The sequence below is a fragment of the Loxodonta africana genome, chromosome 11, assembly GCF_030014295.1.
Source record: "Loxodonta africana isolate mLoxAfr1 chromosome 11, mLoxAfr1.hap2, whole genome shotgun sequence".
Taxonomy (NCBI): domain Eukaryota; kingdom Metazoa; phylum Chordata; class Mammalia; order Proboscidea; family Elephantidae; genus Loxodonta; species Loxodonta africana.
In genome coordinates, this window is record NC_087352.1 from 13712387 (window position 1) to 13776087 (window position 63701).

Sequence of the window (63701 nt, forward strand, 5' to 3'; positions counted from 1 at the left end):
TCACCAAAAACACAATAAAATATTATTTAAAAAAAGATCCCAGCCCTTAGGGTCAGGCAGACCAGTGTTCCCAGGGTGGCACAAACCGTTTGCTCTCTGCTGCTAACCAAAAGGTTGGTGGTTCAAACCCACCCAAATGGTGCAGTAGACCCTGGAGATCTGCTTCCATAAAGACGACAGCCGAGAAAACCCTACGCAGAAGTTCCGCTTTGTAACACATGAGGTCTCTGTGAGTCAGAATTGACTCGACAGCAGTGGGTTTTGTTTTGTTTTTTCTTTTAAGACCAGTGTGTTCAAATTCCAGCTTTACCATTATCTGTATCCCTGGTCTGTTGCAGCCTCAGTTTTCTCATCTGCAAAATGGGGATCAACATAATATCTAATGCGGGTCAGGTGAGGCCCCAGAGTGTATGAGCCAGAGCAGGACATGAAGCAGGAACCACTGTCGGCATTGCTGGGAGGTACTACAGGCCTGCTGTGGCTAACACCTGTTTCCACTGGCGCCAGAGCTGCTACTGGGCCTTGAGGAGGCACTAGCTGCTACTGTTGACTCCTCCAGGTTCACAGTCCCTGTCCCCATTGGAGGAGCAGTGGTTAAGAACTCAGCTGCTAACCAAAAGGTCAGCAGTTCGAATCCACCAGCCACTCCTTGGAAACTTTATGAGGCAGTTCTATTCTGTCCTACAGGGCCGCTATGAGTCGGAATTGACTCGATGGCAATGGGTTTTTTGATTTGGTTCCCATTGGAACTGCCCACAAGCTGGCACTGGCACAAAATAAATGGAATAAACGACACCAGTATAACCCAGAACCGCACACCGCCCCCTAAGTGGAACATGCAATGAGCTACAGAGCACCACACACACAAAACTGTATCATCCAGAGAGTTGGTGCCTATGACACCCTTTCCAAGAGGGAAAAGAAAATGGCAGACATCTGTGCAAATGGCCCCATGCACCACAGGCTAACGGTTACAGAGGAGAAGGATGAAGACACTACAGGCATCTTTGCTGAATGTGTTGTTGTTAATTGCCATGGAGTCAGCTCTGATTCATGACGACCCCATGTACAACAGAAAGGAACATTCTTTAGTCCTGGGCCATCTTCACAATCGTTGGTATATTCAAGTCCATTGTTGCAGCCACTGTGTGTTTTGAGTGCCTGCCAACCTTGAGGGCTCAGACAATATTCTGTTGCTCTCCATAGCTTGTTTCGTTTTTTTTAATTGAATAAATTTAATTTTTTAATAATATTTTATTGTGGTTTTGGTGAAAGTTCACATAGCAGTTTAGGTACCCATTCAACAATTTCTACACAAATTGTTCAGTGACTTTAGTTACGTTCTTCACAATGCATGAACAGTCATTAGTTCCATTCTAGTAGTTCCATTCCCATAGAGTTTTCATTGGCTAATTTTCTTTCTTTTTTTTTTCTTTAGGATATTCTTATATTTATTGCCAAATGGTTTATTTTTTCATAAATTTTAGTTTTGCTTCTTTAACCACCCACATGTTGTAACCAATGGCATCCCATCCATATACCCAGGCCTCATTCACCCTTGTTTGGGTGTGGTCTGCAGGCATCCCCTGCCACGTTATTTCTTGCCTCAACTTGATTTTTCTGTCTTCTGACCATTAACCAGTTGCTGCAGGGTCAGTTCTGGCTCATAGCAACCCCATGTATGTCAGAGTAAAACTGTGTTCCATAGAGTTTTCAATGGCTGACTTTTTGGAAGTAGATTACCAGGTCTTTCTTCCAAGATGTCATTGGCTAATTTTCTGAAGTACATTGCCAAGCCTTCTATCTAGTCTTACTGTGAAAGCTCTGCTGAAACCTGTCCACCATGGGTGACCCTGCTGGTATTTGAAATACCAGTGGCATAGTTTCCAGAATCACAGCAAAACACAAGCCACCAACAGTATGACAAACTGATTGATGGGTGGTGGTTGCGAACTACACCCCCTACCATTTCTATAGCTGGTAAGGGGATCAGTGAAGAGATGGAGAACAGGTTGTCCCAGAACTATGAGGTAGAAGAAGATAGGATGAAGATTACAGCTAACTAGTATAAGGCTGTAAAGGGCGCTAACTATAGCCCTGCCATCAAAGAGTTCCATATAAATTGAGGACTCCATAGTTTAGATGGGATGGTTCTGGAGTAGCAACCTGTGAAAAAATAAAATAATCTAAAGCTATTAGGTGAGGACTCCACTCTACCAGTAAGCCTCAGCCCAAAGGCACTCAACTCTAGCTCCATGGGTCAGCAAACCAAGCTCCACCAAGTGCCCAGAGGCACCCTACTCTGCCAGCAAGCCTCCTGCCCAAAGACACTCAGTTTTCTCTCTCTGTGGGCCAGGAAGCCCACCTCGCCATCTCCTGCCATTCTCCTGCCTCTGCTGCTGCCATTTCTCTGCCACCACTTCCTGCTGTCTTCAGTGTTACAGCTCTCTCTCTCTTCCCCTGTCTCCTGGTCCCAGGAGCTTCTCAGCACAGGGATCCCAGGTCCAAAGGACTCACTCCACTCCTGACTCTTCTTTCTTGGTAGTGGTGAGATCCTCCCTTCCCACCTTTGGGATAGCTCATTTTAAGCCTAGTGGGATAGCAAAATTAACCAATCCCTTTGTTAGGGTTCCATATACCTTATTTGCATGGTCCCACTCAATCATTGTGTGTGAGTCACAAAGACTATGGCTAGAAGGGCCATATTAAGTAATTCACTGCACCACAATAATAATGCTATATTTAATTAACTCTCAGCTGCTCATATGCAGACTTCTTCAACCACTGCCTACCAGGAGGCAGTCAACCTGCGGTTGTCACTGGCTGTCCATGTGCATCAAAGCATGTGGAATAGATGACAATGCTTAGAAAAAAATCCTGGAGACAGAAAAAGAGTACTTTTTTAAGAAATGCTGCATCACTAATGCCTTTGATGGCACAAAAGAATGATATCTCAAATAGCATGAGCCCTGAGCCAAAAAGTGAATCTGCACCTGTCTTAGTCATCTAGTGCTGCTATAACATAAATACCACAAGTGGATGGCTTTAACAAAGAGACATTTATTTTCTCACAGTAAAGTAGGCTAAAAGTCCAAATTCAGTGTGTCGGGTCCAAAGGAAGACTTTCCCTCTCTGTCAGCTCTGAAGAGAGGTCCTTGTCCTCAATCTTCCTATAGTCAAGGAGCTTCTCAGATGTAGGAACCCTGTGTCCAAAGGACACACTCTGCTCCTGGTGCTGCATTCTTGGAGGTATGAGGTCCCCAACTCTCTGCTTGCTTCCCTTTCCTTTTTATCTCTTGAGAGATAAAAGGTGGTGCAAGCCACATCCCAGGGAACACCCTTTACACTGGATCAGGGATGTGTCCTGTAAGGGTGGTGTTATAATCCCACCCTAATCTCTTTAACATAAAATTACAATCATAAAATGGAGGACAATCACATAATGCTGGAAATCATGGCCCGGTCAAATTGATACACACATATTTGGGGGGACATAATTCAATCCATGACAGGGCCTACTTAAGAAATAGTTCTAGAGAACAAATTGATACGCTATCAGAACAAGGTGCCTGAATTCAAGACCACTTATCAAAATCATAGTTTTAATACACACCTAGAAAATGTTGTAGAAAATTGGATCCCATTCCCATCGTCAATAAAAGCTTTAAAACATCTAGGAACAAGCCTAAAACCTAGTAGGAATTAATGGCCTCACAGCCTCGGATTTTATATGAGAAAGTGCCAATTCTTCCCAAATTAACCCTTAAAGTTAACGCAATCATAATAGAAATAAATTATAGATCTTGTCAACCTGATTTTGAAGTGTATATAAAAATAAATGTGAAAGAAAAACAGGACATTAAGAAGACACTGATCAAACAAGAAATCACAAGGGAAATTAGAAAATACTTGGAGATAAATAAAAATGAAAATACACATACCAAAAATTATGGTAGACGGAAATTTGTACCTGTAAATGCCTATATTAACTAAGAGAGAAAAAGGACTTCAGATCAACAGTCTAAACGTCTACCTTAAGAAATTAGAAAAAGAAGAGCAAACTAAATCCAAAGCAATCAGAAGGAAGAAAATAATAAAGATTAGAGTGGAAATGAATGAAATATAGAATAGAAAAACAACAGAGAAAATCAACAATACCAAAAGTTGGTTCTTCGAAAAGATCAACAAAATTGACAAACCTTTAGCTAGACTGACGAAGAAAACAAAGAGAGAAGATTTAAATTTTAAAAATTAGGAATGAAAAAGGGGAAATCACTATCAACCTTACAGAAATAAGAAGAAAGACATGGGAATGCTATAAACAACTACGTGCCAACAAATTAGATAATGTAGCTAAAATGGTCAAATTCCTAGGAAGACACAAACTACTGAAACCAACTCAAGAAGAAATAGAAAATCTGAATAGACCCATAAGTAAATTAAATTAATATTTTTTTAATTTTATTTATTTTGCTGTTGTTGAGAATATACACAGCAAAACATACAGCAGTTTAACAATCTCTACACGTATAACTCAGTGACAGAGCATTCTTCTAGTTGTGCAAACATTCTCACCCTCCTTTTCTGAGTTGTTCCTCCCCCGTTGACATAAACTCACTGCCGTCTAAGGCTCCTGTCTAATCTTTCTAGTTGCGGCTGTCAATTTGATTCCACACAGACAGTTCTTAAAAGAGCATAATGGTCAAGGCAGACATTTTTTACTAGTTAAGCTAAACTACTGTTTGGTTTTAAGAAGACTTTAGGGGATATTTTTGGTTTAAGGTTTAAAGATGATCTCAGGGCAATAGTTTCAGGGGTTCATCCAGTCTCCATGACTCCAGAAAGTCTAGAGTTCATGAGAATTTGAAATTCTGTTCTGAATTTTCCTCTTTTTGATTAGGATTCTTCTATAGAATCTTTGATCAAAATGTTCAGTAATGGGAGCCAGGCACCATGCAGTTCTTCTGGTCTCACTGCAAAGGAGGCAGTTGTTCATGGAGGCAATTAGCCACGCATTCCATTTCCTCCTCCTATTCCTGACTCTCTTTCTTCCTCTGTTGCTTCAGGCAAATAGAGACCAATTGTTGTGCCTTGGATAACCACTTGAAAGTTTTTAAGATCCCAGGAACTACAAAAAAAAGTAGAAAGTAGAACAGAAGCACTAAACACATTATTAGGCCATTAATTAACTGGAATGTCCCATAAAACTGAATTAGTAATTTGTGCATGTGTGTGATTTAGGTGAAAGTTTACAGAGTAAATTCTCATTAAACAGTTAATACACAAATTGTTTTGTGACGTAGGTTGCCAACCCCATGATGTGTCAGCAGTCTTCCTTTCTCTACCCCCGTTTCTGTGTTTCCATTCATCCAGTTTTCCTGTCCTTTCCTGCCTTCTCGTCTTTGTTTTGGGGCTGGTGCGCCTCTTAGTCTTGTATACATGATTGAACTATGAAGCACGTACCTCACCTGTGTTATTATTGGCTCTATAGATCTAGTCTTTGTCTGAAGAGTGAACCTCAGGAGTGACTTCAGTACTGAGTTAAAAGGGTGTCTGGGGGGCCATACTCTCGGGATTTCTTCAGTCTCTGTCAGGTCAGCAAGCTTGTTGTGTGTGTGAATTTGTTTGTTTGTTTGTTTTTAATAATTTTTATTGTGTTTTAAGTGAAAGTTTACAAATCAAGTCAGTCTGTCACATATAAGCTTATATACACCTTACTACATACTCCCATTTACTCTACCCCTAATGAGTCAGCCCGCTCCCTTCTTCCAGTCTCTCCTTTCGTGACAGTTTTGCCAGTTTCTAACCCTCTCTACCCTCCCATCTCCCCTCCAGACAGGAGATGCCAATACAGTCTCAAGTGTCCACCTGATACAAGTAGCTCACTCTTCATCAGCATCTCTCTCCAGCCCATTGTCCAGTCCAATCCATGTCTGATGAGTAGTCTTCGGGAATGGTTCCTGTCCTGGGCCAACAGAAGGTTTGGGGGCCATGACCACCGGGATTCCTCTAGTCTCAGTCAGACCGTTAAGTCTGGTCTTTTTATGAGAATTTGGGGTCTGCATCCCACCGTTCTCCTGCTCCCTCAGGAATTCTCTGTTGTGTTCCCTGTCAGGGTAGTCATCGGTTGTGGCCGGGCACCATCTAGTTCTTCTGGTCTCAGGATGATGTAAGTCTCTGATTCATGTGGCCCTTTCTGTCTCGGGCTCATAGTTATCGTGTGACCTTGGTGTTCTTCATTCTCCTTTGATCCAGATGGGTTGAGACCAATTGATGCATCTTAGATGGCCGCTTGTTAGCATTTAAGACCCCAGATGCCACACTTCAAAGTGGGATGCAGAATGTTTTCATAATAGAGTTTATTATGCCAATTGACTTAGAAGTCCCCTTAAGCCATAGTCCCCAAACCCCCACCCTTGCTCTGCTGACCTTTGAAGCATTCAGTTTATCCCAGAAACTTCTTTGCTTTTGGTCCAGTCCAGTTGAGCTGACCTTCCCTGTATTGAGTATTGTCTTTCCCTTCACTTAAAGTAGTTCTTATCTACTAACTAATCAGTAAATAACCCTCTCCCACCCTCCCTCCCTCCCCGCTCTCGTAACCACAAAAGAATGTGTTCTTCTCAAGATCTTATAATAGTGGTCTCATACAGTATTTGTCCTTTTGCATCTGACTAATTTCACTCAGCATAATGCCTTCCAGGTTCCTCCATGTTATGAAATGTTTCACAGATTCGTCACTGTTCTTTATCGATGCATAGTATTCCATTGTGTGAATGTACCATAATTTATTTAACCATTCATCTGTTGATGGACACCTTGGTTGCTTCCAGCTTTTTGCTATTGTAAACAGTGCTGCAATAAACATGGGTGTGCATATATCTGTTCGTGTAAAGGCTCTTATTTCTCTAGAGTATATTCCGAGGAGTGGGATTTCTGGGTTGTATGGTAGTTCTATTTCTAACTTTTTAAGAAAACGCCAGATAGATTTCCAAAGTGGTTGTACCATTTTACACTCCCACCAGCAGTGTATAAGAGTTCCAATCTCTCCGCAGCCTCTCCAACATTTATTATTTTCTGTTTTTTGGATTAATGCCAGCCTTGTTGGAGTCAGATGGAATCTCATCGTAGTTTTAATTTGCATTTCTCTAATGGCTAATGATTGAGAGCATTTTCTCATGTGTCTGTTAGCTGCCTGAATATCTTCTTTAGTGAAGTACATGTTCATATCCTTTGCCCACTTTTTGATTTGGTTATTTGTCTTTTTGTGGTTGAGTTTTGACAGAATCATATAGATTTTAGAGATCAGGTGCTGGTCAGAGATGTCATAGCTGAAAATTCTTTCCCAGTCTGTAGGTGGTCTTTTTACTCTTTTGATGAAGTCTTTAGATGAGCATAGGTGTTTGATTTTTAGGAGCTCCCAGTTATCTGGTTTCTCTTCGTCATTTTTAGTAATGTTTTGTATTCTGTTTATGCCTTGTATTAGGGCTCCTAACGTTGTCCCAATTTTTTCTTCCATGATCTTTATCGTTTTAGTCTTTATGTTTAGGTCTTTGACCCACTTGGAGTTAGTTTTTGTGCATGGTGTGAGGTATGGGTCCTGTTTCATTTTTTTGCAAATGGATATCCAGTTATGCCAACACCATTTGTTAAGAAGACTATCTTTTCCCCCAATTAACTGACACTGGGCCTTTGTCAAATATCAGCTGCTCGTATGTGGATGGATTTATATCTGGGTTCTCAATTCTGTTCCATTGGTCTATGTGCCTGTTGTTGTACCAATACCAGGCTGTTTTGACTACTGTGGGTTTATAATATGTTCTAAAATTGGGTAGAGTGAGTCCTCCCACTTTCTTCTTCTTTTTCAGTAATGCTTTACTTATCCAGGGATTCTTTCCCTTCCATATGAAGCTGGTGATTTGTTTCTCCATCACTTTAAAAAATGTCATTGGAATTTGGATCGGAAGTGCATTGTATGTATAGAAGGCTTTTGATAGAATAGACATTTTTACTATGTTAAGTCTTCCTATCCATCAGCAAGGTATGTTTTTCCACTTATGTAGGTCCCTTTTAGTTTCTTGCACTAGTACTTTGTAGTTTTCTTTGTATAGGTCTTTTACATCTTTGGTAAGATTTATTCCCAAGTATTTTATCTTCTTGGGGGCTACTGTGAATAGTATTGATCTGGTGATTTCCTCTTTGATGTTCTTTTTGTTGATGTAGAGGAATCCAAGTGATTTTTGTGTGTTTATCTTGTAACCTGAGACTCTGCCGAACCCTTCTATTAGTTTCAATAGTTTTCTGGAGGATTCCTTAGGGTTTTCTGTGTATAAGATCGTGTCATCTGCAAATAGAGATAATTTTACTTCTTCCTTGCCAATCCAGATGCCCTTTATTTCCTTGTGTGTGTGTGAATTTGAATTTTGTCTTACATTTTTCTCCCACTCTGTCCAGGATAAATTAGTAATTTTTAAGCTTCCACAAAGGAAAGCCAAGGAACAGGTGACTTCACTAGTGAATTCTAACAAATGTCCAAAGAAGAATTAGTAGCAATTCCTTCACAAACTCTTCCAAAAAATAGAGGAGAAGGAAACACTTCCCAACTCATTCTACGAGGACAGCATTACTCTGATACCTAAACCAGACAAAGACATCACAAGGGAAAAACAAAACAAAACAAAAAAAAACTACAGGTCAATATACCTAATGGACATAGATTTTAAAACCTCTTCAAAAAATAGTAGCAAACCAAATCCAGCAACATATAAAAAGGATTATACACCATGACTAAGTGAGATTAATTTTAGTAACACAAGGTTAGTTCACCATAAGAAAATCCATCAATGTAATACATCATGGTAACAAAATAAAGGACAAAAACTATATGACCACCTCAATAAATACATAAAATGCATTTGACAAAATCCAACACTCTTTTATGATTTTTTTTTTAAAAAGCACTCAACAAACTAGGAGTAGAAGGGAACTGCCTCAGTCTGATAAAGCACATTTATGAAAAACTCACAGCTAAAATCATGCTTAATTGTGAAAGACTGAAAGCTTTCCCCCTAAGATCAGGAAAGAGACAAGGACGTCCACTCTCACTACTTCTGTTTAACATTGCTCTGGAAATTCTAGCCAAGGCAATTAAGTTACAGAAATAAAAAGCATCAGATTGGAAAGAAATAAGTAAAACTAACTTCATATGCAAATTGCATAATTTTTTGTGTAGATTTCCTAAGAAATCCTCCAAATACAACCATTAGAATTTATAAACCAGTTCAGCAACATTGCAGGATACAAGATCAATGCGTTAAAATCAGTTGGTTTCTATGCACTAGAAATGAACACTCTGAAAAAGAAATTAAGAGAACAATTCTATTTCAATAGCATCAAAAAGTCTAAAATCCTATAAATGTAACAAATAAGTGCAAGACTTGTACATGAAAATCTACAAAACATCAAAGAAATAAATTTTAAAAGACCTAAATAGATGGAAAGACATCCCACATTCATGGATGGGAAGACAATATTGCTAAAATTGCAACCTAAAGATTAAATAAAATCTCTATCGAAATCGCAGCAAACTTTTTTGCAGAAATTGACAAACTGATCCTAAAATTCATATGGATATACAAGGAATCCAGAGTAGACAAAACAATCTTAAAAAAGAAGAAGAACAAAGTTGGAGGACTCACACTTCCCAATTTCGAAATTTACCACAAAGCTACAGTAATCAAGACTGTATATTGCTGGCATAAGAATAGACACATAGATCAATGGAATAGAAATGAGAATCCAGAAATAAGCTTATACATCTATAGTCAATTGATTTTAGACAAGGTTGCCAAAATAATTAAATGGGGAAAGAATAGTCTTTTCAACAAATGGTGTTGGGACAACTGATATCCACACGAAAAAGAATAAAGTTGGACCCTTACCTCACACCATATACAAAAATTGACTAAAAATGGGTCAAGATCTAAATGCCAGAGGTAAAACTATTAAATTTTTCAAAGAAAACATAGGTCTAAGTCTTTGAGACCTTGAATTGGACAGTTTCTTAGACATAAAACCTATAGCACAAGCAATCAAAGAAAAAATAAATAAATTGGGCTAAATAAAAAATTTTAAATTTTATGCTTCAAAGAACACTATCAAGAAACTGAAAAGATAACCCACAGAATAGAAGAAAAATTTGTAAATCATGTATTTAATAAGAGTTTAGTATCCAGAATATATAAATAACTCTTACGACTCAACATTAAAAAGAAACCATAGGGTTTCTTAGCTGTAATCTTTACGGAAGCAGATCACCAAGTCTTCCTTCCACAACAGCACTGGTTGAATTCAAACCACCAACCTTCAGGTTAGTAGTTGAGCATAAAGTCTTTGCATCACCTAAAAGGCTCAGACATCTTTTCAAACAACTTTCTGTCTCAAAGAACCTCAGTTAAGTCGCTGCATACTTTTATTTTGAAAACACTTCCAAGATGGAAATTTTTATTTGTGCAGTTGAGTTTTATAGATAAGTACTTCCCTTATATTTCTATATAAAGATGCATTTGGAAGTTGAAAAACAAAAGATACTGAGAAAGGAGCAACAGGTACATTACGAAGCTGTAAGAAATGTTAAAGTTTGACATTCAGGTAAATGCTCACCAAAAGGTTCGCAGTTCAAACCCACTCAGTGGCTCTGCAGAAGAAAAGGCCTGGTGATCTGCTCCCATAAAGATTACAGCCTACGATACCTGATGGGCAGTTCTACTCTGTCCTGTAGGGTCACTATGAGTCTCAATCTACTCAACAGCACACAACAACAGATAAATAAACTACTGAAACAAAATAAAGACCAGAATGTATGCATGAGTATGCATGCACACAGACACACACACACAAGAAAGCTGTTTCAAACTAGTATACAGAAACGAACTACTGTGATAGCCAAGCTCCAAACTGGTCCCCAATGATAGATCCCGACCTCTTAATATTCACACTCTTGTGTAATCCCCTCCCACTGAGTGTGGGTTGGATTAGTGACTTCTTTGTAATGAATAGAAAGAAGAGTGGTGGTGTATGACTTGGAGAGTATATCATAAATGGTAGGTTGCATCGCTGTCTCACTCTCTTTCTTGGACCACTGGCTCTTGGGAAAGCTCTTGGTAATGGATTGAATTGTGTCCCCCAAAAATATGTGTTGTAAATCCTAACCCTGATACCTGTGGTTATAATCCCATTTGGGAGTAGGTGTTCTTTGTTATGTTCATGAGATAGTGTAGGGAGTGTCTTGAGTCAATCTCTCTTCAAATATAAAAGGAGCAGATTAAGGAAGCACAGATGGGGCGAAGATAGATGCCAGGCCACATGAAGATCACTAAGGAGCCAAGGAAGAGGAGCTGAAGAGACAAGGGCCTTCCCCCAGAGCTGACAGAGAGAATGAGCCTTTCCCTGGAACTGGTAGTCTGAATTCAGACTTCTAGCCTCCTAAACTGTGAGAAAATAAATTTCTGCTTGTTAAAGCCACCCATTTGTGATATTTTTGTTATAGCAGCACTAGATAACTAAGACATCATGTCATGAGCAGCACTGTGAGGAGGCCCACGTGATGAGAAACTGAGGCCTCCAGCCAACAGCCATGTGAGTGAGCCATCTTGGAAGTAGATCTTCTGGCCCCAGTCAAGCCTTCAGATGACTGCAGCCCCAGTTGACATCTTGACTGCAACTTCATGAGAGACTCTGAGCCAGAACCTCCCAGCTTGGCTGCTCCCAGATTCCTGACCCTCAGAAACTATGTGAGATAATAAACGTTTAGGGTATTTGTTATACAGCAATAGATAACTAACACAACTACTAAATAGAACTGCTGAGGTCATTGGGAAAAACAAAAATTTAGGCCCTTCCTTCACACTATGAACAAAAGTGATTCTGTATAGCTTAAACAATAACTATGAAGGAGAGAATGAAAAAAAAATAAGAAAGAGAGAGTGAAGAGAACAGATATATAAATGTTTATGGGGAAGGAGGAAGGCAGGAAAGGAGGGAGGGAGGCAGGGAGAGCGGGAGAAAAAAAGAGAAGAATCAAGAGTTAATTCAAAATGTGAAAAAAGATATTAAGAATACCTCCATGTGTTACAGAGTGGAACTGAGCTCCGTAGGTTTTGTTGGCTGTAATCTTTATGGAAGCAGATTGCCAGGCCCTTTCTTTTGCTGTGCCACTGGGTGGGTTTGAACTGACAATCTTGAGGTTAGTAGCCCAGCGCAAACCATCTGCACCACCCAGGGACCTCTGCCAGAGAGTAAGAAAATGCTAAACACACATACATACACACACAGAGATGATATCACAAAGGGACACAGGAGCCAACTAAAACAGCTCCCAGTGGTCAAAGATGAAACAATTTAAGCAACACAGAGTATTAGATTATAATCCAAAGTATAAAATAAATATAAAAGGAGCCCTGGTGGTGAAATGGTTAAGCACTTGGTTGCCAACCGAAAGGTCAGAGGTTCAAACCCACCAGCCTCTCTGCAGAAGAAAAGTCCTCACAATCTGGTCCTATAAAGATTTCCATTTCCGTTGCCATCGAGTCGATTCCAACTTATGGCAACCCTACAGGACAAAGTAGAACTGCCCCATAGGGTTTCCAAGGAGGAGCTGGTGGATTCAAACTGCCGACATTTTGGTTAGTGGTCGAGCTCTTAACCACTGAACCACAGCCTGGGAAACCCTATGGGGCAGCTCTATTCTGTCACGTGTGGTCACTATGAGATGGAATCAACTTCACAGCACACAACAACATAAAACAAATATCCATGAGTCCATACTGACATAAATAAAATGATGGAATAAATAAACAAACAGGAGAGAATAGATAGATCTCCCATGCCAAAGAATTTCAAATAACTCTTGTAGATACTCTCCCTTAAAGGAGATGGAGCACAACTCCCCACTCCTTGAATATAGGCTGCAGAGTATAACTTCCTTCCAAAGTACTACATGGAAATAGGGAAAAAGAGTAACTACAGTGAGAAACCTGGCAAAACTACATCACCCAGGTGATGATCAAAGTTAACATTCACAGTGATGAGTCATGCTGATATGTACCCTTGATATGACGTGATGAGAAAGACTTTTTTTTAATAATATTTTATTGTGTTTTCGGTAAAGGTTTACACAACGGTTTAGGTTCCCATTCAACAATTTCTACTCAAGTTGTTAAGTGACATTGATTACCTTCTTCACAATGCATAAACATTCTCATTATTTCCATTCTGGTTGTTGTTTCCATTAATCTAGTTTCCCTGCCCCCTTGCATTCTCATCTTTTCTTCACCTCATCTTTTCAAAGACAAAGACATTTTACCTCCGTGGTCTTGCTCACAAAAACCCATAATCCCAGTCTAATCAGAGAAGAACATCAAACCCCAATTGAAGGGCATTCTACAAAATACCTGACCAAGTACCCTTCAAAACTGCCAAGATCATCAATACAGAGTCTAAGAAACAGTTCAAATACAATGTGGTATCCTGTATAGGATCCTGGGAGAAAAAAAAAGGATGTTAGATAAAAACTAAGATCATCTGAATCAAGTATGCATGCATTTTAATAACAATGTATCAATATATTGGTTCATTAGTTGTGACAGAATGTGTCATAATATTGTAAGATGTTAATAAGGAAACTGGGTGTGGCGTATATGGGAACTCTCTGTACTACTGCAAATCAAAAACTATTTAGTATTAGTAATAGTAAATTAAGTAGTAATTTAGTAATCATAAATTAGTTAGATTTAGTAAATATAAATCTAAAGCTACTCTAAAAAAGCTTATCTTTAAAAACCAATAGAGATAATAGAGGGGATATTAAATACACACTTAACCTAAAAGACAAGAAAAAAAAAAGGAGCAAACAGCAGATGGTTCAAAAGAAAGCAAACAGCAAAAAAGAAAATTTCAATTAAGCCATATAATTTAAAAAAAAATCACATTAAATATAAATTGACTAAACACTACAGCTAAAATACAGAGATTGTCAGATTGATTAAAAAAGCAAAACCCAATTATATGATGTCCACAACAAATACACTTTAAATATAAAGATAGACTCAAGTTGAAAGTAAAAGGGTAGAGAAAAACATGCCACACAAAGGGCAATATAAGAAATTTGAAGTGGCATATTAATATCAGACCAATTAGACTTCAGAAGAAGGAATATCCAAAAAATAAACAGGGTCACTTTATAATGATAAAAGCATAAATTTACCAGTAAGACATAATAATCATAAATGTGTATGCATCCAATAACAGAACTTTAAAATACATGAAGCAAAAGTTGATAGATTTAAAGGGAAAAGTAGAAAAATTCACAATTATAGTTGGAGATTTTAACACTATTCTGTCAGTAATTGCCAGAACAAGTAAACAGAAAATCAGTGAGGATATAGAAGACTTGAGCAACACTATCAGTTAATTTGATCTAATTGACATTTAAAGAACGCCGTTGTTGTTATGTGCTGTTGAGTCAATTCCAACTCATAGCAACCCTATGGACAACAGAACAAAACACTGCCTGGTCCTGCACCATCCTAATAATCGTTGTTATGCTTGAGCCCATTGTTGCAGCCACTGTGTCAATCCATCTTGTTGAGGATCTTCCTCTTTTTAGCTGACCCTCTACTTTACCAAGCATAACCTCTTTCTCCAGGGACTGGTCTCTTCTGACAGCATGTCCAAAGTGTGTGAGAAGTCTCACCATCCTTGCTTCTAAGGAACATTCTGGGTGTACTTCTTCCAAGACAGATTTGTTCATTCTTTTGGCAGCCCATGGTATATTCAGTATTTTTCCCCAACACCATAATTCAAAGGCATCAATTCTTCTTCAGTCTTCCTTATTCGTTGTCCAGCTTTCCCATGCACATACGGAAACTGAAAACATCATGGCGTGGGTCAGGTGCATCTTAGTCTTCAAGGTGACATCTTTGCTTTTTAGCACTTTAAAACGGTCTCTTGCAGCAGATTTGCCCAATGCAATGCGTTGTCTGGTTTCTCGACTGCTGCTTCCATGGGTGTTGACTGTGGCTCCAAGTAAAATGACATTCTTGACAATTTCAATCTTCTCTCCATTTATCATGATTTAAAGAATACTCCATACTATAACAACAAAATGCACGTTCTTTCCAAGTGTACACAGAATATTAAACAAGATATACCATATCTTGGGCCATAAAACAAGTCTCATTACATTTCAAAGAATTGAAATCATACAGAGTATGTTCTCTGTCCACAAAACATTTTTGAACACAATAAAATGAAAAACACAACATTTTAAAAATGCAACTCTGGAAGATAGAGAGATGGCTAATGGGAGGCAGTCACAAGCTCTGTGACAGGAGATCATAATATATTTTAAACACTGGTAGTGTAATACAGCTGGGAGCCCTGGTGGCACAACTGTTAAGCACTCAGCTGCTAACTGAAAGGTTGGCAGCTCCACCCAGCAGCTCCACGGGAAAAAGACCTGGCAATCTGTTCCTGTAAAGATTACAGTCTAGAAAATCTTATGGGACATTTCTACTCTGTCACATGGGGAAACTATGAGTTGGAATTGATTCAATGACACCCAACAACAACAACAGTGCAATGCAGTGGTTAAGAGTGTGGGATCTGCTGGTTCAAATCCTGACTCTACCTTCTGTTATATGATCTTGGGCAAGTTACTTCACGTCTCTTTGCTTGATCATGCCTCCCTGTTTCTCTGGTCTGATCTAATTCCAGTGGCACTAAAACTATTTCATTAGCTGGAAAATGGAGATAATAAACTCATAGGGAGATTATGAGAATTAAATAAATTAATGCATGCAACATGCTTGGAACAGTGACTGGCAGAGATTAAGTGTTAAAAAGTGTTAGCTAGTGTTATTTGTATTATTTCACATCCTCAAGTAATTTAGAAACAAAGATCTGCCTGAAATTAAGAATCAAAAAAAAAAGAGAAGGGGAAAGAGCATGAGTGCTTCATTTTGCTTATTTGTTCAACAAATGTTGAGGGAATACTTGGCTCTCCTTATTCCGGGCCTGTGCTGATGACAGGAATCCTTTGGTTGCAAGTGACAGAAATTCAATTCAAATTAGCTTTGGAGGGAAGGGAAAATTTAACGGCTCATGTAATTAAAATTCTGACAGGATAGGGTACAGCTGGTCTCAAGAGTACTGGAACCAAGGAAATGAATGACAACAGAATGAACAATACCTTAATCTCTCTCTCTTCCTCTGTCTCTCCCTCTCTCACTCTCCATCTCTTCTTTGCTTCTCCGCTATGTTAGTTTTGGAAACCCTGGAGGCATAGTGGTTAAGAGCTACAGCTGCCAACCAAAGGGCCCGCAGTTCGAATACACCACGCTCTCCTTGGAAACTCCATGGAGCAGTTCTACCCTGTCCTGTAGGGTCACTGTGAGTCAGAATTGGCTCGATGGCAATGGGTTTTGGTTTTGTGTCAGTTTTACTCTCTCCTCAGCAGTTTCTTCCACAAGGTGAGGAGGGAGAGAGTGACAAAATGGTCTCAGACGTTTTCTCAGAACAGGAAGACCTATTCCTCACCACCCAGGAGGAAACGGCGTTTTCCCCCAGCTCCAGATCCAAAAAACCCTGGGAAGGGCTCTCATGGGCTCAACCTATAGACTATTCCTATCTCTCAACCTATCACTGCATCCAAGACGTGAGACGTAACAATTAGTCCAGCTTGACTCAGATGCTCAACCCTCAGCCAATCACTGTGGAGGGGAGGGTGCACATAAGACAATGGCAGCTCCTGTGGAATCCCTGGGTAGTGCAAACTGTTAACTGCACTCAGCTGCTAACTGAAAGGCTGGCAGTTCCAGTCCACCCAGAGGCACTTCAGAAGAAAGCCCTGGCAATCCTACTTCCAAAAAATCAGCCGTTGAAACCCTATGGATGGTGATGGTTGCACAACGTAATTTTATAATGATATCACTAATTTGTATACATGAAGGACATCAAATTGGCAAAGGTGTTAGAAATCATTTTACACACACAAAATTCTATGGAGCACAGTTCTACTCTGACACACGTGGGGTAGCCAGAGTCAAAATGGACTCCATGGCAACTGGTTCCAAACAAGAAAAGACAGATATTATCTTGAGCTCCAGTTAACAAATAGACTCAGCTAACTTTCCCAACCTTCTCCTCCTATGATTGAAACCCTAGAGCAAGGAGAGAAAGGCTCATGTGGTCTAGAAGATGACAGGAGAATGGTTGGGCAGTACAGTCTCCCCAGGACAATCACAGGCACCTTCATGGAGTAGGCGCCCAATTCATGCTTATTGAATAAATGACTAAATTAAGTTCTCAGAAGCTGTCCTTGGACGGCCCAATTTCAGACTGAGTCGATCATGAGTGGACCTGGAATAAAAGTTCCACACACATGTGCAACGCGTCTAAGGGCGCAAAGACCCGCCACCAAAAGGCGAAACTTTTAAGAGACCGGTGACCCCAGCCACGCAGGGCCCAGTTGGGGGCGGGGCTTCTAGACCCCAGCATTTTGGGTTGAACCATCTTCCATCTATTAGAGGGGTGAGCTGAGAGAGTCCTTCCGCATCTCCCGCCAGCCATCTTACTAAGTCCTAGCCATCGATACGATAGCTTTGTTTCTGTAACAGCCACACGGTTTCCCCCTTCACCTCATTATGATTCACAGCTCTACGTATCCACACATCTCAACCTTCCCCGCCACCAACACGCAGTGGCTCGCCCCAGTTTGACGCATTGCAGGGAAGGCCGGACCAATCGGCACCGCGTTCTCATTTCCTCCATGGCCCGGGCCCAATAGCGACGCGGCTCACACAGGGACGCGTCACGCGCTGCTGGGGATGCCCCTCCGCCAGGGAGGAAAATGGAGTGGGCACAGGGGGCGGGGCATGCGGCGACAGAAAGTAGTCCTGCGGCGGGAGCGCGGGCGCGCGGCCGGCGGTAATCCACCGCTGTGAGGCGAGTGTGGGGGGGCCGCGGCACTCGTCTGCGTAGAGCGGGGAGCGGAGGGATTCGTGGGGGCCGCAGTGCGGCGGCGGGCAGGCCGAGCGGGGCGGGGCCGGGCGAGGCGGGGCGCGCGCGGTGGCCGTTGAGGGACCGTTGGGGCGGGCAGCGGCGGCAGCGGCGCGCTGCGGGCAGTGAGTGTGGAGGCGCGGACGCGCGGCGGAGCTCGAGCTGCTGCAGCTGCTGCCGCCGCCGGAGGAGCCTTGATCCCCGCGCACCGGACACCCCGGGCCTCGCCATGGTGAGTGAGGCTGAGGGGCCGCTGCGGTGAGAGGGCGACTGGACCCGGAATGGGAGGCATTTGGGCCCCTTGAGCCTCGGGGACCCCCCGCGAAAAGGGCCGTTTGAGCCCTGAGTGGACGCTCTGCACCCTTTTGGGGGCTTTGGAACCCAGAGCGGGTTGTCTTGATCCCAGAAGGAGGGCTTTGGGGGTTCCAGAAGCGACTTTGAGCACAAAAAGGGGTGTCTGGACCCCCCAAATGGGTATCTGAGCGCTCAAAAGGGGTATTTGAGCCTAGTGCAGCATCCGAACCCCCAAAAGGGCTTTCGAGCCCAGAGTGGGACGTTCGGGCTCTGAGGTAGGGCGTTCAGACCCCAGGAGGGTGCGATAAGAAACACTGACTGAGGAGGAGCTATTTGGGCCCCGATGCGGGCCTGGGGTCCCGAGGATGCAGGAAACCGAGGGAGGTTAGGCCTGGGTGGGGAGGGGCGACCACCCCGTTTTTGGGGGGCAGAGGAAGGGATGAGGGGTCACTTCTGCAGATTAGATCCTTGAGGGTGGAGGGAGGAGGTTCTCCAAAGACCAGCACAGCTGAGGAGGAGGAGGGTGAGGTACAAGCCTCTGAGAAGGAAGAGCCCGGGGTGGGTGGCAGCAGAGGGTCTAGAAGATGCTCTGGAAGCTCTCAAAGCCTGTGGAGCTGGGAAGGCTCAGGGATATGGAGGTGGTTGAAGGGGGGCTGTCAGCAGTAGGGGGACAGGGGACCCTGCAGTTGATTTTGGGAGGGCAGCTAGAGAAGGTTCTGAAGTTTCTAGTAGGTTCAGTCTGTTGCACCAGGAAGCGAATTTTTTGGGTTTTTCTTTTTTGGGGGGTGGGGGCTGGGAGGAGTGTTGTGTGGGTCCATGAGGAGCTAGCTGGTTTCCAAGGTGAGGGGCGGGGGAGCACTTTTGCTGGAGCTGTGGGAGGTGAGGTTGGAGGGGGCTGGGGGGCGTTGGAGGGGGAAGAAGAGAAAAATGAATGGGAGCCAAGGTGGGCCTAGGTGTGGAGGTGGGTGTGAGTAGCTCCCTGGAAGTCTACAGGAAAGACCTGAACAAAGACTCTTCAGTCTGGGTGGGGAGTAGCTGCACAGATCCAAAGGAGTGGCTGTACAGCCCCCCTCCCCACGTCTGCCCCAGGAGGAACAGGGTTGGGCTGGAGGCACCCAGGCATGGGAGCAGGTGGGCGGAGCTGTTCAGGTCCCTATTGCGCACTGAAGCTGCATGAAATAGAGGGTGGGGGATCAAAGTTTGGGGTGCGTCAGCTGAACCAGCTTTTTGAAGACTAGGAGCCTCACCCCTCGCTGCCCCTTCCAGCCCAAGAGCACTGCCTTTCCCCAACAGGAGTGCTGGGTTTCTCATGATCTCCAGCTCCAGGCACCTCTCTGCATCTCCTTGCTTGTGCCAGATGACAGTGCAGTGCAGTGTGGCGTCAGTGACAATCAGACGCCTGTTCCACATGCCCTCAGAGTGGAAGCTGCAGAGCTGCACCGGAGAGGTCCTCCTGAGGAACCTTGTTATTGGCCCGAGGGCCACTTGTTCTGTTTGGGGAGCCCCTTACTGAGTCCTTCTGTTGATTCGCACAGCTAGGGTTTTGAGAGAAAACCAGGAGACCAGTTCTTCGCTACTGCCTGCCACCCACAGCCCCCCCAGGCTCAGCCTCCGAACCTCGCACAGCCATCCTCCCTGGCAAGGCTGGGGAGAGCAGGCAGCCACTGCTGTGTATCAGATCTCAGACTTGCTGACACAGACCTGATGGCTCCTCTTGCAACTACCCCATTTCCCCCCAGCAGAACCATGCTAAAGGGGCCCTGCACTCGCAGGGGCTGCAAGGCCCCCACCTCCAAAACAGGACCCGAGTTTGGGCCCTGACTAGTTTTTCTTGCCATTTTGTAATCAGCAAGGTAGGGGTGGGACAGGTCACTGTTAACTGGCCTTGGACTTTGGCCTGTGCTCTGTGCTTCTCCTTGGCCCGGGTGAGGGGCCCTGGCCTTGGTTTCTGATCTCATCTAACACTGCTTTCTGGCAGTGGCTGGGGGCTGGGGCATGGCAGAGAAATCATACCCTCTTCCCTCCCCCACCCCAAGATTTTTTTCCTTCTCCAGCCCCTTGTTGGAGCCTAAGAGGAGGAATAAGGAAGCAGGGGACCAGCCAGGTTATTTTGGAGGCAGTTTTTTGGTGAAAGCTTAAAGTCTTCAGGTCTGGCAAGGGAAGAAGCCCTGAGAAGGATTCTCAGTGATGGCAGTTTATCAGGTCACCCTCGTTTTCTGGGCAGCAGCCGGGCTTGGAGGTCTGGGGCCTGGAGCTGGGACGTTTCGTTTACCAAGCAGGGGATGAGGGTCTCTTGAATAGGAGGCAGCTCTGACCGGCCCCATACACAGTGCCTCACCTGCATTGGCCAGCGCTTCTGTAGGGAAGGGCAGACCCTGTTGCAACCACCTCACCACCTCCCCCCGACTCCAGCCCCCTCCAGTGCTGTCTGAAGATGGGAGAGAGCTAGGCCCCCTCGTCATGGTGCAGAGGGAGTGGGAAAGGCCCCAGTGGGGCTAGTTCTTTCCATTTGAGGTCAGAGAGAACAGAAAGCAGATGGAATGGCAGCCCTTCTCCCCTCTCCCTGACTGCCTCTCTCGGCTCTGTTCTTCCACTTCCCTTCTGCTTCCCCTCCCCTGCCGTTGCCGGCCTTGGTAACCAGGAGCGCAGTCTCTTCTCACTTTCCCCAAGCAGCTTCCTCGGGTGTCAGGACCTCGCAGTAGCCCAGGCTTCCTTGCCCTTAGGAGCAAGAGAACAGATGAACAAGGGGCTCCCTCCTGGGCTGGGGCTGCAGGCTGGCAGGAGGAGCCCAGCCACCTGGGTCTTTTTGAAGGCAATGCAGAGGAGTGTCCATTTGGCCTCTTAACCTTCCCATTAGACTTTAGACTTTTCCAGAATGTGCACGTGTGGCGTTTTTCCTTACCCGCCTTCCTCCTTCCCCCTCCCTCAGCCATCTCCTCTCTGTCATCGTCACTTTGATGTCCTCTCCCAGTTTGCCTATTTGGGGCTTGGTCCAAGTTTCTCTTCCCTCTGGGGGAAAAATGAGACAGAAAACCAGTGGTTCTTAATATTTGGGACAAGAGTGGTTTGGGGGTTGTTGCTAGCCTCCATTGGAAGCACTGGAACCTCTATTTAGAACAATGCAGATACACAATAGTTTGCTCTGTTCCTGGGACTCTCTGACTCAAGGTTAGAACCCTACTGTAGACTTTGGAGCCTCTTTCCCCTAACCAGGAAGGGAAGTAGAGGAAGGGGAGCGGTATCTGAACCCAGTAAAACAAAGGAAAATTCTTCTCTTAGCTGCCGAAAGCTAAATGTTGGAATTCAGCCCAGCACTGGGCTCTAGCTTCTCATCCATAACGATGCCTCTCCCAGGCTGGTCCCAGCACACCGGTGCAGGGAACCTGGTCTCCGCCTCCTCCCGGCTACCCTACCCCCAAGCCCGCATGCAGCAAAGACTGCTGCCATAGGCTGGCCCAGGCCCCAGAATGGCCAGGGCTGGGAAGGGTTAAACACTGCAGCATGCTGGGGACACAGACTTCAGTCCTACAGCCTTTGCCACCAGGCTGCTGCCTGCTACAGACCCCTTCCTGACATTTGTCCCTCCTGCCCAAAGAAACCAAACAGAATGGTGTCAAGCAGCCTGACCAGGCTTCTCTCAGGCCCTCAGAGCAGCTCAGAAAATTTGTGCCCAGTGTGGGTCTATGCTTCCTGGACCTCCAGAAGGGTGACATAGATGCTAGCAAAGATAGCCCTAGCCATCTTGCCTCTGCCTTACCCAAGGACTGGCCTGTTTCAGTTTGGAGCTTTCTAGAGCTGCTTGATTAGGCCTCTAGGCAACTGCTCCCTTCACGCAGCCTCTGGGGCTCCCCACTGCAGCATTAACACCAAGACAGGAGACAGGAACCTGGGCCAGGCCCTGCCAGTGCAGCAGTGGGCTCCCAGAGCACGAGGTGGAGATTGGAAGTCTTTGCGTCTGGGCAGCTTCATCAGGCCCTGAGTCAGGCAGGCCTGGGTTTCCAGCCCACCCTAGTCCCCAGCTTCCTGAATAACCAGACTCTGTCCTGGGCCCTGAGACCCTGCCCTCTGGCATGTGGAAAGCTGCCATGTGGAGCTAGCCTCCCCCAGAGCGGGCTGGGCTGAGCATGGAAGACACATCAGTGAAGGCCGACTGGCCCCGTGACTAACTTTCTCCTGCTCTTCCAGGCTGACCAGCTGACTGAGGAGCAGATCGCAGGTGAGCTCACCTACCCCATCCCCCCTCACCATACCTCAGAAAGGCCTCTGCAGCCCAGACCACCATTGTCCCCAGGAGTGCCATCTGATAGACACACCTAATCACCTAATGCCATGCCTTGTGCTCAGAGTGTTTATAAATGTTTAGAAAAGTACACCAGTGCCCGGTAACCACACACCCGCGTGGTCCTGAGGTAGACCTGCACCTGATGGCAGAGGCCACGTCTTCTTCTGGCCACGGCCCATCTGCAGTCTCAGAGATCAGTGGCTGCAGGATGAGCCTGGCTCTCTATCCCCTGCCTCCCTGCAGAGCTGCAGGGCCCTGGCCCATGTTGGGAGCCACCCAGGAGCTGTCTGTTCACCCCGCCTCTGCACCGCCCTGCCCTTTTCCCTTTGCGTGGCAGCTCCTGCTCATCCTTGGGTCTCAGCTCCAGTGGCGCCTCAACAAGGCCTTCCCTGACCCCCCTTCTCAAGTGGCAGCCGCCGTCTGCTCTCTATCACATCCTCTTCTCATTTCCTTCATAGTGTTTCTTGCTTTCCAAAAGGATTTAATGATCTCCATACTTGTTGCGGGGAAACCCTGGTGGCATAGTGGTTAAGTGCTACAGCTGCTAACCAAGAGGTCAGCAGTTCAAGTCCGCCAGGTGCTCCTTGGGAACTCTATGGGGCAGTTCTACTCTGTCCTGTAGGGTTGCTATGAGTCAGAATCGACTCCACAGCAGTGGGTTTGGTTTTTGGCTTTTATACATGTTGCAGCTGCTGTCACTAGATGTGAGTTCCCTGAGTTGGGGACTTTTCTGGGACTGTCCCTGCCATATCCCCAGTGCCTGGAACATAGTTGTGTGCTCATAAAGTTTTGTTGGCTGAACAAATGAATAAAGGAACCATCGTGTATCTCCCGCTAAGCTACAGAAATCCTTGGATCCCCCATCAAATTCATTTTTGTCTCCCCAAAACCCTGGAAAGGTCACAGCTGCAGGAGCTATTGTGTGATTGAGAAAGTGCATTTCTGTGTCCCCCTCCCCCAGGCTGAGCTACCTGGGGACAGAGACCAACTCTTGATTGATCTCCACAGCCACAAGCCAGCATGGGGTAGACAAGGGGAAAGGTCCAAAAGATGGGCCCTGGCCCCCACAGATGCCCACCCCCCAGGCCAGGTGGGCGACATGCTCAGTACTAAACAACCTGGCTTCTGAGGGGAAAAAGGTAGGAATGGACTTGCCTTCTCGCCTTTCTCCACCCCCTGCCCATATGCACACAGTCACACTCTGCTTCTAGTCTTTGGCCCAGGCAGCCATGGAGACCCACCAAGGAAAGCCAGAGGGCTGCCATGTTTCAAGACCATGAGCTTAGGGTACCCACGTGACCTACTCCCTGCCCCCCAAGAGCAGCAACATTTTGGCATAGGGTCAGGCCAGCATCCCTCAAGGAGACTCCCCGTTTCTCCAGGGCCCAAAGGCTAGGGGTCACAGCTGGCCTGCTGTGTTTGTCATGCCCACCCCACCTGCCACCTGCACGCCAGCTCTGCCCTCTTGTAAGACAAACACAGCCTTTTCACCCTGTCCCCACTAGCAAAGTGTCCACCATCTCACCACAACCCACCCGCTCTGGGAACAGGCTGCCAGGCGTCTGTTCTCTGAGGGCTTGGGGGTAGGAGAGCACCAGGTGCCAAAATGGGCCCAGTGGGAGGGCAGGAGCCATGTGCCTCTCTCCCTGCTCGCAAACAGCATCTCCCGCACCTGATGCGTCCCCAGCTGTGGCCTGCCTACTCAGCACCACCAGCTCCTCATCCCCCTGGCTTGGCAGCCGTCCCCTCTCTCCACTCCCCCCACCCCACCCCACGCACCGTCCGTCAGCTGTGCTCTGCTGCCGACCACCCCCACACTGCACCACACTGTCGCTCGGCTCCTCTTCTGGAAGCCAGCAGCATCCGTGGCAGGGATCGGGGCTGGAACCAGTTGGGGATCCTGGGCCCGCGTGTCCTCTTCAGGCAGCCCAGAGGCATCCACAGCCTCACCTCATCTTCCCTGCTGGTCAGCCTTGTGCTTAGAATGCTGGTACCTGTTCCAAAGAGCACGCCAGTAACCCCAAATTGTGTGATCCTGAGGTGGGCCTGCACCTGAAAGCAGAGGCTGCCAAAACCTAAATGTTGGAATTCATGCCAACATTAGGACCTCACTCCTTCATAAGGATGCCTCTCCCTGGCTGATGCCCAGCACACTGGTGCAGGGAAGGCTGGTCCCTGCCTCTCCTGTGCCCCATGAGAACTCCCCAGGCTCTCAGCCATCCCATGACCCCCTCATTTCATCACCTGAGGGAATGAGGCCCAAAAGGAAATTAGTGAGCCCATTTCCCTCTCTGACTTCACTGAACTAGCTTGTTCACTAAATATGGAATGAAAGAAGGAAGGACTCTGCCTGCATGCTGAGGAGAGTGGGCTGCAACTGAGGTCTTTCAGAGGTATTTCCGGTGGGGCCTCCGGCGTCCAGAAACCAGGGTTTCCCTGTGGCCTCTTGAACCCTGATCCAGTACCCTTCCTCCCCCAGAGTTCAAGGAGGCCTTCTCCCTCTTTGACAAGGACGGAGATGGCACTATCACCACCAAGGAGTTGGGGACAGTAATGAGATCCCTGGGACAGAACCCCACTGAAGCTGAGCTGCAGGACATGATCAACGAGGTGGATGCGGATGGTGAGCCCCAGCAGAGTGGGTGGGCAGCTTCCCCTGACAGTAACCCCAGGGAGCCGTCCTCAGGGTGCTGGGTGAGCCAGTATCTCTTCTCCCAGGACCCAGGCCAAGAGCATTGCCTCCTCCCTCCCCCACCTTCCAGGGAACGGGACCATTGACTTCCCGGAGTTCTTGACCATGATGGCCAGAAAGATGAAGGACACAGACAGCGAGGAGGAGATCCGAGAGGCCTTCCGTGTCTTTGACAAGGTAAGCAGCCCTGGGGGCTCATGGCAGCCTTCAGGCAGAGAGGCCGAGCAGGTGGGACCCCAGGACACCCAGCACAACAGAGCCACCGAGCCGCCACCTTCAAGAGGCCTGAGCTCTAGTGCCAGCTGCACTGCCAACTTGCTCCTCAACCTCTAGAACCACCCCTCCGGGGACTTCAGTCTCCTCTCCTGCCCGGGAGGGTGGCTGACAACCCCTGCCCTGCGGCCTCTTCCCACGGGGCAAAGAGCCCAGGGAGCGCTTGGGGCTCAAAGCCTTGGCCTCCCACACCCAGGATGGAAACGGCTACATCAGCGCCGCCGAGCTGCGCCACGTAATGACGAACCTGGGCGAGAAGCTGACTGATGAGGAAGTGGATGAGATGATCAGAGAGGCTGACATCGACGGAGACGGCCAGGTCAATTATGAAGGTGAGTCAGCAGCAGCTGTCCCTGGGCCAAGCCTTAGGATCACGGCTTCCAGAGCCAGCCCCCATCCCTCGGGCCAGGGAGGGCTGCCTGTGGCTCAGGCTGCTCGCCGGCCTGACTCCCTCTCCATTTCCCCCTGCAGAGTTTGTACAGATGATGACTGCAAAGTGAACGCCCGGGCAGCTGGCAATGCCCATTCTCTTGATTCTCTCTTCTCGCGCGCGCGCTCTCTTCAACCCCCTGCGTACCCTGGTTCTAGCAAACACCAACTGATTGACTGAGAATCTGATAAAGCAACAAAAGATTTGTCCCAAGCTGCATGATTGCTCTTTCTCCTTCCCCTCGAGTCTCTTTCCACGCCCCCTCATCTCTTCCTTTGGCGCTCCCTCCACCTCCCGTCTCCCAAGGCCTGACGCATCCATAACATGAACCCCCCCATTCCCTCAGGGGAGCCTCTGCCTCCTCCTCCAGCCCGGGGGGGCTCTCCTCCGTTTTGGTTTGTTTCCTTTCGTTTGTCATCTTATTTTGGGTGCTGGGGTGGCTGTCAGCCCTGTACTGGGACCTGCGAGGGAGGGACGTGGCCCTTCGCCAGGCAGAAGAGCATGTCCTCTGCTTTCACGTGCCCCGCCAGCCCTGTGAGCCTGTGTGCAAAGCCCAGCAGCCTTGGGGGCCAGGGATACCAGGAGAGGCTTTCCAGGAGGACAGAGCGGGGACCGAGGAATCGTGGTGTTGGCTGGATGTGGCCCAGGAGGGGGTCGCAGGGCATGGGGGTCTTGGAAGCTGGCATTCTCTTAGCACTTGAGGGGCCGACTCATAGGCAGCGGGACAGGGTGGACCACTCAGACCCCATTGGCTGCACTTCTGAACCCACTTGTGATTGGCTTTCTGCGGTCCGGCTTGGCAGGGGGGTACTGCTCAGCTGGCCACTCTGCAAAGTGCCCATGCCCACGTTCCTAAAGTGATCTCAAGCTCTTCTGTAAATACCTGGTGCTAACATCCCATGCCGCTCCCTCCTGCTGCTGCCCCTGCCCCACCCACCCCTCCTCGTGGTCCCGTCATCTGAAGGGACGTGGGGCTGGTTGCTTTGTAATGTGCTGGCTATCCTTCCTCCCCGCCCCCCCCCCCCCCCCCCCCGCCATTTATGCCCCTTAAAACTTTAATTTTGTCCAAAGCCATGCCGGGCTAGCCGAAGGGTGGGGAGAGGGAAGGTGAGCCCCACCACGCTCTCAAGAGAACGTACCTGCAATAAAAACAGTCATGGCGGCTCGTGGCCCAGAGGACATGTCGTCAGGGCAGCCTCTGCTCCCTGGTCAGCCAGCACCTCCCGCTTCAAATGGCGACTTGGCGGCTTCCTCACACCTGTGCTGTCTCTTGCGCCCTCCTTGCTCTGGCCCACCTGCCTGTCCCCACGCCCCCCAGCAGAGAGCATGATCCGTGACCTTGCTTCTGACTCTCGCCTCTGGGACAAGTAAGTCAGTGTGCAGTTCAGTCGTCTGGGTTTTTTACTTCTTTTCCCTTCTTCTGTTCATTTCATCTGCCCCCCTCCCTGACCCCCGCTGCCCAGATCGATCAAGTGGCTTTTCCTGGGACCTGCCCAGCTTTGAGAATCTTCTGTCCACCCTCCGGCACCCAGCCTCCGAGGGAGGGGAGGGATGGGCCATAGTGGGAGACCCAGCCAAGAGCTGAGGGCAAGGGCAGGTAGGCGTGAGGCTGTGGACGTTTCCGGAGTGTTTTGGTTTTATTCTTTTTGTTTGTTTTTTTTTTTTTTACCGGGCAATATTGTGTTCAGTTCAAGCTGTGAAGAAAAATATATATCAATGTTTTCCAATAAAATACAGTGACTACCTGACTTGGCTCTGCCCCTTTTGTCTCCTGGCCTGAGCTGCCACCTTGCAGCTAGGGACCCTGCCCTGCTGGGAAAGAGCCTTTCTTCACGTCCTGGTTGGTGCAGCAGTTTCCCACCTCTGAATCGTGCATGGTTCTGCTCCCAGCTGGATCACAAGGCCACTGAGGGCAGGATACTGCCAGTCAACTAGTGCTCACCGGGGCCAGGCATGAGGGAGGTGCGGGTGTGCAAGAGAGACTGGCGGTGCCCTCATGGGGGCACTCCCACAGAGACACGGAAGATGAGAGGGGAGAGGCTCCATGGGGCCTGGCAGGCCTGCAGCCCACAGGGGAGGACTGGGCCCAGTCAGGGACTGAACCAAGAGCTGAAGGGTGGACAGTTACTGGGTGTGCCACGGCAGGACAAGCATCCGGTCCAAGGGAACAGCGTGTGTAAGAGCCCTGGCGCAGCAGAGTGAGGCTGGAGGAGGCAAGAGCAGATCCTGGGGCCTCAGGAGAGCGAGTGATCCTGGGTGATCTCAAGGGGCTGCTTTGGGGGAGGGGTGGCATTCACTGATTCCGTATCCTTTAACCCGTGACCCATTGTCATCAAGTTGATTTTGACTCATAGCCACCCTACAGGACATAGTAGAACTGCCCCATAGGATTTCCTAGGGTGTAACCTTCAAGGAAGCAGACTGCCACATCTTTCTCCCACAGAGCAGCTGGTGGGTTAGAACCGCTGACATTTTGGTTAGCAGCCAAGAGCTTTAAGTACTGCCACCAGGGCTCCTCGGGATCAGGCTGTGTAAATGTGCCAAGTTACTGGACACACAGCAGTGAGAAAATGGGCGTGGTACTGAGCTGCCTCACAGCCAACTCCCAGAGGGGATGGAACGTTTAGAGATTTGAAACCAAAACCTCAAAGCAACTGCAAACTACAAAACGCTCATTAACTTCTGGGTGGTGAGTGGGCATGGGGGGAAGGAAAGCCCCGCAGTCCAGTGGCGCTGTTGTGAAGGGGTGTGTCAGATGCCTCAGCGAGACTTTGCCAACTACAGGTGCCTCTCCCCTCCCCCCACTACACATCCAATGTGTCCGCCTTCAGGAGCACTAGAAGTGAAAGGGTAACCGCCGAGCCTCTCATACAGCGCTAGGGGCTGGTCACCAGTCAGCAGAGACTCAGAGAAGAATGTGTAGAATAAAGTCTCCTTCCTTCCACATCCTCACCTGGCCTTGGCCTTGAAATGATGGAGAAGCCTAGGGAAGCCTGGTGGGGCAGAGGCGCCATGGGGCGGGGGCCCAAGTTCAGGGCCTTCTCTGAGGCAGAGGTCAGGCCTCCCTGGATCATTCTGGGGTATCCCACCCACTGAAGCCCACACTGTGGAGGGGGTGACATTGGGAGTGGCCCGCCATCTCTCCAGAACCCCGGCTTCTGTGCCCCGTTTGTCTGCCTCTCCCCCGCTCCGGGCTGTGGTTTAGCACTGGGTGGTATGGTAAACGCGACGGGAGCTCAGGCTTGACTGCCTGCCTTAGTATCCCGGCCCCAGCACCTACTACCCTTAGGGCGGGCGACTTCACCTCTCAGCCTCAATATTCCTGCCCGTAAAATGGGGGTAATAATAGTACTTAATTCTGGGGCTGAGCTGACGACTGGATCAGTTGGTAAGAACTGGGCCTGAGGTACAGCGAGTGCTCAGTAAGCGTCAGCCAACATCTGCTGGGTGCGTTCTGCTTAATGAGTCCCTGCGTGGTGCAGTTAATGTGCTCGGCTGCTGACTGGAAGGTCGGAGGCTGAAGTCCACCTAGAGGGGCCTCGGAAGGAAGTCCTGGTGACCTACTTCCAAAGATTCGGCCCTTGAACACCCTTGGAGCGCGGTTGTACGCTGACACACGGGGGGCACCACGAGTTGGAGTCGGATCAAAGGCGAGTGGGTGGGTTTTGGTGTCCTGCTTCCCAGGCTCTGCCCTGAGCTCAGCATCCGTGATCCCACTGAACCCTTCGAGCCATCGTTCAGGCTGGATGCCCTTATTCCCCGCTTGGCCTACTAGGAACCTGAGGCCCAGAGAAGTAAAGCCGCTCCTGCAAGGTTAGAAGGTAGGCGGTGGCAGAGCCAGACCTAGAGCCAGAGCTGACCCTGAGGAGGCCATGCTCTCAGCTGCTGCGCTTTGGAGTTTTTATTGTCTTGTGCCGTTGAGTCAACTCCAAGTCATGGAAACCCCATGTGTGCAGAGTAGAGCTGCTCTGTGAGGGTGTCAGGGCTGTGACCTTTCAGAAGCCGATCGCTGGGCCTTACTTCCCAGGCACCTCTGGGTGGATTCAAACCACCGACCTTTCAGCCAGCAGCCGAGTGCTTAACTGTTTGCGCCACCCAGGGTCTCAGAGCTTTTAGAATAAATGATAGTTAAGAAAATAGTTCAGACAGGCCAGAGCCAGTGGGGAGGCTGGGCCCAGGTGGGGGCCCCGGTGGTGGGGTCTGAGATGGAAGCTACCCTCTCAGCATCCAGGAGACCCATGGGAAACTGTAATCTCAGAGCTGGGAGGAAGGCAGGGTTTGGTGTCACACTGAACTGTGCTCAAATCCCAGCTTGGCCACTAACTGGTGCAAGGCTTTGTGCTCACTGAGCCTCAGTGCCCACTTTGCCACTTCCTACTTGGTAACCTTGGACTAGTGACTTCATTTCTCCAGGCCTCAGTTTGCCAGTCTGAAAAATGGGAACTGACAATAATTTGTAAAGGAGGGTCATAAAAACAGCCACATAGGCAGGTTGTGCCAAGCATTTTATAGATATCGTCTCATTTGATTCTCACAAAGCCAGAATGGGAAACCCTGGTGGTGTATTAGCTAAGTGCTACGGCTGCTAACCAAAAGGTCCGCAGTTCAGATCCACCAGGTGCTGCTTGGAAACTCTATGGGGCAGTTCCACTCTGTCCTCTAGGGCCGCTATGAGTCAGAATCGACTTGACGGCAACGGGTAAGCCAGAATGAGTCCTGCTAAAACAGGTGGTACAAGCAGTTAACACCCTTAGCTACTAACTGAAAGGCTGGACGTTCAAGTCCATCCGGAGGTGCCTCAGAAGAAGGGCCTGGTAATCTACTTCCAAAAACTCAACCATTGAACACCCTCTGGAGCACAGTTCTACACTGACACACATGGGGTATTTATGGAGTGTGTAGTCTGCCCCAGGAGATGTATGATGTTCACATGGGCATGAGCTAAGTTATGATCCCAACCTTCCAGAAGAGGAATGGAGGCTCTGGGTAGGAGAGACTACAGCATCACCCCATACTTCTTGGAAGCAGTTGAGCTGCCTCTCAAAGCCCCAGATCATTCTGCTCCCCAAAGCCCACGCTTTTAACCAACGCAGACACTGCCTGCGCCACTCCACGCCTATCGTTATACTCCCCCTCGGGCCCTATGTTTTGAAAGACTTTCACTCCCAGACAGGCAGCATTATAAAATAATCATGACTTCCCTTCCCCATTCTTTATTAACCAAAGATGCATAGATGGCCCTCTGAGCTTCTAATGGATGTGGGCAGGCATTGAGGGGTGCCCACGCCAGCCCAAAGCAAAAAGTTGCTTGAGGCTTCTGAGCCCCTCATGCCTCATGGGAAACATGTGACCCCAAAGATTGGAAATCCTCTCCAGCGCAGGCTCACAGGCCTGCTGTTGTGATTGTCTTAGGCTATTGAGTTGATTCCGAGCCATGGCGACTCCATGTGTTACAGAGCTGACTGCCCTCCATAGGGTTTTCTTGGCTGTACTCTTTATGGGAAGGAACGCTGGCGGCTCAGCACTTAAGCGCTCAGCTGCAAACTGGAAGGTTGGCTGTTTGAACTCACTCAGCAGTTCTGTGGGAGAAAGACCTAGCGATTTGCTTCCGTAAAGATTACAGCCTAGAAAATCCTATGGGACAGTTCTGTTCTGTCACATGGGGTCATTATGAGTCGAAATTGCCTCAGCGGCAGACAACAATCTTTATGGAAGCAGATCACCAGGCTTTTTCTTTCATGGTGCTACTGGGTAAGTTTGAGCTGCCAACCCTTCACTTACCAGCCAAGCACAAACCTTTTGCACCATTCAGGGACCTACAGGACAGCTAGGCCGATTCAGAACTAGGCCTGGGGAGGGACTAGACAGGAGGGCCTGCACCCTGGCCTGGAAGCCCCCAGGGAACGTGGGTTCTGCTCACTTTCCTGAGGGCTGTCTAGTGCGCTGGCTCTTGGGTCACTTCTAAGTGTTATTCTTAGTGTGACCAGTAGGTGGAGCAATGGCTGCAGAAGGCCTCTGAGAGCTGCCACTCCTGGGGACCAGCAAAGACGTGTGTCTGTGTGCGTGCATGTGTGTGTGCGTGTGTGTGCGAGCACACAAGGCTAGGCCCCTCCGTGGGCCAGGCCCGGTGCTGGGGTGACAGAAAGGAATAAGGTCTGATAGCTGTCCTGGAGGGAGAGAGAGCTGTCCCTAGGGTGTCATTTCCTGATCCCAGACCACAGACCAGGGCAGGCGTCTCCTAAATGTTCTCACAGAACCGTGCTTTCTTGGTACATATCACGACGATAGCGTAATCACGTATTTTAGCTGCTTGCTGTCGTACATATTTAAAGTGATTATTAAATTGTTGCCCCCACTGTGACAGTCACCACTGTGTCCCCAGCTGGGCACGAAGCAGGCTCCAGAGAATGTCTGTTGAATTAACAAATGAACAAGTTGCTAAAGAAGGGAGGTAGTAGACAAGGGGGGTAGTGGTGGCTCAGTGGTAGAACTCTTGCCTTCCATGCTGGAGACCTGAGTTTGATTCCCGGCCAAGGCACCTCACCCGCAGCCACCACCTGTCTGCCAGTGGAGGCTTGTGTGTTGCTGTGATGCTGAGCAGGCATCAGTGGAGCTTCCAGATTAAGACGGACTAGGAAGAAAGACCTACTTCCAAAAATTAGCCAATGAACACCCTATGGATCACGACAGTCCAGTCAGCAACCAATCACGGGCATGGCACAGGCCCGGGAACATTTTGTTCTGTTGTGCATGGGGTTGCTGTGAGTCAGAAGCTGATTCAGTGGCAGCTAACTGCAACAAAACAGTGGGGGAAAGAGAATCAAGATCAACAGCCCAAGGCTGATTCCTATGAGGCAAAGGTCAGACATGCCTTCTCTTGCCAGCCCTTTTTACCAATTCTGACACCATCTGTCCCTCTCACAGCACTCTCTACTATTCTGCTGGGTTTGATAATTTGTTGCAATGGCCACACAGAACTCCCAGACCATACTCACAATTATGGGGTTGCTTAGGGAAGTAATAGGTTATAATGCAGGTTCAGGAACGCTCAGGATACAGTCCTCTGATCAAGACAGCCTCTTCTTGGCCTTCTCTGGCCCTCGGCCCCTCAGCCCAGCCTCTACCCTGCTTGATAGGGTAGCTCTGCTGATAAGTACGCAGTGGCACCCCACTCCACCAGTAAGCCTCAGCCTGAAGGCACTCAGCTCAAACCCCCTGGCTCAGCAAACCTAGCTCCACCAAGTGCTGAGAGGCACGCCACTCAGCCAGTAACCCTCCTGACCAAAGGCGCTCAGCTTTCTCTGTGGGCCAAGAAGCCCACCTCACTGTCTTCTCACAGTCTCCCATGGTCTTCTGGCTCTCCTGCTGCCATTTCTCTGCCACTGCTTCTCAATGTCTCTGATGTTACAGCTCTCACTCTCGCTCTTTCTCCCTCTCTCTCAATTTCTCTCTCTCTCTCTCGGTCTCCTGGATCTAGGAGGTTCTCGGCAGAGGGATCCCGGAAGCAGGATGAGCTCCACTCCTGGCTCTTCTTTCTTGGTAGTGTTGAGATCCTCCCTTGCCACCTCTGGGATGGCTTATTTTAAGCCTAGCAGGATGGCAAAGCTGACCAACCTCCTCATTAGGGTTCCATATACCTTATTTGCATGGGCCCTGGTGGAGCAGTGGTTAAGCGTTTAGCTGCTAACCAAAAGATCGGCAGTAAGAATCCACCAGCCATTCCTTGGAAACCCTATGGGGCAGCTCTACTCTGTCCTATAGGCTTGCTATGAGTCGGAATGCACTCGAGGGCAGCACATTTTTTACCCTATGCACCTTATTAACATTATTAGTAATCCAATCCCCTTGTTGGGCCACAAGCATCTCATTTGCATAGTCACAGGCAGTCATTTGGTGGGAGTTACAAAGACTGTGGCTAGAAGGGCCAAATTAAGTAATTCACTGCACTGCAAAAAGTAAACACCAGACGTGAAGAGTGAGCAAGACAGAAACCCTCTTTACTTGACTCACTTTCACACCTCAAGTCCTGGCTTAGCTTTCCCCTCCTCCAGGAAGCCCTCCATCAAGTCTCCCCCATCCCAGCCCTGCCCACTGTGGATCGTCACTATCTGGAAACAGGTCTGTCTTCCCCACTGGACTGTGAGGTGGGAGGACAGGGCCAGGGTTGTCTCTGTCACCACCATGTCCCCAGCATCACAGCGACAAGACCTGACATACAGTCAGCCCCCAAGAAGTTGAACAAATGAATGTCTGTGCTATGTCAGGCTGCAGCAAGTGCCATAATGGAGCGCATCTGGAAGGAGTGAGTATGTCTTCAAGGAGGAGAAAATGTCAAAGCAGGACTTTGGAGGGCAAACACGCTTCTAAGTGATGGAGAAGGGGAAACAATTGTTCAGGAAGCGCAGGCTCGATGGGCTCGATAAGCCCGACTTACTGGGGGAAGCTCAGTTGTCAAATGTGGCTGAGACATGAGTGAGTAGGTGGGGGTTGGCACTGCGGGACGGCCCAGATGGTGAAGGGCTTGAACACTAGGCAAAGGGGTGTGGCCCTTATCCTCCAAGCAGCAGAGTGACAGAACTGTGGCAGTTGTTGAGGAGCGAGGGGATGAGGGGTGAGGAGCATGGATTTGGGTAATCAGGACACCAACTAGGAGAAAACAAAAAAACCAGTTGCCATGGAGTCAATTCCAACTCATGGCGACCCCATGTGTTTAGAGCAGAACTACTCCATAGGGTTTCCAATGGCTGTGACCTTTCGGAACGGACCCTGGTGGCGCAGTGGTTAAGTGCTTGGCTGCTGACTGAAAGGTCAGTGATTCAAACGTTTCATCAGCTCATTGGGAGAAAGACATGGCAGTCTGCTTCCATAAAGACTGTTGTTGTGTGCTGACTCATAGCGACCCTATAAGACAGAGTAGAACTGTCCCATAGGGTTTCCAAGGCTGTAACCTTTACAGAAACAGACTGCCCACATCTTTCTCCTGCGGAGGGGCTGGTGGGTTTGAACCGCCAACCTTTCAGTTCGCAGCGGAGCACTTAACCACTGCGCCACCAGGGCTCCTTCAGTAAAGATTACAGCCTTGGAAAACTTATGGGACAATTCTCTGTCCTATAGGGTCTCTATGGGTAGGAATCGACTCAATGGTAGTGGGTTTGTTTTTTTTGGTTTGGGTGGCCTTTCAGAAGTAGATCGCCAGGCTTTTCTTCCAGGGTACCTCTGGGTGGACTTGAACCACTAGATTTCCTGTTAGCAGCCAGGCTCAGGAACTCCTCGGGCTAGGAGAAGAGTCTCCAAATCATTCTAGAGGGCCGTGGCAGGACGGGGTGGAAGTTGCGTGGGAATCACAGGTAGATAGTGTAGATACCCAGGCCAGAGGTGGTGCGAGTCTGAGCTCCACAGTGGGATGAAGAAGACGGACAGATACCTGTGACGTTAGCCCTGGTGCCTGAGAGCCAGCAGCAAACCAACCTCCACACTAAATCCTCACCTCACCTTAATCCTCACCTAAAAAAACCTGTTGAACAACCATAGCACCCACCTCAGGTAAGGGGTCTGTGGGGAGAAATGCTCTGCCCTGGGCCAGGCTCGAAGAAGCCAAGTGGACAGAACTGACCCACCTTCAGGGCAACCCACAGAGAAGAGGCAAGCGCACCCCTGGGGTGTGGCCTGGGCAGGAGGGTCCCCTCTTTCCTCACTCTTGCCTGAAATGCCTTTCTCCAGACACCCCGCCCCACTCCTGCCTCATGGCCTTCTTCCAGAGGACCCCTTTGTGTGGGTTCCAGCTGGTGGCTAAACCCGACTTGGTATTTCCTTTCTTTCTTTTTTCTCTCTTTGTCTCTCTTCCTCCCTTTTCCCCTCCCTCTCTCTCTCTTTCTGTGTCTCCTCTCTCTCTCTCCCTCCCTTTCTCTTTGTCTCTTTTTCTTCCTTCTTTCCTTCCTTTCTTTCTTTTTGTACAAACATAATCCACTGTTTATTTCCAGAACTTCATCACCCCAGACAGAAATCCCATACCCATTAAGCAGTCACTCCCCATTTCCGCCATCCCTCCAGTCGTTGATAACCTCTATTTTCTGTCTCTATGCATTTACCTATTGTAGATCTTTCATGAAGGAGCCCTGGTAGTGCAATGGTTAAAGAGCTTGGCTACTAACCAAAAGGTTGGTGGTTCAAACCAAGGGACCTGGTGATCTGCTCTCATGAAGATTACCGTCTAGGAAACCCTATGGGGCAGTTCCACTCTGTCCTATAGGATCAACTATGATTTGGAATTAACTCGACCGCACCCAACACCAACACCAACAAATCTCTCATATAAGTGGGATCATACAATGTTTGTCTTTTTGCAGCCTACATTTCTTGACCTGTTTTTGTTTTTACAAGTCGACCTTTTTACTGTCATATTCAACTAGTACAATAGTTATCTTTCAAGAGAGCTGTAAAACTTTTCAAGAGAGCTGTAAAACTTTCTAAAGGCTTACCCTCAATTGTAGCCCTGGTGGTGCAGTGGTTGAGACCTCGGCAGCTGACCAAAAAGGTCAGCAGTTTGAATCCACCAAGCTGCTCCTTGGAAATCCTATGGGGCAGTTCTACTCTGCACTACGGGGTTTCTATGAGTCGAAATCAACTCAGTGGCAAAAAGTTTGGTTTTTTTTTTTTTTTTTTGGCTTATCCTCAATTATCTTTAGCATCACAAGGTTTTGTTTTTTTTTTTTAATTGTGGTAAAATACTCATAAAGTCCGTTTTAAAGTGTACATCTCAGAGGCCTTCACAACGTTTACAATGCTAAGCAACCATCACCACTTTCTGGTTCCAGAACATTCTCATTGGGGAACAGAAGCAGTCGTGTTGACCTGTGTTTAACCCTCGAAGATACCCCTTGTTCTTTTTTTTTTTTAATTTTATTTATTTTGTCGTTGTTGAGAATGTACACAGGAAAACATACACCAGTTCAGCAGTTTCTACAGGTACAATTCAGTGATGTGGATTACATTCCTCAAGTTGTACAACCATTCCCATTCTCCTTTTCTGAGTTGTTCTCCCCCCATTCACATAGACTTACTGCCCTTAAGTTTCCTTTCTAACCTTTCCAGTTGCTGCTGTCAATTTGATCCCGTATAGATAGTTCTTAAAAGAGCACAATGCTCAAGGCAGACATTTTTTACTAGTTGCCCTGTTCTCCTTTAATGGAATTTGAAATGTAGTTGATTGAAAAAACAAAGTCAAAACAGTGGAGCAAAGCGTTGATTTGTTTTCAATCCACATTTACCCAGATAACCAAAGTCAACAATAGCAACAAAGACAGGACAATAACGGTAACATTTATTGCAGGATTTCTCCTGTGCTAAATCGGTTTTCTGGGGGAATCGCTTAACCCTCAAAACAACCCTGTGAGCTAAGTACTAGATTATTGTCCCTGTTCTATGATACAGAGAAGGCAGGTAGATGGAGATAGGAAAATAGTCCTGCCTCTGCTTCATCCTCTCTGCGTGACCTGGTCCAAGTGGTTGCCCTCTCTGAACTGTCAATAGCGCCTATTAGGCTGTTGTGAGGATGGAGTGAGAGGGTGCGCCTGGCCTGAACCCACAAGCAGGTCAGAAAGGGGAACAGACAGACAGACAGTGTGGGGGTGCTTTCCCATTCAACTCATTTCCTTTCATAATTATCTTCTCACTCCCACGCCCCCTTGACTCCAGGCCTCTCTGAGGGCAAGAGCAGCAATCAGAAGGGGGGAGGGGGTAGAAAGCGGAAAATCACCCCAGTGGGGGCCACGGCAGGGCAAGAATCTGTCTTTGTCCCCGACCCCTGACAGAGTAGGCGCCTGATGAATATTTGTTGAATGAATGAATGAGTGAAAGTTTTGTGAGGGCTCCAAGGACACATGAGATGAGGCCAGGCTCTGTAAGGAGAACCCTGGGGACAGGCACAGGACTAGGTCTGTGTTCTTGGGTAGTCCCTGACGTTATGGATTGAATTGTGTCCCCTAAAAACATGTGTTGAAGTCCCAATCCCTGATACCAGTGAACATGACCTTGTAGGGCAATAGGGTCTTAGAAGATGTTACCAGTGAACATGAGGTCATCCTGGAGTAGGGTGGGTCCTAGTCCAATATGAGTGGTGTCCTATAAAAGAGGAGAAGAGACACAGAGAGATGAACGCATCGAGGGAAGACAGCCATGTGAAGACGGAGGCAGAGATCGGAGTGATGCATCTACAAGGCAAGCAATGCCAAGGATTGCTGGGAACCACCAGAAGCTGGAAAAGGCAAGGAAGGATCCTCTCCCAGAGCCTTCAGAGGGAGCGCAGCCCTGCTGACACCTGGATTTTGGACTCCCAGCCTCCAGAATTGTGATACAATAAATTTCTGTTGTCTTAAGCAGACTAATTGGTAGTACTTTGTTACGGCAACCCTGGGAAATTAACATGCCTGGGGTCTGCACCCCACATCCCTTGATCCGCTGCCTCACAATCCCTATCTCCCCAACTCATCCCCCACTGTCCACCTTTTACAAGCCCTGGAGGGTTTCTCAGGCCCGTTTAGTATCAGGCATGTGTCTGGCGCTGCCAATCACAATGCAGCAACTTCCCCTTCCTCCCACCTCCCCTTGGGGTGCCAGGTCCGGTGGCCCCCATGCCAGGGTCTCCAAGTCTGAAGGGAAGCAGGGAGCAAGGGCATCAGGGTGCTCTTCTGAGAATCCCCAGCTCTCCTGGGAGAGAGGGGGTGGTTTTGGAGCAGCTTGGAAAGGGCAGGGCTCTCCCGTTGGGATTTGGGGTGAGCAGCTGGGGCACCCTGGATGGCTCGGGTTCGAAGGCGGAAGCCTAACCCCAGCAGACCTGAGTACACAGAAGCTGCTGGGAACTTTCCCACCTTCTAAATATTTAAACAGTGAAATGGATGGAGAGACAGGGCCAGCCGGGTGGCCCAGGCCACTAGTTATTTTGAGAACAATTCTTTCTGTGCTCCAGGATAAACTTTCCCTCTCTTACTTGCCTCCCACAGCCAGCAGCTGCAGCCCTGGAGGAGGAGAAATAGCATCTGATCACCCCCAAAATTTGTGGGGACAAGCTTCTGGAAGGCCAGGGCTCCAGGGTTCATCTCTCTGCTGACCCACCCACAGCCAGCAGCCGTGCCCCTGGTTTTCTGGGTCCCTGCGTGGTGCAAGCAGTTAACGCATTCAGCTGCGAACAGAAAGGTTGGAGATTCAAGTCCACCCAGTGGCACCTCCGAAGAAAGGCCTGGAGACTAATGTCTGAAAAATCAGCAGTTGAAAACCATCTGGGGGCACAGTTCCACTCTGACACACACGGGGTCGCCATGAGTCAGGATCAACTCAAGGCAACTCAAGGTGGTGGTGGCTCCAGGAAGACAGGGCAGGAGAACACCTGGCCACTAAGGTGTCAGCAGAGAGAGCAGGCCACGGTGGACTCTGCTTTGCACGGTGGTCCCACGGTGCTTCCAGGTACTTGCGCAGGAGGCGAGGGGGCCACCCGCCCCTCGCCCCAGGCTGACAAGGGCACCCAGCTCCCCTCCTTGCCCCCCAGGGCAGGCGGGAAACTCAAGTCCTTCCTCCGGGAGGTGGAGTCAGGCAGGGCAAGGGACATCTGCAAGTCTCCACGGGCAGACCCTCGGCCCAGGCAGCAGAGCCAGAGCCAGAGGCGCTGGAAGACAGCCTTGCGGAAGAGGATGAAGACCCAGGGGTCGAGGATGGGGTTGAAGGCATTGAAGCGGAAGGCGCGGAGGTCCCCCATCTCACTGCTGTCTGGGGCGATGGCCTGGGTGAAGCCACGGATCTGGGGAGGGGAGGGAGTGAGACATCAGGAGGCATGGAGAGCCTCCTGCCTCTCCCCACGCCCCCCCACCCAAGGGCTCCTCCTCCTACTTGCTCAGGGGGGTGGGGGAGTTGAGGAAGGGCGCTCCTATGTTAGAAGCAGAAGGAAATAAGACGAAAATAAAATAACAAGTGCATCTGGGGCGCAGGAGGGAAAACCCCAGGAAATAGCCCCCGGAGGCCTGGAGGGAGGGAGAGAGGTGGAGGGCTGTGTATGTGGGTCTCCCCACCATTCACAGCTGGGGGAACCCTTGGGATCCATGACTGGGAAATCTCCAGCCTCTAAACCTGTTGCCCTGGAGTGATTCTGACTCACAGCCACCCCATAGAACAGAGTAGATCTGCTCTCGTAGGGTTTCCAAGGCTGTAATCTTTAGGGAAGCAGACTGCCACATCTTTCTTCCTGGGAGCAGGTGGTGGGTTTGAACAGCCAACCTTTCCATTAGCAGCGTTTCCTTTAGCAGCCAAATGCTTAATCACTGTGCTATCAGGGCTCCTTTCTGCGTTTTCTAGGTCCCCTGAAGTACCCTGATGAATCGCTATGTCCATGTGTGGGATCCACACCTTCCAGTCTCTGAGTCATGCATAACCCCCAAAAGGTTAGAGTACACTCCAAATCTAGCCCAGCCCCTGGCATATTACAGAAGGAGAAACTGAGGCCCAGAATATAGATGGGACACCCAGGCCGTCACACACACTGGGCCAGAACCAGGGTCGGTGTTACTTAACACAGGAGGGGAGGGGCTGGAGCCCCTGCAAGGAGCAAGGGTGAGGAGGGAGAGTCAAACCACAGAGATGGAGGGTGGGGCTGAGGTGGGGAAGCCAGGAGTGGGGGGGGCGGAGATCAGGCTGTGGAATCAAGGACCCAGGAAGCCCACCTCTGCGTGACGGTAGACAAGAGATATGGCCCCTCAGCTGCAAAAATGGTGCTGGGGCAGGGACTCTGTCCCTTTTCATGGGAAATGCTTGTGGAATGGGTAGATAAGGTCGCCTTGAATAGGATCTGAGAAAGTGTTTATAAGCCACTGGGCAGAGGGTAAGGAGCCCTGGTGTCGAAGCAGTTAAGCGCTCAGCTGCCAATGGAAAGGTTGAGAGTTTGAACCCACCAGCGGCTGGCTCTGAGGGAGAAAGACCCGGTGATCTGCTCCCGTAAAGATTACAGCCTAGGAAACCCTACGGGGCTGTGCCACTCTGTCACATGGGGTCGTTGTGAGTCAGAATCGACGCAACAGCACACAATGACAACCACGAGCACAGGGCAGGCACAGACCAGGTGCTCCATGAACGGGGGATCGATGGATAGTATCTACAGGCCGAGCCCCTGCGTGGTGAAAATGTTTGAGCGCTCAACTACTAGCTGAAAGGTAGTAATTTGAGTCCACCCAGACGCGCCTCAGAAGACAGGCCTGGTGATCTGGTTCCAAAAGGTCAAAGCTTTAAAACCCTACGGAGTAGTTCCACTCTCACACACATGGGGTCACCATGAGTCAGAATCAACTCTACGGCAACTAACAACAACAATCATTACACTGGAAGGAAGCGGTGAGTTCGCCTATAGAGGAAGGGGCAAGAGACACCTGGGAGCAGTGGTGGGGGGAGGAGCAAATGAGGGCAACTCGCTGCAAAGCTGGGAGACGTTTCCCCGTTTGAGTCTCAGTTTTCCCATCCATCAAATGAGTACAACCCATGGAGGACAGGGTCAGGCACCACCCTCCACCTTCCCGCCCCCCACTGCCTGCCCCAGGTCTGAAGGGGACTCACCGTGAGTGGCAGGGAGCACACGGCCATGATGCCTGTCATGAGGGCCAGCAGAATCAGGTAGTCCACCTCATCCTCGCCCGCCCGGAGCCTGGGCACCAGTGGCCCCTGGTGGCGCCTCTGCTGGCGGTACATGCGGCAGAGGCTGAGGGTGACCGAGCCATTGCAGAAGACAATGGCGGCCACCAGGAGAGCCACAAGGCTGGCATAGGCCAGCGAAAAGGCGCAGCCGCCCAGCTCATTTGAGCGCATGCGGATGAAACACCAGCTGCCCGGGCAGTACTGCTGGTGGCGGCCCAGGCCCAGCAGGGGCAGTGAGCAGAAGAGGGTGCAGAAGGCGTAGATGGCAGGCAGCGCCAGGCGGGCACAGCGTGGTCCATCCAGCTGGGCATAGAGGTAGGGGTGACTGAGCGCCAGGCAGCGCTCCACAGCCATGGCGAAAAGGATGAGGGTGGAGGCCAGGCCGAAGAAGGTCATGGCGAAGGCGAAGGCGTTGCAGAGCGCAGGGCCACCCCGGGCCAGGCCCAGCAGTGAGCTGTTTCGGGCGTAGGCCACAAACACAGCCGGGCTCAGGAAGCACGTGCCCAGCAGGTCGGTGCCTGCCAGCCCCGTGACCAGCACTGCAAAGGCCGAGGGGCGCGACCGCCGCCGAGCCCCCAAGATGCCCAGGGCCAGCCCGTTGCCCACCACGCCCGCCAGGAACATCAGGGTGCTGGTGGCTGGACCCACTGAGCCCCGCACATAGGTGAGGTTCCTGCAGGAATCCGCCATCCTGGGCCTCCGTCTGCCGGCCTGGGTGTTGTGGAGGGTCCCCGAGGGTGGGAGGTGGGTGGGCAGGGAAGGAGGGGCCGGGCGCTGACTGCGATGCCCCTCCTGGCCACACCTCAGCCCACTCAGATGCTCACCACCGGCGGCCTCCCTAGGTTCCTCTCCACCTATCCCCAGCTCCCTGTGTATGTATGTCTGTGTTTCTCTCAGTCTTGCCCAGTCTCTCTCTTTTTCTTTCTCTCTTTTTCTCTCTCTTTTTCTCTCCTCTGTCTCTCTATGTCGCTGTCCTTCCTCTCCAAGCGTCCCTAGTTCTTTCCTCCTCCGTCTCTGTCTCTTGCTGTCTCTGTACCCTCCCCTGCCCACCCGCTGTGCCTCCTCCCCTCTGTCTTCCCCCACCCCAGGCGCCTACCCCCTTGCTCTCTGCATTTCTGCTCTCCCAGCCCCTCCTCACCACACCTCTGGTCTCTCTCCGTCTCTCCTTTCGTCTGTCCTGCTGTGGGTGTCAGTCGCTGTGTGTCAGCTTCTCCCTCCCTCTCTCCCTGCCTCCCTCCCCATCTCACCCTAGCCCCAGCTTTTTCATTTCCTCTCTCTGCCCCGCCCTCCTTCCCCCGCCATCTCCCTCCCCTCCCCTGTCTGCTCCCCTCTCACCCTGCGGCCCCCTCAGCTCCCAGTGCATACATCTCCCTGTGGCCTCTCTCAGGCCTGGGTCCCCATCAGCGCTGAGCCACCTGCCACCGCCCCGCTTCCAGGATTATGCCCTTCTCCCACTCCTGTGCCGGGTCTCCGGCCCCAGGTGGGGATGAGGAGTGAAGACCACTGAGTCATCCCCACTTGGAGCTCGGAGCCCACCAGTGGGGCCAAGACAGGGCCCAGCTGACCAGTCCTTGAGAGGGTGGCATGGTCTGGCAGTCTGGGGTGGCCCTCCTGGGTCTATTCTGGGCTCAGCCCCGGGGTTAGGACATTGCCCAGGGATTGGGACATGACCAGGAAATTCCTCCCTGATTCACTGTTTTCCAGGCATCACCAAGATTTCTGCGCCCTGGACACAGTTCACTCCTTCCAAAAGGCTGAGGAAGGAGGTGGCCGGGCCAGAGGGAAAAAAGCCAGTCCCTCTCGAGCCCTGTGCTGGGCTCCCAGCTCACACACTCAGCCAGGGAGCCCTTCTCCTTGAGAAGGGAGCAGTGGCAGAGAGCGGGGAGAAGGACTGATCAGACATCCTGTTGTAGGGGACAGGCCAGAGGACATCCATGACCCTTCATCAAAAGTGGCACCCTCCTGCCCTCATCCCCTCCCCAGCACTCCCAGGCCCCAAGCCAAGCTCTGCGACCTTGACTTCCAGCAATAATATTTTAGTCACACATGACAGTCCAGGGCTTCAATATAGCTGACACACTTATCTCTCCCACCCCCATCCCCCAAAACCCAGCATCCAGCTGCCACCCTTGGGCCAGCGTGGTCAGCATGCTTGTGCCAGCTGCTGGCACAGGGGTCTCAGGCCTCAAAGCCCACTCTGTCCCCGACTTCCCAGGCAGCCTCTTGGCCTATCAAGGCCAGATGGCACTTCGTGGGCCCTCTAAGAAAAAAAAAAAAGCCTGTTGTGATCAAGTTGATTCCAACTCATAGTGACCCCATGTGTCAGAGAGTAGAACTAGTAGAACATAGGGTTTTCTTGGCTATAATGTTTATGGAAGTGGACTGTCAGGTCTCTCTTCCAAGGCACCTCTGAATGGGTTTAAACTGCCAATCTTTAGGGTTTTAGTTCAGCACAAACCATCTGCACCACCCAGGGACTTCAGGACACTCTTAAACACCCCTTATTTTTCAGGAAGGCAGTTTAGGTGTAGAGATTACAGACTCAGTGTTTAGCGTCCAGTTAACTTGGGTTCCTGTCCCAATTCAGCCAACTGCCTGCTGTGTGATGGTCCTGGGTGAGAGCAGGAAGCTGGTATACCTCAGTTTCCTCATCTGTACAATGGGGTGAGATTGGCCTCACGGGCCCATTGGTTGGCTGTGGCCACGCCCCACTCCAGAGCGTTCTTTGTGGCAAGGGGCAAGCATTGCTGAGACCAGGAGGGATGCTTCTGACCCCAAAGACTGCACTAGCTGGCAGCTGCCACCGTCCCCTCCCCCACCTGGTGACCACAGCCCTGGCTCTGTCTCCCTATCACCCATGCCCAGCCGACTTCCCCAGCTTCCTGCAGGATGGGTGCCCCAGCTCCAGCCATACCAGGGCTCCCGAGAGGCCACAGAGCCCAGCCACATGGTCCCCCCTCATGCTCTTCAGCCTCCTGGCAGACCAGGAGGGAACTCAGGAAGTTATATTAATGAAGGAGGACAATGACGCCTGGCAGGCTTATGTCCTGTCTTGGTATCAGGGGAGTTGGGGGGTGGAGGAAGAGGGGAGCTCTGGTTACTGGAGCTTCTCTCCCACTGGCTTCCTGTCCCCAACAGGGAGCATGGAGCATTCGGGAAGTCCACTGTGCCCCCATACCCAGTGGGACCTGGGACAAGCCCCATCCCCTCTCCAGGCCTCGGATCCCCCTGCCCCTGTGCCGTGAAGGGGCCACAAGCCCTTGCAGCCTTGGCATCCACCGAGCGCCTGCTTCGGGAGCAGGTGGGGGTGGCGATGACTGGAAATCATATCTGAGCTAAAGGTCCCTGGGGTCCATCCAGTGCTGGGCATGCCTCCACCTACCTTCCAGGCGCCCCTGGCTTCCTGCCTGGCTGTAGCCCCAGCCAGTGCTCAGGGGCCAAACTCACAGCAGGGGCCACAAATAGGTTCTGAATGCAAAGGATCTCCATCCAGGTGCCTTGGGGTGAGGGGTCACCCCGGCTGGGCTCCGGAAGGTGGCTTCCGGGGGGCTGTGGGAAGGAACTGTGTTGGGAGGGTGAGTCAGCAGCTCTCTTCCCTCCACCCACTCCTAGGGACAGAATAGGGGCCTTCCCAGAGGAACTTCAGGGCAGAGAGAAGACAGGCAAAGAGGACTGGAAATGGGGACTGATTCAAGGACACACAGCACCCAGGAGGGGGGAGAGAGGAAATGGGGACCCGAGAGAGTGTGGGCACTGGGGACTGCAGATGTGTGAACTTTCTGTGTGAGTCTGTGTGCAATTATTTTTATGAGTATGGTGAGCGCGTGTGTGTGTGTGTGTGTGTGTGTGATTGCAGGCTCTTTTTGTGCCTTGGTGCTGGGCACAAAAATACATCCTAATGGATCTGACTGTGGGCATGTACAACGTGGGCTCCCGTGTCTCAATGAGTGTGGCCATGCCTGGTGTGGGTTGTGACTGTGCACGACCTTACATGCATGTCTTTAGGGCTGTGGTTGGGTGTGTCCATTTGTGTATGTGTGTGGCAATGGGTGGTCATTACTGTGGGCCTGTATGATGTCTGGGGGTGTGTCTTCATTGGCGTGGCTGGTTTCTGTGTTGTGTGTGTATGTGTGTATATACATGTATTGTGGACACATGGGACTCTGTGTGTGCACGGGTATGGCTGTGTCTATGTGTGAATTGGTTGTTGTGCATTGTCGATGTGTGTGGCTGTGTGTGTGTGTGAGTATGTGCGTAATGTGGACACATGTGTCTTTACAGGCATGGATGTGTTTACATGTGTATCTTATACTCTGTGTGTCTTTGTGCAAAAATTTGTCTCTAAGAATATAACTGGGTCTATTTTTATGTTTGTGTATGTCGGTTTATTGCAGGCTTATGTGTGTGTTTACAGGCCTGGCGTCTACAAGGATATATTGCCACTCTGTATGGCCTTGTGGACAAATTTTTTCTTTAAGGATATAGCTGGGTCTATTTGTGTGTCTGTTTATTGTGTAGGCTTGTATTTCTAACTGTGTGTGTTTGTGAGTGTATGAAGCAGGTGGAAAGAGAAGGGGTTTGGAATCTCATCTGCATCACTCACTAATCACTGATGTGTGACCCTGGGAAACTTACTTCCCCTATCAAGCCTATGGGGCCCTGGTGGTGTACTGGTTAAAGAGCTCGGATGCTAACCAAAAGGCAGTTCGAATCCACCAGCCGGTCTTTGAAAACCCTATGGGGCTGTTCTACTGTGTCCTATAGGGTCACTATGAGTTGGACCTGACTCAACAGCAATGGTTTTGTTTTGTTTTGTTTTCAATCTAAGCTTTGGTTTTCTTCCCCACAAAATGATCACCTTGAGCTTTCTGGGATGTTGTGGAAAGATTAGAGAGAATTTACCCTGCCTGCTTCCCAAGAAGCCCTCAAATACCTGCTGGTGGTGTTGTTATTCAACAAATCTAACCAACATCTTATAGTGTGCCAAGGGCTGGGACCCAGAGTGGCTCAGAAGGTACCAGCTGATGAGGTGTCACGTGTTCCCAAACAGCTACAGCCATGTGGTATAGGACAAGTGATGGGAGAGAAAGGTCGTGGCTGGAGCCTGGGCAGACTTAGTCATCTCACAGGCAGCTCGGACTCCCATCTGGGTAGGTGAACTCAAGAGGCCAAGTGCCAAGCAAGCCAAGAAGTGCCTGCCCAGGCCTGCATCTGGATGGGCTCCAGCCCTAAGGCCCGACTCTCTCCTGCCTCCCTGATTGCCATCCTTCTGGCCCTGCCCCATCAGCTGCTCCTTGGAAACCCTCTGGGGCAGCTCTACTCTGCCCTATAGGGTCACTATGAGTCGGAATCAACTCCACCACAGTGGGTTTAGTTTTTTGGGTTTTTTGGCCCTGACCCTGGGAGAAGACCTCACACCCCATAGACATGCCAGGCCTGCCTGTAAAAATATGTGTTGAACTCCTGGCCCTTGTACCTGTCGATGTGATCCTGTTTGGAAGTAGGGCTTTTCTTTTGTTATGTTAATGAGGGTGGGTCCTAAACCAACTCACTTCTGAGTTATAAAAAGAGACACACACACAGGTGGAAGACAAATGCCATACGAGGATTGTCTGCAAGGAAAGGATCAAACACCAAGGATTGCAGCAGCTACTAAAAACAAACAAACCCGTCAAGTCAATTCCAACCCTATAGAACAGAGTAGAACTGCCCCATAAGTTTCCCAAGGTGCGGCAGGTGGAGGCAGGTGGATTAGAACGGCCAACATTTTCATCAGCATTCGAACTCTTAACCCCTGCACCACCAGGGCTCCAAGCAGCTACTAGAAGCTTTAACCTTTCCTGTAACCTTTACTCCAGGTCCCAGGGTGGTGCAAAGAGTTTGTGCTTGGCTGGTAACCTAAAGGTTGTTGGTTCGAATCTGCCAAGCAGCACTGAGGAATAAAAGGGCAGCAGTCTGCTTCCGTAAAGATGACAGTCAAGAAAACCCTGTGGAGCAGCTGTACTCTGTAACACATGGCATCATCATGAGTCTGAATCAACTTAAGGGCACAAGACAGACTAGAAGCTGAAAGAGACAAGGAAGGACCTTTCCCTAGAGCCACACCCTAAATTCGGACTTTAAGCCTCCAGAACTGTGAGAAATGAACTCAGACACTGTGTCCATCCTGACCCATCCCATTTTCTCAGCCCACTACCCTCCACCCCAAATGAACCCTTGCCTACCTAACTGCCACTGCTTCTCATCCCTGCTCCACTCGGTGCCCTGCCTTTGCCTGGACTGTCCCCCTCACCTGGGTGACCCTCTCTTCCTATCCTTCAAGCCGCCCAGCGCCTCCAGCTTCTCCCACGCAGTCAACCATCTAATCCCCCAACTCCAACCTCGCTCCCCAACTGGTCAGGCTATGTCATCTCTCAGTGCCTGTTTTGGTCCCTGGGTGGTGCAAAGGGTTTGTAATCGAGTGCTAACTTAAAGGTTGGTTTTTTGAACTCACCCAGTGGCACCGCGAAAGGGAGGCCTGGTGATCTGCTTCTGTAAAGGCTACAGCCAAAAAAAAAAAAAAACCCTATGGAGCAGCTCTACTCTGTAACATGATTTGATAGCAATGGGTGTGGTTGTTTTATTTTGTTTTTTAACGGGGACAAACAGAGTCTTTTGGGGAGCCTAGCGATTTAGTGGTAAAATTCTCACCTTCCATTGCAGAAGAATCGGGTTTGATTCCAGCCAATGCACCTCATGTGCAGCCTTGACCCATCTGTCGGCGGAGACTGGTTTGTTGCTATGATGCCGAACAGGTTCAGCAGAGCATCCAGACTAAGAGAGACTAGGAAAAAAGGCCTGGCAATCTACTTCCTAAAATCAGCCCATAAAAACCCTATGGATCACAACAGTCCAATCCACAACCCGTTATGGGGATGGCACTGGACTGGGCAGCATTTTGTTCTGTCGTGCATGGAGTGGCCATGAGTCAGGGCCAACTCAACAACAGCTAAATAGGACTACAACTGTGAGAATTCGTGGGGCTTGTGAAACGGGACTCCCCTTAAGTGATGGCTGTTATTACGGCAGCGGGCGTTGGCTCTGGGTTACCCCTCTCCAGCCCCATTAGCTGAGCCAAGCATCGCTCTGAGCATGCATGTGGGGTGTGACAGGAAGACAGCCTGGGATGGGCAGCGCAGCCCACAGAACCTCAAGGCTCAGCAGCTGAAGTGGGTGGGGAGTGCTGATAGCGAACACTTCTCCAGGCGTGGTTGTTCCCTCTTTGCCTCCTGGCCTGGCTCTGACCCCAGCCCGGGCTTGACCTCAGCTGGGGGTGGCAGGAAAGAGCTGCCAGTGACCAGAACCCAGTAGCTGCCCAGTCATACTCCTAACAAGATTATCCAGGTCTCCAGTCACTGTTTCATGCGCGCAAGGAAGCTGGTTCCCAGGCACCTGCCCCGTCCCTTCTGTTTTCTCCTTGCTCCCAGTGTCAGCCGTCCACATCCTCCATCCTCCCTCCCTCTCCTCCTCCAACCAGAACCCTCCCTCTGGCCAGAGCCCTGGTCCCCTCTGAGCCTGCCCCCACTTCCAGGCACCAGGTCCCATTCAGCCAGCCCCATTTGCTTCTCCGCAGCTTCCATTCCCCAAGACCAGCTGGTGCAAAGGAGGAAGAGTTTGTGCTACAGGGCTTCAAGGTTCCAAGGCTGGAAGAATCTAACAACCCCCATAGACTAGGCTTAAGAGATCATCACGCCCCTGAGGTGCCAAGCTCCAGACTCCTAGCTGGGCAAGGGAGCAGGACCCCAGAACCCTGGCCCCACAGGGCTGAAAGGACTACAGAATTCTAGCCCTCCAAGATCCTGGGGCTTTAGAGCCTGCATTTCAGATTCTCAGATGCAAGGATGATGGGCCTGGGATGTCTCAGAATCCTCTGGCCCCTTTCCTCCTAGCATCCCTCCTCCCATCCACCCGCTTCCCTACCCATCCTTGGCTCTCTCCCTGTGCCCCATCTCCCCCATGGGCTCCCCCAGACATGATGCAACTGGGCCGGAGCCGGAGCCGACTGAGAGGAGGGAGGCAGGAGGGGAATGTAATTACAGCCACTCCAGCCTCCATTCTACAGGAAGCTCAGAGTTGGGCCCAGGGGATCTTAATCCAATGTGAATAATGGAGCAGTCAGCAGACTGACTCGCAAACCCTCTGGGGAGGTGTGGCCAGATTCAGGGGTCCAGCCGCCATCAGCCCCAAACAAGGAACCAGGGGTGTTGGTCTCTAGAGAAGAGGAGGCGGCGGGGGGGCAGTGAGGAAGGGGTGCTGTTGCTGTCAAGTCGATTCCGACTCATAGAGACACTATAAGACAGAGTAAAACTGCCCCATAGGGTTTCCAAAGCTGTAATCTTTACAGAAGCTGACTGCCACATCTTTCTCTCATGCAACAGATGGTGGGTTCAAACCACAGACCTTTTGGTTAGCAGCTGAGCTCTTTAACAACTGCGCCGTGAGGAAGAGGGTAACCTGTTAACAAACCTCTTGCCGTGGAGTTGATTCTGACTCATAGAGGAAGGCAGCAGGGGGTACCAAACTCAGTGGACCTCGGGCCAACAAGGTAAAATAATTAGCTAGTCTCCATTTTCAACAGAAACATAGGTTCAAGAGCATTTCCTATTTCCTTTCACTCCATTAAAAGCAGTCCCCAGCACAGCCTCAATGATAAGTGGCCACTGACTCTCAATCTCCCTAACCAGGAAACCATAGGGCCCACCCCTGCCCCTTCTCATGACCGAAGATCTGAGATCACCAGACCCTCCAGTTCCAGAGAAGTGGGAAATATGGGCTTTTATGTGAAGCATCTCTATGTTTCCATTTGGCAACCAAATCAAGAACATTTTTTAACATCATGTAGGCTAAAAGTCAAGAGCTAAAAAATGTCACTGCAGGCTATATCTCTCCTGTAGTTCCTAGTGTATGAACTGACAATCAGAGGGCAGGAACCGGGTCTGCCACCCCTGGGTCCCCAGAGCAAAGGAAATAATTGTTGAATAAATAACTGTAGGCATTAATTTGTCTCCTCTCCCCTCCTCTAGGCATGCATTTGTCTCTCTTCTCCCAGGTCCCACTTTTTATTACCATCATGTCCCAGCACAGATGTTGCCTGCTCCAGGAAGCCCTCCCTGACTCCAAGACAACTCGGTTTTCCCAGCCTACTGAGCTATCCCATCCCAGTCCCATCCACTCTGGGTCATCACTGTCTGAGGACAGGTCTGGCCCTCCCATGGGGCTGTGAGCCGGGGAAGGCAAGGCCAGGGCTGGCTAAGTCACCCTCACAGCTGTGTTCCAGCATGACTCACCACAGGGCCGGGCACAGAGCAGGTACTTGCGGAGCGCTTTAAAAAATGAATGAACGGAGAAGAATTCAGTGCTGGAGGACAGAGGTGTGCCTTTGATAGGGTAGCCAGATGTGAAGAAAGGGGGTGAGGTCTTTCAGGGGATGAGAAAGGGCGGAGGACTCTTGGGCTCTGAAGAACCTCCAGCCACTATTCTTAGGCCCAGGAAGGAGGGAGGACAGGGGCCAGCTGGTGGATCCAGGAGGCCCTCCAGTCTGCAGTCCTGATCCCATTGCCTCCTAGCTGTGAGATTTGAGTAAGGGACTTCCCCCTGCTCAGTTTCCTCATCTGTAAAATGGGGACCATACATACAAGTAGCCAGCTGCCTGCTGGGGCTGTTGGGACCACTAAATGCGTCCCAGGGTATGGAGTGTTCAGTCGAGGCCAGCGATGCCCCCTCCACATCCACACCCCGCATATCCTCACTCCGACCCCACACACAGTCAGGAGAGGTGAGGAGAGAGTTTCCCTCATGGCGGCCCCAAGCTCTGAGCTTGCCTCAGTTTTCACGAAAGGACAGGCGCTGCCACAGTCGTCACGTTTATTGAATTCATACTTCGGGAGCGGAGGGTAAGCTGTCGGGTACGCTCACAGCAGGACGCAGAAGAGGCGCTTGTCGCGGAAGGGGTTCTCGGCGGCGGGCACTGGTGTCACCAGCGGGTCGTCTTTGGCGTGAGCCTCACAGAAGGTCAGGAGCTCGGCCGCCGCCTGCGACACCTGGGGGCGCCGGGGTGGAGAGGTCTGCGCCCTGCCCAGCCCGCCCCTGGGGACCGCCCCTGCCCCAGACCTGTCCTCCGGTCCCTGGGAGCCGCCCCCAACGCCCCTGCCTTCAGGGTGTCTCCGCTTGTCCTGCTCCACCCCAAGGCCCCGCCTCCAGGTCCCTCTACTATTCAGGCAGCATCTCAGGTCCCTCCCCTTGTCCAGCCCTACTCCGAGACCCCTCCCCTCAACTAGCTCCGCCCGGTCTCCCCTACCCCGTCAGGCCCCGCCCCTAATACCTCCCCTTGACCTGTCCACCTTAAGGCCCCGCCCCTGGGACATCAACTCCTCCCGCCCCCTTCCAAAGGGGCTCCGCCCACCGTGGCTCCGGGCCCCGCCCAGTCCGGACCCCATTCCCAGAGACCCAGCCTTCTATCATCTCTCCAACCGGCACCTTCATGCGGTCGATGTTCACCTCCAGCTTCAGCTGTTCCACCGTCTTGCGGGCCTCGGCGATCTTGGCCATGTTGTTGGACATGGTTGCAGCGGGGAAGGGGCTAAGAGCCGGGTGGGAGTGAGGACTCACGGGGATAGGCTAGGGCACCTCTGGGTCCTGAGGTGGAGGGAGGTGACGGGACCCAGTAACAGGGGCGTGAGTGGAAGGTTGCACAAATAGAGTGGGTGCCCAGAGACAGGTGGAGGGAGACACAGGGAAACAGAGGGGACGGGGAGGGGATAAAGAGACGCACAGATGGGGGACTACGAGGCAGAGTGCAGGTGGGACAGAAGAGGCAGGAGAGGCAGGGCTGGAGGATGCCCAGGTGGGGGTACCTAGAGACAGGTGGAGGCGGAAGAGAAGGGCTAGGGAAAGGAAGGAGGGGCGCACAGATGAAGGCAGGTGGGAAAAGGAACAGAAGGACAGGGCCACAGGTGCTGAATCAGGATTCAGGGACCCAGGTGCCCTCACCTCCCAGGGATACAGCATAAGCCAGGAAGGGGGCCCCCTCCCCAGGCCAATTAGCCGTGGCTCCAGGGAGAATGGAGAATTAAGATCTCGGCGGGAGGGGCACAGAGGGGGCCTCATTAGGGCCTTGGCAGCAGCTGTCCCCTCCGCCCCCCTCAGGGGGCCTCCACCCCAGCCCCGGCCACCTCAAAGCCTCCTCTGCTCATTAGCAGCCAGGGGAGAGGACTGGGTGAGTCCAACCCCACCCTGGAGAGGAAAGGAGAGAGAGAGAGAGACAAATGGAGAGGTAGAGAGAGAGATACAGAAATGGAGACACAGACAGAATAAAGAAACAGAGAGGGGAAGAGAGAGACAGAGGAGGGAAAGGACAGGGGGACAGAGAGGGAGATGGAGGGGCGGGGGGGGAAGACGGAGTGAGGGAGAAGAGGATAGAGAGAAGGAGAAATGCAGAAGTAGAGAGAGGGACAGAGAGACGGAGGGGACAGACGAGACACAGATGGGATAAACAGAGGGTCAGAGGAGGGAAAGGATGGGGACAGAGAGGGCGATGGAGGGGCTTGGGGAGAGATGGAGTGAGGAGGGGGGAAAGCGAGGGCAGATGGAGGGGCTGACGGCGGACAAAGAAGTATAAAGTCATTCATTCACTCGCTCATTCATTCATTCTCGGGAGGACAGCCAGTGGCAATGAGCGGTCAGAGGGACTAACAGGCGGGACCAGGACCAGAGCCTCCTACCTGTTGCTGTTCAGGACCGGGATGGCGGGCCGGTGGCGTGACGAAGGACGGGAGGGAGAGGCTGAGTTACCCCTACCCCCGCCCCCGCTGCGCCCCGCCCCCTCCCCCGGGGCGCAGCCCCTGAGGACCCGCCTCCTCCCGCCGCCGCTCTTGCGGCCCCGCGGCCTTGGGTCTATCTCTCTGGGTCCTCTGTCTGTCTGTCCCCCTCTTTTGTCTTTCAGTTTTTGTGTCTCTCTCTTCTCTCTCCCTCTGTCTCTCCTGGTCTCTCTGTGTGTCTCTTGCTGTCTCTGCATCTCTTGCCCAGTCTCCCCTTTCAATCTGTCTCTCACACACACTCATGGGAAAAGGTACAGTCTGTCAAGGTGTGACCCACACTCTGCATTTCGTACACAGTCACACAAGTCTCTTCTGGGTGTCCCACACAGCCTCTCATTCCCTCACACATGCTCTCTCGTCCAGTCACGCATTCACACTTGCCACCTTGGTGTCACCCCATCACAGATGACCCCTCTCAGAAGCAGACTTGTGCTCACAGTTGCACAGAGATGCACAATGTCTCACAGCATGCCACAGGTCTCATGAACAACTTGTGCACAACACACAGACACAATCTCCTGCAGTGTCAGTCTCTTGGTCTCTCAAAATGCCACATGTGGTCACTCACAGTCTCTCACAGAGTAGTACATCATCACCAATGACACCTCACACAACCACACAGTCAGATATACAATCTCAGAGTATCAAATGTCAGTTTCTGACAGTGTCACACACAACCTCTCAAAATGTCACACACATTCATGCACAATTTAAACTTCTTTCCCAGCTTTTTACCCCATCAGTCTCACACATCATAGTGTCTCACACAGTGCCGCACAATGAGTCATACAACCTTTCTGTCAATCACTATCACTCAATGTTTTATGATATTACAGAGTACACAGTCACATCATAAACAGTCTCACATACTCAGTGACTCCCACATAGTCACACTCATTCTTGCACAATCTCCTGTCACACACAATCTCACACTCACAATCCTTCTACACAATTATTTGCAATCTGTCCCTGTCACACACACACACCACCTCTTGGTGTCACACATAGTCACACATGATCAGTCAGTGTCTCACAGAACCCCTCACAATCTCACAGTGGTTGTGTACACTATGTACACAACTCTCTCAGTGTCACACACAACCTCACAGTGCCACACAGTCACAATTTCCTGGTGTAACAATCTCACAGTATTAAAAATTCACATAATCTCCTGGTGTCCACAAAATCTGTTGGGGTCACACACAATCTGTGTCACACACAGTCACACACCCTTTCCTGGTATCACCCACAGACACTCACTTCATGTCTCTCAGGCAGTTACACACTCTCAGTCTGTGTTACAGTCTGTATCACACATGGTTGTCACCCTCACATGTGGTCTCAGTCATACTCCCATTGTCATACACTTACACACACAAAGTCTCTCAGATTCCATCTCCGAGTGCCCTACAATCACACAGACTCACGCACACACACAACACAATTTTACACCCACTTGCGCAGTCCCTCAGTGTCACACACAATCTCGATGTCACAGGTAATTGCATAGTTTCTCACTGTCCATCAGTGTGCCTGACATATACAGTCTTAACCTCGTCTTCGTTACACCCAATCTCCCCTGTGTCTATTACATGACCTTCTCACGCCATCTCTTGGTGTATCAGTCATTCACTCTCTCCTTCTCTCACTAACTCAGTGCTTGTGACACACACAAGCACACATATCCTCTCCATATTGCACACAGTCTTGCACACAGTCCACCTCACAGTCACACAAATCTGTCCTGTACAGTCACATGCTGCCTCTCTCACATACACTGTCACACAGAATCTCCAGGTGTGACACACAGTCCCACACAATCTCTCACTCTCACATGTACCTCTCAGTGTCACATGCAATCACCTAAATAGTGTCTCTTCCACCCAATTGCACACCATCTCCCAGTGTCATGCACAGTCACACACACATCAGTATCACAGATGATCTCACAGTGTCACAGGCTCCTGCAATCTCATGGTGTCACACACAGTCACCTACATATTCTCTCCCTCACATATACAGTCATGCACAATCTCTCGGTGTCACACAACTTCACACAGTCACACACAAACTTCCGTGTCACACAGTCCCCCAATCTCTCATTATCACACATAACCTCACAATGTCACACAGCCACACACGATCTCCTGGTGTCACACATATTCTCACAGCCTCTTGGCATCACACACCATCTCCCGGTGTCACTCACGATACACTCACAGTGTCGCTCAGGTACTCAAGCCACACTGTCTCTGACACACAGACACAGCCATCTCTCCTCTCCTGATAGCCCCCTGCCGACCACACGGGGGCGCCCGCGGACCGCGGAGCCGCCCACCAGCTCGCGCCACAACCCCGCCGGAGATGGAAATAAGATTCAGGAACCAGAGAGAGTCAAGGAGACCGAGACACAGAAAGGTGGAGGGAGCTTGAGACCAGCGGGAGAGAACTGAAGCTAAACTGGGATACAGAGAACTTCAGAAAGAGAGAGAGACAGAGACAAAGTCAGAGAGACAGGAACACAGAGATAGAAATTTAGAGAGATAGAGACCTAGGGACTACGAGAGACCGAGGAGATAATCGCAGAGACAGAGAGACAAGAGACAGAGGTGCAGAGATAGGGGCACAAAGAGTGAGAAGGCACAGAAGAGAAACACACAGAAATGGGGGGTCCGAGACAGGGAAAGAATTGCAGACAGATAGAGGCACACAGAGACTGAGACGGTACATGAGAGACACACAGAGATGTTGAGACTCAGAGACAGGAACCGAGAGACACACACAGAGACAAAGGCAGGTACAGAGACCAAGCCCCACGCAGACGGCGGCTTCCAAAGGGACACGACTACGGAGGCGGAGCCTGCAGAGGCACGTCCTAGGGGAGTGGCCTAAAAAAAAAAACGCCGCAAGGGGGCGTGTCCGGGGCGTGGCGTCACGGGGGCGGGTCTGTCTGAAGCGTGTGTCCCAAGGGGCGTGGCCCGGGGCCTGACTACTTTGGGGCCACGTGAGCCCGGTGCAGGGTGGTGGAGACAGGGGTTCTGGAAATAGGTGGGGGTCGGAGGAGGAGCGTCTTTTCGGTTTTGCCTGCCTGAGCGGGGAAGCGAGACGGGCGTGGAGGGTACACCGGCGCGAGTCCCTGGTAGTGATTTGGGAGGGGGGCATCGGACCCTGGCCCCCCTCCCCCTCCTTCCGCGGGCGCTGCGGGGCCCTGTGGGGGAGGGGAGCTGGGTCCACATCTGGAAAGCATCAGGCGCGCCGGACGTGCCAGGGCCCCGGGCCCGGCTGCGGAAGGAGGGGGGCCGGGGCGCCCTTGTCCGCCCCCCTAGAGCGGGGTCCGCCGGCGCCGGGGAGGGGCCTGGGCGCGAGCCGAGCCCCGGCGCGTCCCGCAGCTGGTTTCCATCAGCGGTTCTGGCCCGGGCAGACCCCAAGGAGGAAACCCAGCGTAGTGCGGTGGAAGGCAGGGTGACGACCCAATCTCTCCCCACCCCGACGGCGTCCGGAGGTGGGGGGCGGGGGCAGACGGACAGACGAACACTGCTGGAACTCAGCTTTATCTCCATTTTTCTCCCGAGCTGCGGACCTGAGTCGTCATAAAAACTCCCAGGTGCTGCACACGAATCACTCCAGCCTCAGGGCAACCTAGTGGTTGATGGTATTATTGTCCCCATTTTGTGGAGGAGAGAACCGAGACCCTGGATTCGGATTCAGTCTATCTTTAGTTATTCAACAAATGTTAAATGAACGCCAACAGTAAGTTCTAGAATCTAATATGCAATTGCCAACTAGGTAGCCCCACCTGGATGTCTAGTGGGTATATCAAGCTGAGTCCCTGATTTCATCCGCCAAAGCCCCTCCTACTTCAGACATACCTATCTCCTGACTAAAACCAAACCAGATTCTGACTCACGTCAGATTAGAACTGTGCTCCATAGGGTTCTCAATGGCTGGTTTTTGGGAAGTAGCTAGAAATAGACCACCAGGCCTTTCTTCTGAGGTGCCTCTGGGTGGACTCAAACCTCCAAACTTTCAGTTAGCAGCTGAGCCTGTTAATCGTTTGCACCACGCAGGAACTTCTTACCCATCTCAGTTGACAGTGAATCTTTGGGGACATACTTGACTCCCCTCCTTCTCTCATATTCCACAAATGAACTAGCTACAAATCCCGTTGAACTCCATCTTCACAGTATCTCCAGAATCCAACCACTTGCCACCTCCTCTGCTGTCCCCACCGTGGTCCAGTTACCATCACCTCTCACTTGGACTATCGCAGTCTCTCTGTCACTGCCCACCGGCTTTCACCTCTGTCCTCCTCAGTCTGCTCCCCACAGGGCAACAAGAGGGAACCTGTTTAAAACTATGCCCTCAAATAATAACAAGTGTTGGCGAGGATGTGAAAAAATTGGAACCCTCATACACTGCTGATGGGAATATAAAATGGTACAGCCACTTTAGAAAACAGTCTGGCAGTTCCTCAAAAGCTTAAACACATAATTTTCGGATGACCCAACAATTCCATTCCTAGGTATAGACCCAAGAGGAATGAAAACATACATCCACACTAAAACTTGTACACTATAAACTAAAACTTGTACACTATAAACTAAAATTTGTACACTAAAACTTATTCACAATAATAGTCAAAATTGGAAACAACCCAAATATCCATCAACTGATGAATGGATAAACAAAATGTATGTCCATACCATGAAATATTCAGCCCTAAAAAGGAATGAAGAACTGATACATGCTACAACATGGATGAACCTTAAAAACATTATGCAAAGCGAAAGAAGCCAGACACAAAAGACTGTCTATTGTATGATTCCACTTATCTGCAATGTCCAGAACAGGCAAATCTATAGAGAAAGAAAGGAGGTTAGTGGTTGCTAGAGATGGGGGCTGGGGAAGAGGAGTTGTATAGTGAGAGCTAAAGGGCACAGGGTTTCTTTGTGGGGTGAGGAAAATGTTCTAACTTTACAGTGAGAATTGTACAATTCTGTGAATGTACTAAAAGCTATTGAATTATACACTTTAAACAGATGAATTTTATGGTATGTCCACTGTATCTCAAAATGGTTGCAGTAAATGTGAATGACTTTCTTTTTTAAGATTTTAGTGCTTACTGATAAAAAAACAGCTAACTAGTAACTAACAGCTAACATTTGCTGAGCACTTATTGCATGCCAGACTCTATTCTCAAAACTTTACATACACTAACTCATCTAATCCTCACAACCTCATGGGGTTAAAAAAAAAAAAAATCCATTGCTGTCAAGTCGATTCCCACTCAGAGCAACCATAGAGCTTCCAAGGAGCACCTGGTGGATTCAAACTACGGACCTTTTGGTTAGCAGTCACAGCTGTTAACCACTATGCCACCAGGGTTTCCTCATGGAATAGGTATTATTATTAAGCCCATTTTAGAGATGGAGAAACTGAGACTGCACAGAGGTTAAGTAACTTATCTGAAGTTAATAAGTGACAAGGCCAGGATTTAAATCCAGGCAGCCTATCTCCAGAGCTGATGATTCTGTGTGTGTGTATGTGGTGAGTGTATATACAACACCAACATAAAACTGCCATTTCAACCTTCCTTACATGTACAATTCAGTGACATTAATTACTTTCACCATGTTGTACAATGCATAGCACTATTCATTTCCATTTTTCTATCACTCTTAACAGAAGCTCACTGCTCCTCAAAAAAGCAGCATCCCTGGTCTTAACCACTGCCCTACACGGCTTATTTGCTATACGGATTATCTCTAGGAGGATACACAAGGAACTGGCTACAGGAAGGGGGGAGGAGTTGGTAAATAAATAAAGGTGATGAGGGCTATGGGGAAAAACTGAGCAGGATGGGGAGAACTGGGACAGGGTCGGGGGGAGAGGAGTTTGTAATTTTAAGTAGAGTGATCCAAAACCCAAACCTGCTGCCATCAAGTTGACTCTGACTCATAGTGACCCTATAAGACAAAGTAGAACTGCCCCCATAGGGATTCCAAGGTTGTAATCTTATTGAGGAAACCCTGGTGGCGTAGTGGTTAAGTGCTACGGCTGCTAACCAAAGGGATGGCAGTTTGAATCCACCAGGTGCTCCTTGGAAACTCTGTGGGGGCAGTTCTACTCTGTCATATAGGGTCGCTATGAGTCGGAATCGACTTGATGGCACTGGGTTTGGTTTTTTTTTTTTTTGGTAATCTTATCGAAGCAGAATGCCACATCTTTCTCCTATGGAGCTGCAGGTGGGTTCAAACCACTGACCTTTTGGTTAGCAGCCCAGCGCTTAACCACTGCACCACCAGAGCCCCTAATAGAGTGATCAGGGATGGTCTGAGAAGGTAACATTTGAAGAGAGACTTAAAGGAGGTGAGGGAGTGAGGTTTGTGGATATCTTCGGCAGGAGGATCACAGGTAAAGGAAATAGCCAGTGCAAAAGCCCTGAGGCAAAACTATGCCTGGTATGTTGGCAAAACAGCAAGGAGGCCAGTGTGACTGGAGCAGAGGAAATGAAAGGGAGAGTGAGAGGGGGTGAAGAGAGGTGACAGGGAGCAGCACATTATATGGGGCCCCGTGGGCCATGGTGAGGATTTCAGCTTTTACTCAGAGTATGGTGGGAACCATAGGGGAATTCTGAACAGAGAAGGGATTGCTTTTTGTTTTGTTTTGTCACAGCTCTCTCAAGGACAGAGAAGTGAACCCAGCCATGTAGACATAAAGGTCAAAAGCAGCAACAAGTACCATTCTTTGGGCTGTGGAGTCAGGTTGGAGTTGGAGTTGGCTCTCCCTCGTCTTATGACCCAGGGCAAGTGATAGCCTCTCTCTGAGTCTCCATTTATCCATTCATGACATGTTGGGCTTACCCAATAGGAAAATGGGCAAAAGTCTAGAACAGGCAATTCATATAAAAGGAAATAAAAGTGGGCCAGGAAACATACAAAATGATCCACCACCTCCAGAAAATACAGGAAGAGACAGCCTAATTAAGCAGAACAGCAATTGTTGCCCATCATTGGCAAGTGAAAATGACAGATAACTTTTGGTGTTTAGTGAAGCAGTGAAGAAACAGACAACTCAAAAATTGCTATCAGAAGCGTCAACTGGGGGTAGCCTTAATTGAGAGAAGTGCAAAGATCTCGATTAAAAAAAAATTAAAGACCATGCTATAATGACCAAACACGTTTCTAGAAATGGAGCCTACAGAAATATATATATGCACATACAGATATGCAAAGGGCATTCACTGTAGCAAGGTACACAACAGTAACAAATAAAATCAAATCAGAGAGCTGACAATAGGGAACCCTCACAATGGAATATTATGCAGCTGTCAAAAATAATACATTGATAGGAAAATATGTCATCTCAGTTTAGATGAAATGCGCAAGTTCCTAGGTGAATACAACTTAGCAAAACTGACACAAGAAGAAATGGAAAAGCTTCCATATGGGGAGAAAATCCAGGCAATTCCAAGATACACAAACTGTTTCAATTTTAAAAGGATTAAGGTAAACTTCGGAGACGTGGAGGTGCAGTGGTTAAGGCTTGAGCTGCTAACCAAAACGCTGGCAGGTTGAATCCAGCAGTCACTTCTTGGAAACCCTATGGGGCAGTTCTACCCTATCCTATACAGTTGCTATGAGTCAAAATCAACATGGCAGCAATGAGTTTGGTTTTTTAAGGCAAACTTCAGGTTAACCACAAAGAAAAGTAGTAAATCTACTCAACAAAATAAAGAAGAAGAAAAGCAAAAAGACTCAGTAAACACAAAATAACAACTGATAGGAAAAGAAAATCCATATGCAAAAAGAACTCAGCACAGAAAATTAAGAGGAACAAAGAAGCTGTTAATACCACAAAAAAAGGTATAACAAAATTACAGCAATGAATCCACACCTATGGTTAATCACATTGAATGTAAATGGGTTAAACTGCATCAGTCAAGAGACAGAGAGTGGCAGAATGGATAAAACATGACCCCCCTACCCCCCCACCCCACTGCCATACACCCTTTAGGTTAAGTAATAAAGTCACTACTGAGGTTTACCCTTCATTCAAAGATTAGATAGGCCTGTAAAACAAAACAAGACTAAAGGGGCACACCAGCCCAGGAGCAAGGACTAGAAGGCAGAAGGCAGAGGGGGACAGCAAAGTTGGTAATAGGGAACCCAGTGTCAAGAAGGGAGAGTATGGACATGTTGTGGGGTTGTTAACCAATGTCATAAAAAATATGTGTACTCATTAATAGTCATTATACCAAAAAGAATTAGTCAATGTTCAACCATTTCAAGAGGTGGCATATGATCAGGAATCGATGGTACTGAGGGAAGAAGTCCAAGCTGTTCTGAAGGCACTAGCGAAAAACAAGGCTCCAGGAATTGATGGAATATCAATTGAGATGTTTCAACAAACAGATGCAGCCCTGGAGGTGCTCACTCGTCTATGCCAAGAAATATGGAAGACAGCTTCCTGGCCAACTGACTGGAAGAGATCCATATTTATGCCTATTCCCAAGAAAGGTGATCCAACCGAAGATGGGAATTATAGAACAATATCATTAATATCACATGCAAGCAAAATTTTGCTAAAGATCATTCAAAAACGGCTGCAACAGTATATCAACAGGGGACTGCCAGAAATTCAGGCTGGTTTCAGAAGAGGAAGTGGAACCAGGGATATCATTGCTGATGTCACATGGATCCAGGCTGAAAGCAGAGATTACCAGAAGGATGTTTACCTGTGTTTTACTGACTATGTGTGGATCATAACAAATTATGGATAACATTGTGAAGAATGGGAATTCCAGAATACTTAATTGCGCTCATGAGGAGCCTTTACATAGATCAAGAGGCAGTTGTTCGGACAGAACAAGGGGATACTGTTTGGTTTAAAAGTCAGGAAAGATGTGCATCAGGGCTGTATTCCTTCACCATACCTATTCAATCTGTATGCAGAACAAATAATACCAGAAGCTGGACCATATGAAGAAGAGCTGGGCATCAGGATTGAAGGAAGACTCATTAACAACCTGTGTTATGCAGATGACACACCTTGCTTGCTGAAAGTGAAGAGGACTTGAAGCACTTACTAATGAAGATCAAAGACCACAGCCTTCAGTATGGATTACACCTCAACATAAAGAAAACAAAAATCCTCACAATTGGACCAATGAGCAACATCATGATAAATGGAGAAAAGATTGAAGTTGTCAAGGATTTCATTTTACTTGTATCCACAGTCAACAGCCATGGTAGCAGCAGTCAAGAAATCAAAAGACGCATTGCATTGGGTAAATGTGCTGCAAAGGACCTCTTTAAAGTGCTGAAGAGCGAAGATGTCACCTTGAAGACTAAGGTGTCCCTGAGTCAAGCCATGGTATTTTTAATTGCATCATATGCATATGAAAGCTGAATAATGAATAAGGAAGACTGAAGAAGAATTGACGCCTTTGAATTGTGGTGTTGGTGAAGAATATTGAATATACCACGGACTGCCAAAAGAACGAACAAATCTGTCTTGGAAGAAGTACAACCAGAATGCTCCTTAGAAGCAAGGATGGTGAGACTGCGTCTTACATACTTTAGACGTTGTCAGGAGGGATCAGTCCCTGGAGAAGGACATCATGCTTGGCAGAGTACAGGGTCAGTGGAAAAGAGGAAGACCCTCAACGAGGTGTACTGACACAGTGGCTGCAAAAATGAGCTCAAGCATAATGACGATTGTAAGGATGGCTCAGGACTGGGCAGTGTTTTGTTCTGTTGTGTATAGGGTCGCTATGAGTTGGAACCGACTCGACGGCACCTAACAACAACAACATTGTTTAATGAGAAGCTAGTTTGTTCTGTAAACCATCATCTAAAGTTTAATTTAAAAAAATGACCCATCAATATGTTGCCTACAAGAGACACACCTTAGACACAAAGACATAAACAAGTTAAAAATCAAAGGATGGAAAAAAATATATCAAGCAAACAGTATCCAAAAGAGAGCAGGAGTAGCAATGAGAATTTCAGATAAAATAAGCTTTAAGTCCAAATCCATTATAAGAGACAAAGAAGGGGAATATATAATGATTGAAGGGTCAATCAAGCAAGAAGACATAACAATAATAAATATTTATGCACACAATGACAGAGCTCCAAAATACATGAAACA

General features: G+C 49.4%; 3 protein-coding genes across 4 annotated transcripts; 1 reads left to right on the forward strand and 2 right to left on the reverse strand.

The window, feature by feature from the left end:
* Nucleotides 1–18135: 18135 nt before the first annotated feature.
* On the forward strand, nucleotides 18136–26238 carry CALM3 (calmodulin 3). Its single transcript, XM_064293858.1, has 6 exons — nucleotides 18136–18286; nucleotides 22534–22564; nucleotides 25110–25253; nucleotides 25393–25499; nucleotides 25792–25927; nucleotides 26067–26238. The coding sequence occupies exons 1-6, from the start codon at nucleotides 18284–18286 to the stop codon at nucleotides 26093–26095; spliced, it is 450 nt and encodes a 149-aa protein (XP_064149928.1). The 5' UTR covers nucleotides 18136–18283; the 3' UTR covers nucleotides 26096–26238.
* An 8909-nt stretch (nucleotides 26239–35147) lies between these two features.
* Nucleotides 35148–42751, reverse strand: PTGIR (prostaglandin I2 receptor). Its single transcript, XM_003406700.4, has 2 exons — nucleotides 41614–42751; nucleotides 35148–39814 (listed from the first exon to the last, which is right to left on the reverse strand). The coding sequence occupies exons 1-2, from the start codon at nucleotides 42379–42381 to the stop codon at nucleotides 39422–39424; spliced, it is 1161 nt and encodes a 386-aa protein (XP_003406748.1). The 5' UTR covers nucleotides 42382–42751; the 3' UTR covers nucleotides 35148–39421.
* Nucleotides 42752–51580: 8829 nt separating this feature from the next.
* Nucleotides 51581–53499, reverse strand: GNG8 (G protein subunit gamma 8). Of its 2 annotated transcripts, none has more exons than XM_064293860.1 (3): nucleotides 53451–53499; nucleotides 52207–52309; nucleotides 51581–51770 (listed from the first exon to the last, which is right to left on the reverse strand). In XM_064293860.1, exons 2-3 carry the CDS (start codon nucleotides 52288–52290, stop codon nucleotides 51642–51644), a joined length of 213 nt encoding a protein of 70 aa, XP_064149930.1. In that variant the 5' UTR covers nucleotides 52291–52309; nucleotides 53451–53499; the 3' UTR covers nucleotides 51581–51641. The 2 variants fall into 2 exon arrangements, with proteins under 2 accessions (XP_064149930.1, XP_064149931.1); XM_064293861.1 differs by having other exon boundaries at nucleotides 52207–52365; nucleotides 53451–53469.
* Between the last annotated feature and the right edge of the window lie 10202 nt (nucleotides 53500–63701).

Bases quoted from the DNA above. Each gene is read 5' to 3' on its own strand.
- GNG8 (XM_064293860.1), bottom strand. From the start codon at position 52,290: ATGTCCAACAACATGGCCAAGATCGCCGAGGCCCGCAAGACGGTGGAA. The intron at 51,771-52,206 runs GTGCCGGTTGGA...CGGCGCCCCCAG, and splicing joins TGAACATCGACCGCATGAAG to GTGTCGCAGGCGGCGGCCGA.
- CALM3 (XM_064293858.1), top strand. The intron at 25,254-25,392 runs GTGAGCCCCAGC...CCCACCTTCCAG, and splicing joins CAACGAGGTGGATGCGGATG to GGAACGGGACCATTGACTTC. The intron at 25,500-25,791 runs GTAAGCAGCCCT...TCCCACACCCAG, and splicing joins CCTTCCGTGTCTTTGACAAG to GATGGAAACGGCTACATCAG.
- PTGIR (XM_003406700.4), bottom strand. From the start codon at position 42,381: ATGGCGGATTCCTGCAGGAACCTCACCTATGTGCGGGGCTCAGTGGGT. The intron at 39,815-41,613 runs GTGAGTCCCCTT...TCCCCTCCCCAG, and splicing joins TGTGCTCCCTGCCACTCACG to ATCCGTGGCTTCACCCAGGC.